This window comes from Pholis gunnellus (genome assembly GCF_910591455.1).
Source record: "Pholis gunnellus genome assembly, chromosome: 18".
In the NCBI taxonomy this organism is placed as follows: Eukaryota; Metazoa; Chordata; class Actinopteri; order Perciformes; family Pholidae; genus Pholis; species Pholis gunnellus.
This window is the reverse complement of record NC_136545.1, coordinates 12,130,786-12,202,497: the sequence shown is the minus strand read 5'-3', so window position 1 is coordinate 12,202,497 and position 71,712 is coordinate 12,130,786. Positions and strand designations below refer to the sequence as shown.

The window sequence follows — 71,712 nt, the reverse complement described above, 5'->3', positions numbered from 1 at the left end:
ATACAATCTATGTGTGTATGATGCCAAGAAATACTCATAAAATGTTTGAGCAATGACTGAAACGGATGGGAATACTGCTCTGAATGCCACAATGGCTGGGCATTTGGCGGCCCGCCACATCTGAATTGTAGCATGTCCTAATGGATCAGCTGAAAGCTTCGGTATCTGCCCTGCCTACCTGCTCCGTCTCTCCGTCTCTGTGCCAGGGTTGATCCGGGGGCTCTGTGTCTGCTGACAGCTGAGCTCACTCTGGCAGGAAACCGGCACTCTCGCACACAACTACATGCAGAATACATAATGAGAGGCTACTGTCATGATTGGCAAAAAGGGACAATGATGCGGAGTTTGAGCTTGCCATGCATTGGGTGGACAATGAAAGGAGAATCTCGATAATATACTGCAATCCTAAAATCCCTAAATTAAATTAAGACCGTTTTTTCTCGACACTAAATATATCAGAAGGTTCAACTTGCTATATATTTAAAAAAACGGTGACAGCAACAGCGTTGGCCGAGCTGACGGTGTTTACCTGAGGGGCAACCAGAGGATGGGTGCTACGCTTCTGCCAAGACAGCGTTATCAGCTGTAACCGCCACATGAGAGCAGTGCATAACGGTGGCCATAAGTTAGCCAGCGGGGCACGCTCACATGCACTTAAAGCGCACACGGCCAGCCCGGCTATTCAAGACAGTGTCTGGTTTTCCTTTTGTTCGGCTTTGAACAAGAGGCTAGAAAAGTTTCATGCGGGTCATGTTCTTACTATACTCAATGACTTCAATAACCACACAGAGTCCTTGCTGCTTTTTCAAAGTAAACTGCAGAGCAGAGGTATAAGCCAAAGTCACTGTCATGTCCTGAGACCTATGTTGACATGTGCTAGTGACAGTGTTTTAATTCATTCTGGGGGAAAATTCCAAATACAAACACGCCACTATTCGGCCATGAAGGGATGCAGCTGGTCTGCAACAATATCTATGTATTGTATTCTAAAGGGTGCTCACTTGTTACTGATAACCTGTAACATGTGAAAGCAAAAGGTGTCCCACACCAGCATCACCATTGTAGTTTCAATAGGTACCACAACCTTTTTAAATACAATTGACTATTAAAATACGGATGAAGTTGTACCCTGAGGATCTCTTGAGACCTTTGGAACTCAGCCTGTTCATCATCTAGATCACAATAACGCTTTCAATGAATTGTTGTTAGTCTTTGGTGGATTTTTTTTTTTTCTCCCACTGAGTTATATTTATTGCATAGTGTGTTGAAATCTTTTGTCTTTGTTCACAAAAGACGTTGCGAAGTTGTAATAAAACATATCAACCCAGCCTACAGATGGTCCACTTTTTTCCACTTTTTTGCATATTACATGCAATAGTGACTCACAGAATCATTTGTTTCATATTAAGTTTTACAATTCCATATTAAGCTGAAACAGCTGCATTGATCTGGATTGTTTGTGTTATATGTTCATATTATAAACTCTTTGGGGAATCACTGCTATTTCCATATGAGGGCCTGTCATTGCTCTGTGGAGGCTTGGCATCAAACATTAAGGTGCCTGTCCAGTCAGTCAGTCAGTCAGTGGCACAGATAATGAAAGAGGGCTCCTCTGTGGGAGTGACGCGTCTCTTCCTCACACCCCATGCGGCGGTGATTCGTTCAGCTTACTCATGTTTCTCCTCCAAACAAATTAATATTTATTATCGTCACTCAAGCATTCAGCTCAGGGGACTGATGACTCCCCCCGGGCTGTGCAGCGCTCTCTCTCGCATAAAGGAACTCTGTGAGATGGTTCTATTTTCGGGGACCATTATCTTCTCGACTCTGCCTGGATGAGACAGAGGAGGGTCACAGAGGAATCCTTTGGTGACACTGCTGCAAGATATCAATAAACAATACGGCCTCTGTCTGTCCCATCTCTGAGCAGGCTGTGTCCTGGACGGAGCTGTCATATGCGGCGACGTGTAAAAACATCTCCTATGTGAGATCTGCTCCAGTCATTTGACAAATGTGTCTTATGCTAGCAAACAGACATTGACAGACACAGTAATGCGGGAAATGAGGATCCACCACGGACTGTTGTTTCTAATGCAATTATTTTGCTTTCTACAGTATGACAAATAAATCTAGATTATGCTAAAATGAAATCTGTATTTTTCTTTTGTATCGATTATCCCTCTGATTAGTTTTCCAATTATTCATTGAGTCGATAAAATGTTCGTGTAAAATGTCCGTTCTTGTTCAGGTGATGTCTTAATATTGCTTGTTATTGTCTTTATTGCTCCATTATCATAAACATTATCATAGTATTATAGTCATTTCTGTTAATTAACTTACTCATTCTAGTTAATTTGTTTCAGCTTTGTGATATTCCTCTACAAATAGAATCAAAGTGCTTTCCATCAATGACTATTAATACAGCCATATAGCATTAAATAAGACATTTAAAAGTTGAATACAGTATGTGTATTTATTTATACATCTAAATAACAAATAAAACAGGTATTTGTAGCTTTAGATTTCTCAGTTCCTACGTCTCCTGATGAACTTTAAATAACCTTGAAGAACCAGAGACACTCTGCTCTGCTTCCAAATGACTCAATTTTATAATGTACTGTAAAGTACTGCCAGTTCACATTACATTCATGCTTTCGAGCTTGTTTATGTGAGTAAGGTTTTCTTTTCATTCATTCTTTTCACCTGCGTATTCCTGTTAATGGGAGCCTGGAGGCTATCCCAGCATGCACTGGCATGGAAATGTTGCACAAAGCTGTTTTCTGAACAATTTAATATTCCCGGTGAACCCTGTTGTTCTTCATTTGATTTGTATAAATCTAGTTATAGTGGAGCTGAGTTGTCCACTTACCCTGAACTAGTGAGACGCCTCAGTGAGGGCAAGAGTGCAGGAAGCATTATGACTCACATTCAGGTATGACAGAACAGCTCATGCACAAAACATCCTGGTTAATAAATTAAAAGTTATGTATGGAACTTGTATGATATCATGAGAAACTCACCTTTTCAGTGCTTGTGCACATACATTTGGTGATCTGGAGTGCCTGACAAACCACAATCTGGGCTGTGCTGGGCTGCTTAGATCACAAAACATGTGATCCAACCTGCAATTCAGATTTTCTTTCCTCTTTTTGTGTCACATGCAGGCTTATTAGAATGACCCCCCCCCCCCAATTCAGTCAGAACGGCTATATTCTGACGGACACCATGAGAATAATAATGTGTTTCTTTTACATTTAAGCATGTAAACATGTTTTAGTAGAAACCCAAAAATACAGTTCTGAAACTAAAAATGAATATGATATGTTCCCCTTTAAAACGAAGAGGACAACAATATAAAAAAAAGATAATTAAAGACATATACAGACAATTCCAATTACATTACTATTCTAAGACAGTGTCCAATTAAAATAGTTTCGAGGGGAAAGGAAGTTGAAGAGGATCTGGTCCTGTAACAGCAGGACAGTAATAACAGAAGAATGTCACCAGGGAATCTGTGTCCTACAGACTAAACACCAACTTATTCTAAACACCAGAGATATTTCTGCTATTGAACAAAGCTAAACTATATGAAATAAGGTGGAAGTCAGAGCCAAGTTACCATAAATGTACAAAAACTAATTATATGAATTCAGAGGATTCTGTCACAACAAACAAAACACCAGTAGCTGTCGGTTACCACAATGAAACCATGTGAGAACATGATGGAAAGGAATCCATACAATTAGGACTTGGCCCTGTACCATGCAGATACTTTAAGTATGGGTAGGGCGCACATAAATGCTTGAAAGAAAACATGTATTGACAAGAAGCTTCAGCCCATGAGTATACACATATCTATGAGCCGTAATACCTCTGACTAACAGATAAGTCAGCGCGGACTTAAAGTGTCAATGCTGGGATTTCTATCCTTTTATTGAACAGCCATCTTTAGCAGCATTTCACATGTTAAATTAAAACCAGAAAGCTTCTTGGAAAAGCAGGCGTTGAGTTGTTGGAAGGAGTCGGTCTCTTCTGGCACATGCACAAAAAAAATGAGTTTAATTCTTAAAGGACTGGGTAGCTTGTGGAATTCAGTTGTGCCGAAGATGAAAGGCGAGTGTATAGCTTGTAAATCATGAAGGGCGATGGAAAGCCTCTCAGGTACCACATCTTAGCCGGTTCAGAGTCCTTTTTTGTGTGGTCTGTGCGGTATTGCCCCAGGCTCACCTTGACAAGAAAGTGCTTATTGAATGACCAGACACTCCTATGAGATACATTTCTATGTAATAAATCTGGAGTGGAATACATTACCAACATATGGGCTAAAACAAAGTGTTCACTCTGCCCCAAATTGCTCCTCTGGCGTATTTACAAATATGTTCTAGTAAATAGCAAGTGAAGTGGGACTCAAATTTGAGATGTGTGTGGCCATCAGACGGAACATGACACCGGCGCGCAAAGAGAGCGCGGAGATCAGGTTAGAAACATGCATCGCAACACAACATCTCCAAATCGCATTCCGCGTATACTGAAATCTAATCCGAGGACATCAGGATGTGTGACATAATCCCAAAGACATCTGAAAACTGCGCTCCTCCAAACGGGGCTCCAGGAGAGGTTTGGAGAAATATTTGTGGACCTCCGTTTGCTCTTGCGGGGATATATAAGGGGCGGACACCAACTGCCCTATACGTCAGAGCGCACTTAACTATAAATCTCTCCAAACTGCCCTCTGCGCGCGGTGCGGTGTTATGCGCAGACATCTGTCCCGCTTCAGTCCAGTATGAGGACAACGCGTGTGGAAACTCTTCGAGCTGCATAAACACTATCTGACCCGGAGAAATGGAGAATAAATACCCCAATCTGTGTTGTTTATCATGTCAACATATTGTCATATGTCGGCGACTATGAACATTTAACGCAGTTGTGGATATAACGGCGCTTTAACTGTTTTATCAAGAGGCAGACAAGAGCTTCTTGCATCCTGGGAAACAGATTTTTGGACCTTTGGCGCCTTGCTTTTGCACTGGAGACGCTGATGTCTTCATTGAACTCCTCTCAATCGGAGATGGTGGAACTCTCTCGGATTTCCAACGTGGAAACGTAGCATCCAATTAATCAGCGACTGCAACTGTACCCCGTAAGGCGCAGTGGCACTTGGTACGCTCTTTTCAACACCCACCTTTGGACTCCAAAGTGTGGGAAGACGCGTGGTTTTTGCCGGATCGGAGAATGAAAAAAACAAGTGGTGTGGTATTTTAGCTTTTTATTTCTATCGGGAGATAGACCGAATTTGAACTCGTTTTAAGGACATTTTCGGATTGTGGTTGTTGAACGATTCATGCAGCCAATTCAGCTTTGGACACTATCTGAGACGCGTTTTCTGTTTTGGATTTTAACACTAACAGCCAAGCGAGTTTCAGGTCTGCATGGGCCATATTTAAGGTAAGTGGAGCAACATATTCTTTTTCATTTGAGAGTTCAAAACAAAATATCTTCATATCCTCAGAATATGTTTGCGCAATACGAGACTCACTTTAGTAATTTTCGTTGAAATAGCAAATTAAAATGAAAATGCAGCTTGTGCATTTGTTAGGACTTTTGCACGGCATTTTTAAGCACAGTATTTATCCATGCATAGCTGTTTAGGTTTACTGCAGACTCAACATGCCATTAGACAGAGTCACGTAAGCTTTGGGGATCGCCATCTGGCCAACTCACACCATTATTTAGGCTATCGTTGCCAACACGGTGTGGTGCGTGCTTTAACCAACGCATTTTTGTGTAAGGCGCACCCTCCGTGCCTCATTACAAGTAGCAAGAGCTCGCCCTCACAACAACATGAATATATTATCTAATATTCCTCATAGGTCGATAGAGAATAAGTAGGAGGCTGCTGGGAATTTTAAACCAACATAGTACTTTTACGCACACATTTACGCATTCTTCTTTGTATCCTTATTTCTATATGTTGGGGATACCTTGAGATTATCAAGCACATAGGCCATTTTAGAACGTCCTGGTAGGGTAACGCTGATATTCATATTTACAACAAATTCCACTATGAGACAGAAACGAAGTGGAGTTCAAAGCCTCTCGACATGATGACACAGTTATTAATACAGAATGAGTCAGGGCAGGTCTGGCCACACTGTTTCAAACTCTTTGCTGACTTCATTATAAACCAGAGTTTTGATAACTTTATTATTGCTATTTCTTATCATTTGAAATGAAAGAGCCTCTCTTATTTTTGCAGCTTTCTTCATAGGAACTGAGTCTAAGATGAAGTTATGGGATGTTTTGGCCACGTGTTTGTTGCTCCTGAACTCTGTTGCTACACGGCCTCTCTACCAAAACACTCAGCCAGCCAAGAGGCGTTATTTCCCCAGCGGCTACAGTGATTCTGCGTCCCTGTCTGTGGAGGAAGAAGAGCCAACGTTCCAGCGTAAAGATCACAACCTGCAGGAGATCTCCATGGAGGATCAATGTAAGGCACGCGGCATGTTTTGACAAAATCTTTTGTGAGGCGGAGTCACTGTCTTAAATGTCGGATTATTGTCCCACATGGGGTTTCACATTTTAGTCATGATCTGCGCTGCTTGTGCAAACCATTTAATAACATGATCATTTAAATCATTCAATCATAAACAGTGAAGCTGGCATCTTTTCATCTCATTGTCATGCAACGTGTTGACTTTCGAGAGGAACAGTAGGCAGCATGTACAGCTCATACTGTAGGTGGCATTTTGTAAAAAAAGGGCCCTTCAGACACCATTGGTTTGCTGGCCAAGTAATTTACACTAATCACACTTGAGAAACAGCAGGTAAAGTGATAGCCAGTGGGTTGAGCCAACAGTGGAGAGTCCTACATTGATAAGCCTCTCAGACATGCAGGTTATCAGATAGAAGATAGAATCTTAATTTGTTTTTTTTATTGCTTCTGTGGGTTACAGCACTTGTCAAAACAGGCCTGCAGCATGAATAAGAGCATGAGCAGCTCTGATCTCAGAGGTTGCTCTCCACATTCCCCCTTCTCCCTTTTGTTTACGTTCACCTCTGCCACTCTGAAACATAGAGACCCATGACCTTTGCCCATCTGTCAAAAGTCAGAAATTATGGGTTTTCGAGATGGCAGTGTGTGAACCACATTGCAGGCAAGAGAGGCTGGACAACACCGGAAAGTTTGAAGCACCGAGTGAGAGTTCTGTGTTTATGTTCATTTTAACAGCAACAGTGGGCAGGAATTTATTTTGTTTGGATCAAAGTGACACAGTATCATCTTCACGCAGAAGTAGACGCGGCCAAGAACTAGATAAGGAATGGAACATTTGGACAAATGTTTGTCCTGCCACCTCATATTCTTGTTTGGACCGCGGTGACATCACTGATGTGCTTGTAACCAAAGACCATTAACTATGCACTAACAGTGTAAACAAAACCTCAGCCCTAAAAGGGGATGGGTCTGTTGGTTTGCGCGTAACATCAACGTTTTTGAGGCTCAAATCTGCAGGCATGCAGCTGCACGAGGGGACTGATATTGTAGTATTCAGTCAAAATGATGGCACAATTTGCACCTTGAATTGGCTCCTTTGGCTGCCACCGGCCCAGTCTGTCAGCAGGTGTACACTGTAGCCACCCTGCCTGTCAGCTGACACATAATAGGAGGTGTCTAAATCAAAGGGCAGGTGTGTCGAAACAGATTGGCCCGGGCTCACCTGATATACGAGCAGCGGCCCAATCAACTGTGGAGCGCAGGCGGATCAGATGGCTTGTGCGCTGCCACAGGAACAGGTAGGACAACAGAGATAGGTGACACTGCAATATGGAGGCTGTGTTAACCACAACACCACCTGCCAGATATCGCTCCCCTGACACACATCCAAACACTCACACGCACAGACGCACGCAGGTAACGTGATTAGAGTCGGACCAATTGATTCCCTTCAGAACAATATGTCTTCATGATTCGCACTCATAGTTCATTGTTGCCAGACCTTCAGGCATTGGAGGAGGAGAGACTTTACCCCATAATAGAATCAACATGTAACACAGGAGGGTCCAAGACTTGCAGTCAGTTCCCATCGCTGCTCGCAGCAGATGGCGGAGAGAGCTGAGCTGGTGCATGTTTTGAGTTTTCGACTCCAATCTGCTTCATCTAAATGACCCAAAGCATACGATTTCCTTTTTATTTGGCCTTTGAAGTGTTGGCATTCTCAAATTACGTCCATGAACGAATTAAATGGCTGGAAAAACTATCTCTCACTGCGTCTCTCTTGGTGGTGTAATTGGTCTGTGCCTACTGTATCATCGCAGGCAATTGGTGTGTGTGTGAACGCAAACGTGGTTAACTGCAGATGTAGAGCTGAACAACCTTTAACGACTCGGGCTCTCTGAGATTGAAAACGAATGTAGGCAGCGTGCCGGCCTTGGTTATTCATGCAAAATCAAGTCTACCCACATGTACAAATCTTCTTCTTTGACTACAACAAAGTGGAAGTGACAACACCCTTTGAACTTCAGCCTCCAACTCATCCCCCATCAGCCATCTTGAAAAGAGTCAAAGCAGGGCACCTGCACTCACGTCAATAAGAACAACTCTGGACTGCTCTCTGCATTCCTCCGCCTGACATCTAATCTATAAATCAGCATGCACTGTTTCTGATCCCTCAAGAGGATTTCTCAGTATTTATGGACGTTGTCTGCATATTTTCTCAACACTTGTGTGAATGGTTTGCTGTACTGATTTCTTTGGCCGAAGTGAATTTATTCAATTCCGCATGTTACGTACACATCTGTATTTGTGCATTTAAAGGAGTAGTTTGACTTGCCGGTATAGAATTAGGATGAGTTCAATGAGAAGATCATAACCACGCTCATATTTGTTACAGATTAAACAAGATATAACACGTCAACTAATTATCTTTAGAGGTGCTAGTTGGTGAATTGTGTTACTGCTGGACAGAGCCAGTTGTTACATACTAAGTTGTTGTATACCTTGGACATGTTTCCATATTTATTGTTTATCTCACCTAGGGGTGCAAAGTTCCGGGAATGTTTAAGGTGGAAACTTTCCCTGGGAATTAACAAGAAATGACAGGAATAAAAATAGCAATATATGGGGCTATCTGCTCAGACTGTTCACCATGTAATATGCAGTAACTAAACGTTTATCATATCACAAGCAGAAGTGATCCATCATGTTATCCACGGATATCCATTACCCATCTGCCAAGTGTTGAGTTAGCTACAGTCATGTTAGCTAGAAATGGGTAAAGGTACATTGAAAAGTCAAGCCAACAATGTGGACTGTGTGCAGCCTTAGGGTTTACCACACATTTGAAAAAAAAACAACAATAAAGAATGAATTGAAAAAGATGAATTAAAACTCCTCAATGAGCATGCTCAATCAAGTATCAAGTACTGTGGGCTGCACGTGAGATGGTAAAAATGCACTGTACATGCAGAGGGCTGATTCTTAACCAAAACATGCCATATACTGCTTTTCTTACTTACATGCATTTATGTGTTCATTTGCTGAGATTTCTAGTTCTGAATTGTTGTCATACCCGTAATGTGGTTTCATTTGTTAAAGTACAATCTAATCTTCTCATACAGTCTTTGAAAGAAGTAGATCATTGATTACCATGCTGTTGAGGTGACGTCTCAGAAAGTCTGTGATATATTGTTTTAATGCCAACTTTATAAGGGAATGTGTTCCTTCCGTATCTTTCAGATGACATCGCGGGTCCCTATCCGGAGCAGTTTGATGATGTAATGGATTTTATTGAGGCTACCATCGGCAGACTCCGGAGATCGTCAGAGCCCAGCGGAGGCTCCAAGGCACGGCGGGAGCAGAGACAGAGGGGAGCGGCAAACACAGGAGGCGCGAGAGGCGAGAGGAGAGGACATGGCGACAGGAAGCGTGGTCGGGGACGAGGCGGGAAAGGAGGGCGAGGTGAGAAGGGGAGGGACAGGATATCGGTGCAGACCCGAGGCTGCTTGCTAAAGGAGGTCCACCTCAACGTGACAGACTTGGGGCTGGGCTACCAGACTAAAGAGGAGCTGATCTTTCGGTACTGCAGCGGCCCCTGCGTGGAGGCCGAGACCAACTACGACAAGATCCTCAACAATCTCACACACAACAAGAAGCTGGACAAGGACACACCCTCCCGCACCTGCTGTCGGCCAATCGCTTTCGACGACGACTTATCCTTCTTGGACGACAATGTAGTGTATCACACGCTGAAGAAGCATTCTGCCAGGAAGTGTGCCTGTGTCTGATGAAGTGACAGGCGAGAGATCTACATCAGTGAACTAAGGATCACTTTCCCCCGGCTGGTGGGATCTCTGTTGGACTAAGGTCACACCTGGTCGGGGAAAAAGGGAGTGTATTGACTCGTATTGCTGTTGGCAGTCAAAAACAATGGGACAGCCATTCAAAAAAAAGCAAACTGTACATTCAACTTTGACAGTCCATGCTCAGTCCTTCAGAACCCCTGACCAGTATATGCAGGAGAAACGAGACTGTTACACTTTGCTAACTAACCGTGCCGTCTGAAAAAAAGGTGAGAGTGAAGAAAACTGACTAAGTCGGCTTGTTTTTTTTTTTTTCCTCCGGAGGAATTCATTTTCCCAGGAACATCAGTTTTTCCATAGCTGCTCCTAAGACTTCAGATGAACGTGGAGATTTGAGGAGTATAATCAGCTGCAATCTAAATTACTTTCACTGCACAGTCTGGATGTTGACATTTACATTCAGAGCCAGGGGATGACAAATACCACGGCGGAGTTCAGCAAAGACTTTTTGTTGCAACGCTACATCTACATAAAATCCAATCATATATATATACATACATAAATACATATATATATATATGTATATATATATATATATATACACACGTGTGTGTAAGAGGTATATTTATTAAGATGGGAATTAACTTATTGTTATTTATTTCAATCCATTTTATGAAAGAAATTGTCATTTTTCTTATTTATTTGAAAGCTTTGTTTGTCCTCGACGTTGCCATTGTGGAGCATTTTCTCAAGCAAAATCTGAAAAGGTGATCCAGAACTGCGAAACACTCGCCCACAAATCCTAATAATGCTTATTCGCTTCACTTAGATTCCAGAGTTCCTCCATTCATGACACCAAAGGATCATCATTAGCTAGTAAGAGACACAGAGGAGGGGACCAATAGAAGATGTTTTTTGAGTGAATTGATTGTTTTGGAGCATTTTGAGGGACGGCAGGGTAGATCATTCTTTTAAACACGTCACCTCATTTTTCCAAATGTGACCATGCTAAGACGGGGAGGGGGGGACCTCCACACGTTGCTCTCTCAGCAAATAACGCTTTGCTGCTGTTTATTTTTCAAGTTAAATAATCCAGAACAGATTGAACATCACTCCAAACAGGAGCCATCGCATTTCTGAATTTGAAATCTAAAATCGACACGACAGCAGTGGTCTCTCTGGGGATCTGCAGGTGCCTCAAGAGGATCCGTCCTTTGAGTCACAGAGTGTAGAGCGCTGCCAGGATGCCTGCCTATCAGCACACGTTACACGAAACCTCACTCTATACTTGTACCGAGTCTGTCAAAAGGCTTTGCAGCGGTTAACTGTCCCAATAGGCTTTAAAGTTCACAAGACTGCTTGTGGTTCTGTCTCGACTCTGACAGACAGGTCTTACTGCCTGAAAAGGGATTTGAAAGTGATCCTCTAACACGAGTCTTAACCAAATATCCCCGCGGGGCAAAGCCGTGTTGATGAAGGCAGTTTAAGGAAAAATCCGGCAACCGCTGCGGCTGTCATCGCGGAACTGATGTAAATATCACAAGACTAGAGGCTTGGACAAAAGAATATGTTTTTTGGAATCAGAAGCAAGACGATGGGTAGGCTCAACATGCTTTTCTACATGTAATAACTAGTTCAGCCGAGTTCCCCCCCCCAAAACTATACACAAATATACATCCAGGAAAACAGGAGGCATTTTGAAAGCATGGGCCCAATCGAGACCCTGCGAGGGGATGGTTTTAAGTGGAACAAAGAGAGCCCCCGGGGTAGGTCTTGATGTTAGCGCGGATTAGGGACCAAGGTATCTGTGCCCACCCAGCAGCAAGCAAGCCAGCTTTACTGTGTAATCCCCCTGCACACAGAACAAATCCACTGCATCAAGCTGAATTAAGGCCAAACACTACACACAGAGAGACAGGAAAAAAAAAAAAAATCTAGCTTTTATCACAGCATACCTCATCAATTGGATCATCTTCCCCTTTAACAACTGATTCGTGCATAAGCCTTTCCAGATGAGAATGTGCAGTTAGGAGTCTTCCCAGAAGCCCTCGGAGCGCCTTCGCTTCTCCTCGATACCATACATTAAAGTGTGTAAACTGTGACCAGCGGGCCCCTCTCGTCTTGGCGACCGTTCGCTCCACTGTTCCTTAGCGATTAGTCCTTTTGGTTTTGAGACAAGTAGAAAAGGTAAAGATGCGAAGGAATCCTCGGTGTTAATATTGGAAGGATTGGATTTCTTTTTCACCCCGTATTGTGTTAACACCTGTGTCATGTCGTCTTCACTTGTTTTGTGTTACAGAACCAAAGCTTTATTTTTGTACAATATTCATTTTATAACTTTTTACAGAATTAAACTTGTTTCTATTAAACAAGCGTGTCTCCTGGTGTTCTGCCATGTACAGTAACGCACCGGGGCCAGATGGTGCACATTTGCCTCGCATGTGTTTACACAAGCATCATGTAAATTTGAGGATGAAAATTTGGGTTGTATGCAGAATTGCGGGGATGGTTTGGAGAGACGGCCTTCTACAGTGTGGCGTGCATTCCTGAACACTAGCCCAGGGTCGTACCGTAAACAAAAAGCTCGCCGTAAAGCGCCACTGAGCTGTAAATTAAGGAGCTCAAGAATGTTTCCGCCGTGCACAGAAGATCTGGAAACGCTGATGAGAAGATGGCAGCAGTACAAACAGCCAAACAGTCATTAAGCAGGGGCTCAAGGTGTGTATACAATGTATGGTTTAAGTAATACAAGAGATGTTTAAGTCTCAATTGTTGTAATACAAAGTCGCACAAGTTAAGTTTAAAAAATGTCAAGCCTCTGAATACTGACCTAAATCTTTAATTTTATTTAAATCAAAGTCATTTAAATGCTGTTTTTGTTTTCAACATCACGTCACTTCAGTGCTGAGGCCTAGTAATTAAAGCTGCGTTTATCAGTAATTCTATATCAATGATGGAACAAATGACCATCTGCTCATAGTGACAGACGAATACAGAAAACGATCACCAAACTCAGCTCATTGTTTTTTGGTTTTACAGCCCACAACTTTAATGTTTTGGTCACGTTTCATTGCCTTCCTCAGCATCGTTTTCTGACGTAAGCGTCCGCTTTCAGCTCTAAAAAAAAACCCCCAAAAAGCAGACAGATTAAGCATCTAAACATTTCAGCAGCTAAACGGACATACATGGTGTTGGTTGAGACCAAAATCAGAGCTAAAAGAAGAGTGAATATTTGTCAATTAGGAAGATATAGAATACCATCAGCCTTATCCTTCAGTCCACAAATCTGGGTCCCATTTGTTTGTTTTCCTCAAGTTAAATGTAATTTTATCCATCATAGTATCTGGGCCCGGCTGTAATTGATGATTGCTTGCGGCCACAAAAGAAAGCTTTCTGTGGGACTATTTCTTGGGTAGAGAGATGGCCAATGAAAACTATAGTCACGACGAGGTCTGTGGAATATTTTTTGAATAAAACTATCTGGGGTTCGAGAAGCACAAAACCAGCATTCACCTTCTCTGTATTGCATAGACATAACACAGCAGGTACTGTAAGTGAGAACGTGTTTGTACATTTGGATGAACTGACCCTTTGCCTGCACCTGGAGGCTGTGGTTTCAGCTCCACACACGGCTTCTCTTTTCCCCCCCGTGTCAACCGGTTCATCACACGCCGATGGAGTGAATCAATCGGCGGGTCGCTCTTCGGCGGTCGCTGAGGGTTGAGAGCGCTTTTTGTCAAGTCGAGCTTGACGTCAGTCTCTTCCCCCCCCATGAAGCCTCTCTCTCCTCTCAGCTCACCACTTTAGCTGCTCTTAAAAACATCACTCATTGTTTTAGTCCTTCCATATTTCTTGTCCTGGTATTTCTCCGTCTCGTATTCATTTTATGGCAACAGGAAGTTTGCCAGGACACTGAGACATTAGGTTGTCTGCTTGTAACTTTGGTTGTCTGGGAATTTAAGACTGCTCTACAGTTTCACCCCGAGTAGAAAACATTTCAAAATGTATACAGTGAAATTGACCATGTGGCTTAAATTTCAATTACAAACTAGTTTTACTGAAAAACAGTCACATTTAGTTTGTTGTAGGCGGAGGTTGCTCTCCAGAGAGATGAATAAAAAACACAAACGTGTTTGATTAGCTCTGTATGTTGTGTCAGTGGAAATATCTTTAGACACTGTACAGGTCATTCATTCAATGAGGAAATATCGGTTTTGGGCATGCTGAACAGTACAGATATTTCCGGATGGAACAAATGATCGAACAAAGAGAGAGTTTGTTTGCAGCCACACCCAAGTTTAATTTTTATAATTTAAGAGCCCCGAGAAATATGATGCAATTTGGTGATAGTTCAATATTTATCTTTGAGAGTAGTTGCTTGAGAAAACGATCTTAACTTAAACTTGTATTATTAAGATTATTTGAAATTTGAATCATGATTTCTTATATATTCATCAATATTAGAAAATGCAGCAGTTGCAGGAAAGTTTACCGATGCAATAACTTCGCAAAAAGTAGCTTGTAAAAACTTTATTTAAAGCTGTGAGTCAAAACACCGGCTCTGGCCCGGACTGGGTGAACCGTATACATCTGCAGGATTAAGTCATTGCCTCATAAAATACATATCTGGCAGAAGAAAGTCGTTGATCAGCTGGTAAAAAAAACAGAAATATCACTTTAACTTGTGGTAAAATATATCACTATTTGACAAGCGAATACAAATGACTTTCTATAGGTCTTGAGGTGATGCTGATTGGAGTTTCGTATCGCATCCAACAAACCTTGCACAGCTTCATAAAGTCTAAACCCTTAAAAAAAAGAATTGGCTGCAAGTTTGTGTACTTCTTTGCTATTTACTTTTTACAAACTAGCAAACTGTTCTTCATAGCTGATGAACACAACCAGACCACAAAATCTGGAGACAATTTATGAGGCATTAGCAAACTCTGGAGATGTGGGAGGAGAGGACAATAGAAATGATGAATATATATAATCAAAACAGACATAAAAAGCCAAGTTCTTCCAGAGGTTGATGAATTGCAACGCGAAGGAGTAGAACAGAAAACTGTATAAAACTATATTATGCTTGCACAGTAAAAAAAGAAAAGGAAAACCTGCACATTTATGTGCTATCCCTCGACACAGAAGCACGCACATAAACACATAAACACATACATTACGAGAGGGAGGACAGGCTGTTCAATTTAGAAACGTAATTGATGCTTCTATGCAGTTTCTGACAGTAACTCCGTGCTTTGGGATTGATCCGGAGACCTCTGGGTTACGATGATATACATACACAAACACAAGCCCACCCTGTCTGCTGTCCTATAGAAAATGAGCTGCTGCCGATGCACCTCAGATCTTGCGTTTCTTCCACTCTGGTTCCTTCTCAGCTTCCTCATCCTCCTCCGAGTCCTCTGCAAACAAAGGCACTGGCTGGGTCCTAAAGGGGGGGGGGGGGGGGTGTAATGATTTAACAGGTCTTTTCAGACAACTTCAGAGAAAAGCAATAAACTTCAAATTTAGATCGCCAGATAACAGAGCTACGAGGCCACAAATGGTTTACGACGTTTATTATTAGAATTTGAGTAACTTCTTCTGTACTGGCCAATTTGGGCTGAAGGAAGTTCAGGCTGTAACTCAGAAGAACACGAGACCTGCCTTCACAGGGCTGCTCCTCCAAAGCAAAGAGAGCTGCGATAGTGACTATTACTTCTGGAGAGAGCTCAGCAAACTGCCTAGAGTGATGCACTTTATCAGATCAATCTACGATAATGTATATCCCAGAGTCTTTTGTTTTTAACTCGAGATCGTTTCCTTGCATTATGTGAAACAATCTGTTGAGATTTGGCTCAAAGCTTTGTTTGACGTTTATGTAGCAGTCTGAGTCCGATAGCGATCTAAAGTTGTCCATTACTCTCCTTTCTGCAGTGTGCATCTGTCAAACTGCACAACTCTTTAAACATTTATGTGTCACACCGGTAGGAAGAAACCCAAGTACCATCACAATAGAGTAAGCAGCACTCGCCTTACACTGTCTGCTAATAAGAGCGAAGCCAGAAGATGAATGTGAGAGGAAACGAAGAACAATAAGGTGCACAGGGAGAGTGTCAATTATTCATCGCGAGGATATAAGGGGGTTCTTACTGTTTGTATGCTGGGGCAACCCAGTAAGGGTTATCTGAAGCTTCCTGGGCGTGACGTAGGATGGCCTGTCGTGGGTTACTGTCATCCGTTTTGTCTAAAGCGATGTTCTTCACGATGAATGAAGACAGAGTGCCACCATGAGCTGCTACTCTTCCTCCTCGACCTGTCAGGACACACAATCAATATCATATTAAAAAACACTGTGTGACTACACCATGACACACTATTTTAACAATTATAACATTAGCTTGCTGCTTTCCAGAAAGGCCATTGTTATGGTTGTCTTAAAGAATCAAGAGCAGGAGTCACACATGCATGCGAGCGTTCCCGTAATTGAACACACAGGGTTTCCTGCTCGAGCTGGGCAGTGAGGTTGTTTGGGGAACTGAAAGGCAAGTTTTCCTTTTGCTTGTAAGCATCCAGCCAACCGCCAAACATTATCTTCCACTTATGCAAAGTAATTTCACACAAAGCATAAACAATATAAAGACAGCCTGTCTTCGAAAAAGTCTCTGGCCTGCTAGCAAGTAGTTAAGTAGTTATTTTTGTCTTTTCTCTCGACTCTACATGTTTTAATACTTTATATACAAAACGATTCATTGTCATTTAGCTTAGCGGTGTTTTATGAAAAGGCTTTATTGAGTAAATAAAGTTTTCTTCCACTACACAACTTGAAGAAAGACTGATGTGTTGAATATATTATATATGTCAATAACTTATTTTGAGTGCAAATCATGTTATTTGCCTCATTGTGCTGCTGTGGCTTATTTTAGGTGGTTCTGACAGGCAACATTTTCGTGACACCCTTTTTAAAATGTTGTATTTTTCTTGCGGGGAAAATAAAACATGTGAACCGTATCGCACTGTGGATCTATTAGATTGCTTTGAGTACAAAGTACTGAAGAAATAAGTGAGTGAAAGTAGAAAAGAAACAACAATGAAATAGCAGCAATGAGCCAACTGGAACCCATTGAAGCAGGAAATGCTGTCTGGCATCTCGGCTGTAGTTCAGACTGTAGACATGACCGTGCATAGGTGTGGCGTTTGTTTAAGTGTGTATTAAAAGTAACAATACAAACAGATTGACCATGGGTCCTAGAGAAAGTTCACGATGCATCATTATGTCCCAGCAGTTAATAAAGTGAGGCAACAGCAGGCTACACTGAATCTTTGAGAGGCCAAGCGGGAGCAGTGCCGTTAGAGCTCTCGACTTCAGCCCGATTGCATAATACCGAACACATCATCAACTGTGGATTTGTACATCTGCCTCAGACAGAATCATCCAGTTAACATGACCAACAATACGCTTTGAAAAGCAACGGTAGAACTGTAGCTGTACCATCGTCACTATGTTTTTAATTTTGCTCATTGGTGGTTTTTGCTTCGTCTTCCAGGGACACTCAATGTACACGCCATTGCTTTCCTGTTACCTGTTGTCCTGTTTAATCTGTGAGTTTTATGTTTTGCACTAATAAAAAGCCACAAAAAAATGCACTTCACCTGGTCCCGACACAGGAGGCTCGGGTTTGTGGGATTTCCTTGGATCCAGTCGGTCCTTCTCCAGCTGTTTTCGTGTACTCCGCTGCCGGGCCTCTCTGAACATGGGTAAGGCATGAGCTGGAGACACACAGGGTAAACAAGGGTAATCAAGTTGCTTAGGTAACTGCGAGATCACATAACACAGACGCACAAATAAGCAGACGGGGCACCTGGCAATATGGGTTTGAATGCTGAATGGAGACAGAATGCAAAGCTGACATTTCACAGAGTTTTTATACACAAAATGCAGAAACACGATCTCACCCGCTACCACACCTTGCAGGAGATACGCAGCATTTACGCAAAAAATACACACACACACACACACCTGTTGAGCTCTGGCAGGATCTCTCCTCTTGTGTACTCTTTCTGCCACGGTGCACACCAACATATTCATTATATCCCCCATGTTTAGACTGAGACAATCACTCTGCCACTCTTCACACTTTTGTGAACACTATCACAATAAAGGACCCCAGCACTTAAAACCACGAGTGTGTGAGCGAACATGTGCATGAGTAAGCGTGAATGAGTGTTCCCAAAGGTGTGTGAGAAGGAGAGACTGTGTGCGCGTGAGAGAGAGAGGGAGAGAGGGAGAGAGAGAGGGGGAGAGAGAGAGAGCGCCAGCATTTGTGTTTGTGTAAAGTGAGTATATGCTCTGCTCTTATCCTCAGGGGTTACAAAGAGACACTTTAGTAAAGGGCTAGATAAAGTGATTTTCCATTCAGGAGCCCTGTCGCTGTTCAGTGTTAATTCTTCTCCTCCACGCTACATTAAGCAAAAAGGTTACTGTTAACAGATTCCCTCGCTTTTCTCAATGGGCCATCACTTGCTTCCTGTCCCCTCTAATTTTCCAGTGCCGGGGCATCAAGTGCGTCACTCGCTGCTCGTGGCAGTCTAACGGCGGCCTATTTCACACCCTGTTGGCATGGCAATGTAATCACACGATGCATCTGAAGAGGCTGCGGTAGCCCAAACAATAAGCGGCGTCTGAATTGGGCCCTAGCAGCCAATCAGGGACGACGTGTCAGCAGCTCGTGCATGTTCATGACTTTACTGTGGGGGCCAAGGAGCATGAGGCACGCAGTAAAGAGATGACAGCCTCGTGTGTTGGTCATATGACAGGTAGGGGGGGGGGGGGGGTAGTTTGTGTACGTGTGTGTGTGTGTGTGTGTGTGTGTGTGTGTGTGTGTGTGTGTGTGTGTGGGGGGGGGGGGGGGGGGGGTGGATCAGGCGGAGATCACGCCAGCAGAGGTGGGAGAGGTGGCTGTTCTAGGCGTGATCCGGCGTGACTGCAGACCACATGGCCGCCGCGTGGCACAGTGCCCCGCGGCTGTCGATCCACTCATCCACACCCTGCTCCATCAGCTAATGGGCCCGTGAAAGCCCTATACACTCTCATTCCTCACAAAGCCCTCGGTATGTGTGTGTGTGAGAGAAGCGAGAGAGAGAGAGAGGTAAGCACGTAAACAAGGGTTGGTATTTTTGTTCTTTATAACTAAGAAAGAGGATTCTTAGAATATGGTCCACTTGTCACATCATGCACTTGGAAGACGGACACCGTTGTTTTGAGGATATCTAAAAAAAAAACGCAGTGCCTTATCATGTGAAGAGCAGATGGGATGGTGGCTCAAGGTGGACTAAACTGCTGGAGGGCTTTGAGAAAGGCACTTCACGTTAATTGCTTTAGTAATTGTTTAGGGCCATGCACGCCAAGGCAAGAGAGCGGGGAATTATGTGCCACGCAAATTCTATTATTCTTAGAAGAATTAAACAGATTATGGGTGTTTGAACAGGCACGGAGGAACTTACGTGTGATGATGTAATCTTGTGTTAGCGTCTCGGCTTGTCTCTCTTTCCGCTGGCTCTTCACTACACACAGCTTAGCCCCCCTGGAAAAGAGACAGTTTGTTACAAATGAGGCTATTTGAACGTATCATATAGAAAACAAGAGATCATGGGTGAGGCCTTGTTTTGTAGTTTTTCATTCACATTAAAGAGACGTAAACCGACAATTCTTTGATTTTTTGTCAACAATAGAATTCTATGTCGTGACAGCAAGATATGTCAGGCTCTGGCTACACAGACAATAAGTGTAAAGATAAATTCATTGTTGTTTTTAGTGTCTTTTAGGGGAATAACACCAGCCTCACATATAGAACCGAACGTACCTGTGGCTTTTAACAGGGTCATAGTAGACCTTGGCCAGTCCATTTCCAGTTCCCACCATTATCTGGTTAAGTTTTGGGTGCCACAGACAGCGGACGACGCTCTGGAATACACAGACAGAAACAAAGTGTTTAAAGTGGGTTTTTTTGTACAGTAACTGAAGGTAGTGCATGTGAGAACAGCAGCCCACAGCAAGTTGTGAACTACTTTCTCTGCTGTGGTTCAGATGTGCAAGGAACAAAAGGTAACCATCATATTCTATTGTCTTAAGTATTGTGAGCGTGTGACTGTGACCCAGGTTTGGTTGTGGTACTGTGGGGATCAGCCCCAGCGTGCTCTGCTGCTCTAGTTGACTATATTTGGTTGTTGGGATGAGGGCTGGATCCCTCAGTCTGTGTGTGACAGATGGCCCAGAGCCAACAGGCACATGTGACCACATTTATCCAGAGGTGTGTGTATGTGAGGGAGCGATAGAGACAGAGAGCCAAAGAGGAGTACAGAGAGAAGTGATGAAGACCCTCTGTTCATCCTGTGATATGTGAGCTGCAGTGGAGAGCTAGAGTCCCTGCAGTAGTGCCTCTTTTCTTCACACGCGTTATTAAAGCATCACAACCTCCGGTGACGACTTCTGTTTGAGTATGCACATTTGCATTTATTCGGTGTGGTTGTGTATGTCCTGTAGCTGCATAGATTTTTTTTGTGTGTAGAGAGTGAGGTTTTTAAAAAAAATGTGGAACAGAGAAGGCAATCGGGGGAGCAGGATGGGGGGTGGGTAGGTCTACGACTGGGATGTCCAGATCCTGTGACGGCGAAAGCTGCTTAGCGCCCAGCTGTTCAGCTTCCCACCAGGATACCATGGGAAGGAGTCTTTAACACACACACACACACACACACACACACACACACACACACACACACACACACACACACACACACACACACACACACACACACACACACACACACACACACACACACACACACACACACACACACACACACTTCATGAAAACTATGAAACACAACGTTAACTGATCATATAAAACAATACATCCAACCAATATTTCTCGCAAGCATGCAACATAATTAAGACTCTTAAATTCACTCACAATCTGCTTCAGTTTTACGCCAACCTTACACGTACATACATTCCGGTTCTACACTAGCAGACCAACTGCTCGGTGGTGTGCAGCTCATGGGACAGATGACGGTTAATCTGCTCAACCAGATCATGAGCCGGCTGTAATTGATAGAAAGATCTGGAAAATGCTTTAAACGGGACGTAACACGAGCCTCACATATTCCAGTAACACACTGGTAGATAGATGATAACATGTAAATAAATAAATATATACATAATTGGAATAAAATGGCTTAATAAGCGCAAACATAAATATGTTTGCCCTGTTTTATCTTAGCATAAAAACTGTGAAAATCTGCTGTATTTGTCCTAAGGCAGATGCTGATCCCATAGAACACTCACCACTTCTAAAAACATGCGTCAACATGTATGCATCAATTGATCTTCACCCACTGTGAATGTGCTTCCATGTTAATGTCTAATGGATTATAAATTGCCCCATCAGCGTTACTAAAGCAACACGGACAGTCCCTACATGCAACGGAGGGCAGAGACAACAGTTAGGAATTTTGGTTACACTCCGCAGGTATCGTCAAAGTACAAGATAGCATGACCCAACTCGGGCAGTAAAACCCCAAAAAAAAAAAAACATCACAGCCAGGTAACGGCAGCCCAGCCAAGTTCAGAAAACAACCTCTTCAGACCAAAACAAATCATTCTGTCAGCGGTGAAACAAGTCGAACGGAGCAGCTCAGTGGGGCCCAGCACAGCTGGATCCACTGAGCAGCCCGGAGCCGAGCCCAGCTCAGTCCGGTCCAACAGTAAAACTGCTCTCCAGATATTCAGAGCAGCATGTTTATACTCTAGGAACCACTGTTTACGCTTCACGTCCACAAAATTACATCACATCATGAAGGAGGAAACTTTAATCAGTTCTCCAGTAGCAGCCTTCTATGTCCCGTCAGATTAAAATACCTGAGTCTGATTAGGGATAAATAAGACAACAGCCACTCGCCCGACATGTACGATGATTAGGAAATAAAGTTATGCAGCAGTAATGGGACACAACCGTCACAGCTGTGCTCCTTGTTTAGCCGCTGGTGAGTGGATCCACATGTGCAATGCTTCTGACTAGCTTAGCGACGCAGGCCAACTGAATTCAGTAGGAGGAAGGAGAACTCTAGACGTAGCACCTCGGCTGCACACCGAGTGGGCACATGTCCGAGAAATCTGTAGTTAGTATGAACTGCCTTACTGGAACAACGGGCTTTTTACATTATGCAAGATGTACTTGGGTACGATGCACAAGAAAGAACATAGTTAAGGCCTCCCTTCTACCTTTCAAGCTTGGCTGCTCTTACGGAGGATGAAAGGCCTCCCTGAAGAGCAAGGCACCGGGAGCAGCTCGTTGTTTAATAAGAGCTATCAAGCATGACATGGTAGGAGAGCAACTAGTGTAGGTGGCCCCCAAAAACAGTCCCATTCCATTCAGAGAAACACCATAAACAGGGCCAATCAATGATTCTTAAGCTGCACTCCTGAATCTGACATCTGGGAGTCAAACTGAATACCAGGCATCTAAACGCTCAAATATCAAACATAAGAAAATCATATTAGGGATGTTGTGATGCCACATTCATCGATCCCAAAACAGATACTCAGGATTTGGGCTATTACGGAGTATGGATCACTGAATAGATCTGATTAGGATCATTCTTCTGTGTAAGGTAATAACTCTGTAACTGCACCATTATAACTATAAGTTGGGTGCACTAACACAAATTTTTGGTTTGTGCAAATTTCCATTTTTTCTCCAAGACAGTGACCAATAAACAGTACGTAATATCGATCAACCAAATCTGTCTATTAGCCAATCTATTTAATAAGGTAATTAATGGCACACGTGAGAATCTGGTGCATCAAGTTGGAGCAGCTTCCCACTTTTTCCAAAACATTTTAGGGTCAACCTTTACGCAGTTATCGCATAACAATAGTGGAAATATGACAGGAAATGAGGGACAAAGATGCAACCAAGGTCCTCGCCGGATTTGCAAAGTACAGATGATCACAAAATACTGGAAGATGTACTGGAACATTCATACATACATACAGCACCCAGAACTAAACGCACACATTTAGAGAAAGTGCACCAGGGCTGCAGGTTTAAGTTCCATTTGAAATCCAGCCAAGAGCTCGTTCCTTTGATAGCCAGCATGGTCTCACCTGGTTTCAGCCTATTTTGATGAACTAAGATAAGCTTAAGAGTGTCTGAAGTATTTACCAAATGGACCTAAAACAGCCTCTGCTCCCAGGCATACCCCGGAATATCCAGGTCTGGGGTTATGTAGACTGTTTAGTTAGAAATGATTGGTGGCCCTTCCTTTCACTCGTCTAGCTGGTACGCCACTTTATAAAGACTGCACTTAAATTCTTGGGCCATCCGAGGAGCAGACAGCTGATGTAAACATAGTAAATAGCACATTCATCAGGTTCACTGAGTGCATGTCGACCAGAAATAACTGATCTGCTGCAAAACTAAATTTCCCTGCATCAAAATGTATATTTTAGAAAAGGGGGTAAAGCTGCCGATACCCATTGGCGTGGGCGATACAGATACACGTAGATTGTAATGGTGATGGTCAGCGGGTTGGGAACATGGATGAGTAAAGAGAACTGGATGCAGCGTCGGAGGCGGCGCCCCGTCCATTCCTATGAAAGTTGCTCAGTAGCACATAAAGCCAAAAAAAGTTGGACTTCCAAGTAAAGAATTCAGATCAAAATACCCGGGTCTTACGCAACCATGGGGCCGATAGAACAAGCACACTATCGTTTTATTTGACCCCGCCTCCCAGCCCTCGGGGTCCAGCCTTGTTCTCAACTCCTTCACATGAACAAAGGAACAGAATAACTCTGGATTTGGTTATTAGTGCATTTGACAACTTTTAGAACCCAATGATTTGTTCAAGTGTTTGTACTGGGAAGTTGATTCACTGAGTTACATTGGCCCAAATAATGGCAAAATGGCAAAACAATAAACTAAAATGTCTCTATGCTATATTAAAGTAACTGATCTCAGTTGTCAACGAGGGATGATTATTACCATTCATGGCCACTTACTATATTTTCTCCACCACAACATGTATTTTCTCTGGTTGTCTCTATCCACGTGGACAACCAGCTCAACATGTTGACACACATAAAGCTTTTATGTACACAAAAGCAATGAAATGACATAATACGACGGCAAGAAACTGCTCAAATATGTGAATGGCTTCCAAAGGATATTTCCGTAGTTCCTTTGAGGAACAAAGCATTATTAAAGTATTTAAATCATTACCATATAAGTTTTGAGAGGTTACAATTAAAAGAAATAAAAGCATTGCCCAGGCGATTGGCAGCCTGTGCCGTTTCTAGACCGAGTTGTTTTCTGTGGCACTGGGCAGACAGGAAGAGGTTTTGCTGTTCATCCAGTGAAAGTGAGCTGAAGCTTCCAGAGCTTCTTACAATGGTAGATGGTGGAACGAGTGAACGGCCAATGGAAAGATCAGTTCCAAATGTTTACCCTCTTCAGTACAGAGAAAGAGAAGATACGTCCATGGAGTGATGTTAAGTTCTTTACAGACTCTTTGACCCAAAGTGTCTTTCTTTGATGCTGCCGATAGCGATATCGTCTTAAAGCTAATTCTGTTCATGTGGACTCTGCAGGAAGACCTAATGTGACCACTGCTTGATCTAAATGACAGACCTCCATACGTAACATATTGTGCAGATCAATAATAGCACCTACTGTCTTTTAGTGACACCATTAATACTGAACATTCAAAAGTCAAGTGTACTTTGATTGGAGGAGAGGACAGGTACGGTGGCAACACCATCCACAGAATCAAGAACATGTGGCTTTGATTTTGAGAAACACTTGCAGCCAATAGAGCAACTGTGAGACAGAGATTGTTGTTGTTCCTGAATGAAGATAAACCAAGGTACTGACCGACTGTGAATATATTATAGCGCCTTCAGTCAATTCTATTTTAACATAATTATGTATTCTAACTTCAGACGAGCTCACACTCAACTTTGATTTGAACAGTTATTCCTTTTACATCAATTCACATCTTAAATACCTCTAAAATCATATTTAAGTAAGGATTACAACAGATTAAAAATTATTTATTCAAATGAAGTTTAAATCTCAGATTAAATGGGTCAACTAAAAACACGGTCCACCCTCCTCTGCCCTCAGTTAGTGCAGCGGGGTTTGCACTTAGTGTCAATGCTGTGCCAAGGTTTGCAAGCTAACAGCAGCTGGCTGGCAGGACAGAGGGATGCACGGACACACAAACACTGCTTTTGTCTCTTTCCCTCTCTCCAACACGTTCAGTCAGTGGCTGATTTAAAAGTGTCACGTCTTAGCCGGGGAGACCAAGTTAGAAGCCATTAGCCTCGGTCGGACCTCAGTGTTATGACTACAGATACACACTGCTGAATCTGTTGAAAAGGAGAGACAGAGGAGGAGCAGGAAGCAACAAAGTATTTCTACTGAAGACGGCACCTCTGCCCTTCATTTCAGCACCTATGGCTAGTTGCCCTCACCAAATGGGATTTCTCAGAAAGCAGGATTAGTAAAGTGCATACTATGCTAACGTGTCTGACAGTGTAGCACATGTGAATGGAACATGCCGATTGTGTCCGTGGATAATTTCATTTCAAATGCAACTCAAAAGGCATATAAAAGCGTTAGGAGCTGTCCTGCCAAAGGCTTGTGGGAATGACTTGCAGTAAGGAAAGGTCACATTACTCCACTTTCTCCTAGCTTGCCTCGAAACCATTTTTTAAACTTTCCTCCTCCTTTGCCTTCACTCCCCTCGTTATTTCCCCCCAAAAAACACAGCCACGACTATCTTTCAGGGGTGAAGATGGAGAAAATACATGTTCTGTCTCTCTAAATTCCTGTGGTGTACATTATGCGTTAGAATTTAAATATAAATAATAGACCTGGAATAATCCTGCGTTGGGTTAAATAGAAAGTTAAATAAATCTCCATATCAGGCCAGTGAGATCTGATCGGCTGTCATAATGAGGCCTGAGGCGGCTGTTGTTGTGTTCTCGGGGAGCTATAACCAAACAAAAACATTTTAAGGCTGCAGTTTTGTTTGAGCCAAGACTACTTACGTGGAGGAGGAATGACATGCATATCGGTTTCATTATGTTTTCCATTGTGTATTCATTGTTTCTTTTCCACCGCGAATTATTTAGGGTAATTTCGGTTTGTAACCAAAATATCATACCAACCAGTCGAAAAACAACTTGCCATAAGAGCCGTTGTGGTTGTGGAGATTGAGGCGGGACTTACTGCATCGGTGACTTCTATTTCATAGACCTTCTGAAAGGAAGTTCTGTCGAAGAAAACCAACTTCCCGTTGCCCTGCTCTCGTTTCACAGAGGTCCCCGTTACGAGAAGCCTGTCGTCGGGGCTAAAACAGCAGTCAGTCCTAATAGAGACAAAAACACAATTACATCATCATCGGTTCACAATCCACACACAGTTTACAGTCGTTGAGATGAAAGCTAAGAATTCTCACATTGTAAAGTTGTTGCTCAGTCCCGTAGCTACATTCACAGGCTTCCTGAAGTTACGTATGTCCCACATCTTCAGAGTGTCATCCCCTAGAAAAAAAGATGGAGACAACAGGTCAACTAGAAATTGTGATATTTACAGAAAGTCCCCACAGTGGAACTTGACTATACAACAAGATTTTTCATTTACATGACAGAAATATGTTGAGTGACGGACTCGTGCACAGAGGTATTCCGGTTTGTCTTTGTGAAACCTCCTGACTAGATCACGTACCAAGGAGGAACTCAAGTGTTTCTGTGTTTACATCTGCTCTGTGTGTTGTTGGTGGTGGATCCTTGTATTTTGCACAGGAAGAGAGAAGCTCCTCTATTGCACCTAAAAACTGGAGGCTTTGAGCTTGGTTGTGTGCAACTGCTGGCTGCCGGGTTTGGTGGATACTGTAAGATTAAGGATTTGTTTTTCTTACCTCCACGTGAAGCGAGAGTCCTGCCATCATAGGAAAAGGCGATGCAGGAGATGTCTGATCCTGGGATGTGTGCTTGCCGACAGTGGAACTTTGTATGGACCTAAGAGGGAAGAAGAGAAAACAATGCATCGGTATAGTTTCTGACAAGACCGACAATGAAAGGGTCAAATAAAGGGTCTTTATGAAAGTGAAAGGCTAGTACAGAGCTCATGCTAGCAGCAACTCACTCCTGTTTGTGTTCAATAGCAGGTGCGTTAAGTGGCAAAAGAAGAAATACTTGGATCAAAATCCAGGATTTATTTATACACAGCTGATCACAGACGAGTCTCAAACGACATTGCAGAGACGGAGAAAACCTAGACCCGGTGAAATGGATCATTCATTACGGAACAAAATGAATAAATAGTGCAGCCCTGGCTCTCTTTCCATAAACACGCTGCCCTGGTCACTGCTGCTCATCAATATTAAAAACAGCTCCTATAATCTCCTGATGGGCTGCAGTATCAAACTGCCAATGAGTCTCTTCAGTTGCTAACTGCAGTAACAAAAAGACCTTTTCACTCTCCGTGTCTTCAAAACAACACACGGTTTCCATTTCCTCCATGAACACCGTACTATATCTTTAACTATGAAGCCCACTTCAACTTATGAAATACCAGCGACTTCACACACACTGTACCCACCGCACTCTGTAGCAGGACTACAGGCCGCAGAGATTTACCTTGGCAGGCTTAGGTCTGTGAGAGACTTTTCCCTGGCTCCTACCTGAAACAGTATGCTAACAGTCCAACTGTGTGCGGTCTATTAGCCGCTAACACACATAAGACCCTTTTACCCGCAGCCCCGGGCTAACATCTGCATTTGGATTCTCTCTCATCATTAGCCATCCTTAAACAAGTGTTATGTCCCAAGGGTCGGCCGGGAACAACTACTAGTTCTGAGTATAATAACTGAAATATCAACAACCCACCGGGACTAATTAGAAAAAAATGTAGATGAGCCAGAAGCATAGGAGACAGCAGAGGGTTGAAAAGATTGGAAAACAAACTGTGGGCTAGAAAGTAAAGAAGTAACACACTCTTAAAACAGTTAAAGGTCAAATCCACCACTTCTACATATTAAGGCCAGGTTGCTACCCAGCCTGTGTCTTCTGTGGTTCTAAAAGGAGTCTGAGAACATATTAGGTAAACTGGTGATATAAATATAATAATGTCATGAGTGTTATCCTGGCATGGTTTTAGATATATTTGTCTTTAACAGAAAGCCTGTGTTACAAACTAGGGCTATGGAGGTTGAAATTAACAAATTATCTTTGAGTTTCGGACCGTTGTTTGCACAAAACAAGAACATTTTCTAGAACATCATCTTGGACATTTATCATTATTTATCTTATAGACAAATAATTTATTATAAATCACTAATGACAATAATCCTGAGTTGAAGCTTTGAATATGTGAGATCACATGTAATTCTGAAGCAGAGACGGTGATCGTCAGCTTATAATGGAAGAGAGGAGCGTTGTACCGCCCCCAGCCATCGAGGTCCTCGCCGGGCCAATCGTGTAGAATCTTGCCCTTGTAACTATTTCCTCGGCGCGTGGCTGTAAATGAGAATGACATCTTACTCAACTTGGCTGTGATGAGCAGCATGCATCACTGAAAACCAAGAAGGCCAGGTGACATTTCAGCTGAGGTCATTCTACAGAGGTGAGAACAGACAGAGTGGAACCTCACCTTTTGTAGCTCATGTGGGGTAAAAGAACGATGAGTTGTTTTAAAAAGTTTTAGGAGAAGCTGTTGGTGGCCTTTTAGATACAGTTTGGAAACAATTAGAAGTTACAATGCACCCAATTAAAAAGTAATTAATCCCAGCCACTGCAGCAATGCCCCCCCCCCCCCCTCCCCTCTGCAAACAGAAGCATTCAAGCTTCTCATTGAAGCAGCTGTTTTCAAGATGGCCATGTACCTTCTCAGTGCTCACTCTGAGCAAGTGGTGTACTATTATGGTGCAGAGTGTGTGTGTGTGTGTGCGCCAAGGTCTGCAGCTCTAGGCTGGAAATAACCCAGCCCCCCCCACACATACACACAAAAGGAGCAGCAAGAAGAAAAGCGCTCCAAAAGTACACGGCAACCCAAAATGTGGACAATGAACAGAAGTGAAAAAGGAAATACGACAATGTTAAAATGTATCTTACGCTAGCCAAACTCTAGTGTATACATTTGTTGTGTGGAAGTAAAAAGTTATAGCATTTAGAATTTTTCATTTGTTTAACTCTAGATTATATAATTATTATTTTCATTATCGATTAACCTGGAAAAGACTTCAATGAATCATTTAGTCAACAAAACGCACATTTTCCTAAGAACCCATCGTGACGTCTTCAAACTGATTGTTTTCTCCGGCCAACAGTCCAAAATTGAAATTATTTTCGTGCACAAATATGTAAAGTTCAGAAAAGCAGCACGTTCTCACATTTAAGACGCTGAAACCAGCAATATTTGGACGTCAATGCTTGACGCATGACTGGAATGACGACTCAACTGATTGCTTCAGTACCAGCTTCCAGTCTCCTCTCCGCTTCCTTCCCCCTGCCTTAGTGTTACCCGAGCACAGCCAGATTAGAGAGATGGATCATTAAAAGACAGCGGTGACGCAATAGTCTGGCAAGTGGGCTTTGCTAACGCTCAAACAAACACAACCTTGGTTTATACGGCTACGCTTTCATTAATTCTAAACGGAATGCAAATAAATCAGTGAAAAGAGAATTGCAGCAATACGGGCTTTTGACTCCGAGGGGTGGATAAGGAATTTGAAGTGAGCACAGAGCGTGGAAGACAGATAAGATAGAGACGTGTAGAGAAACACGAGCAAAAAGAGAGCAGGAGAGAAAGGAGCGTGAGGTGCATGAGTGATGTGTCCTTATGATACAAGAAGGAAACGAGGTCATACTTCACTTCCAAAGTAAGTAAAAAGGAGGGAAGTTATTAACTGGGATGAGACAGATAACACCGTTACCTTGAACTGTAGATAACATGGATTCCACTTTTTTTTTCAGGCGTTGGCCATTTAGCCTCTGTAGCCTCTCCGGGGATAATTTTCTGCTTCCCATCATCATTTTGCCCGTATATTACCTTCCACTAAAATCCTCCTCACCTCTTATCTGAGATTATCGTCCTCTTCCGTTGTCTTGGAAATTGACTTGGTTGAGAAATAATAAGTCAAAAGAGGTCAATTTAATATGAAAAGTACATTTTGTAATCTTTCAGCAGGTGTGGAGCAGCTAGGCCAGAGGCTATCTCAGGCCTGCTAAACAGCAGCTAAAGCATAATGTGAAAGGCGTAAACCCACTCAAACGCACAATAGTCTACCTCCAGGGTTAATGGCGACTACTCTATTTGATGAGCCTAAAACAAAGACATCGGGGGACCCCCGTTTTCATTCACAACAACCGCCGTCACTACTCTGTTATGTGCACATGGACAATGGGAGCGTATCCAAAACACGCAACATTTCCACTCATACAACCGTGAGCGAACGATGACAATAAGTCATCCTTGAATCTATGCGTGGCAGCACAAATAGGTCAGCGGACTAAGAACAGGAGGGTATGCAGAGGAACCGTTCTCCTGCAATTATCTTCTGTTCTGAGAGGTTACATGAAGCTCACACCATAAAAGTGGGTCGAGTGGAGACGATCGTCCTACTAAATCCAGAGGTGAAAGTAGATATTAAACCTAAAATATACTGCGAGGAGAAGGTGATGACATCTAATTTACATAACTAAGATGCGTTTTGTTTTTTTCCTAAACATAAACCTCAAAACACATGTTTTTCCACCATGGCCTCGGGTCTCCTCAGGTCCACTAGTAAGAAAACTTATGAGCTCTTGTTCGACCCGTGATGAATCATACATCATCTGACGTATTTCTTTCCAAAATGAACACCATCTGCTGTTAGCCCATGCTGTGTTTTAACTCATTTGATGTTGCATTGTTATGTTATACTGTCTTCAGTGTCTGCACCGAAAAGAAATGTTTTCTGCATATCAATTCATATCTTCTAACTATATTCTCTAATCCTAACTAACAGGCGGAATGAGGAAAAAACACGTTCGACTCTGGAGTAAATTATGAAAAGAAAGACAGACACAAGGGCGCTAAATAGATAATAGGCAGGAAATAATAAGAATTAAAACTTAAATAATGTCAGTCAGTCAGAAGTCGGCTAGCTGGTGGTTATGCTAGCTGCTTATAGCAAACATAAACCCCTCCAGCTATTTCCAGATCGTTTACTGCTGTTGTGAAAGCTTGCGTGTTTATTTACTATCCTGATGTTGGCTGGCGTTGGTAGATGCCACGGTGTTCGCTTCCTGTGATAATCTACACAGCCGGCCTGTGAAACCGGATTCTCGTACACGGTTTGAAACCTCTCTTTGCGCCTCGTGACTTCCTCTGTAAACTGTGCCCTTCTCCCCGTGTCACAATTTTACTCAGCTAGCCAATGTGAGCATTTTTTCCCCTCACACAGATATATGCACGTACGCCGCTTCATATACGATTGTGTACACGTGCATGCACACACACAGAGGCCTTGATTCACGTGTACGCCCGTTCGGCAGCAGGAGTTGATAAATAGCTGAAGGAACACAGCATTGGGTTTCATCCGCAGCAGGCTATGATAGCAATCTACCGCAGGGCCAACTGGTCCCGACCACACTATCTGGGTATCGTTATATAAATATAAATAAAAGCGCTGCCTTGCCCCAACCTCCATACTTCTACAACCGCACACCTGAAAGGCTTAATGATGCCCACCGCGCAGTCTGTCGTAACAGCTCACTCTGACCTCTGCTGCTTTCGGAGGATCAAGTGGCCAAACCGCAGTCCTGAGCAGCTGCTCTGATCTTTCATGGAAATCAACAAGTGGTGATGGCGAAGCCGTGTCGGTGTCTGTGTGTGTGTCTGTGTGAGTGTGTGTGTGGTTTTAGCTCATCACACTGGAGTGAATGTCATCATAATCTGACAGTGTGTTCTATTAAAGTGACCGTGTTCCTCCATGTCTCAGCCACAAACTAAAATCTGTGCATGTTGTTTCAAAGTCTTTGTTCAGGGTTGAACGTGGGTGAGAAATGGGCATTCACTTGAGTAAAAACACCTGTTTTATTGACTCTTTAAAGTCATTAAGTGAATGTTTGCCCCCACATGTACATGAAGGAGGGAAGCTCAGGCTAAGGAGGCTGCAAGATGGGAGATGTGGTGTAAATGTCTTTAGATGGTAAACCTTTCCATGATGAAATATCCATGATGAGGGCCATATATGTACTAAAGCCAGTTATCAGATCTTAAGACAGTTTTCTAAACATTTTCTTTGGACTTTCAGAAGTTCTTTTGTTATTTTAATCTTCCACAGCCCACATATTTTATGACCCACAGAGTTGCTAGTTTAAAGAGATGCATTACTGTGCTGAGGGTCCTATTAAGCCAGCGACTGTAAATGATGTCAAGATGCTGGTGGTCAGTTTAAGCAGGTGACAATAAACTGTGTGTGACTAGAATAATAACAGCGTGTCGAGTTAAAAAGGAGGCTGGCATCCTAAGTCAAGTTTAAAAATACCAAGATGGCCTGAATCACAAAAAAATGAAGACAAAACCTTCCCGCACATCGAAATTAATCCAATTCAAACAGATTAAAAACTTCTTGGGGCTCTCGGCTTTCTCTCATAATGAATAATTAAGAATTGCGGTGACAAAGCCAGCAAAAGCAGAAAACAAGAGAAAGTTTGCCATATCGTCTCGTGATGACGTTCCCCGACGGGAGTAGTTCATCAAAACCACATCTTCCGAGGTCCCACTTTGAAGTCTAGAAACATCTAAGTCCACCAATGACATCATAACATTCCCCAGGTCTCCGTGGTTATGTTTTTGGGGCCTGCACCCTCAACCCACTCACTTCCACAGAGCGCACATTACCTGGCAACCATTTAAATGCAGCGTTGCAACTCTGGCACCGACCGACCCCTCTGGTCAGAGAACGGAGCATGCGATCCCCTCTCTGTGGCGGTCCACTAAAAAAAAAAAAAAAAAAAAAAGGAGACCTACTTGACTCCCATCACAGGATCAATCAACTCATGTCGGGGTTCAACGGAACGATGTGTCATCCCCAATAGCTTCTCTTTAGGCCCAGCTCCAGATCAAGGTCATGTACATGATTGATTGTGATTGATCTGCCTGCATACTCTGGCCATGAGTAATAGTGGCGATACAACAGAGATGGACCTCGTTTGAGTGTGTGTGTGTGAGTGTGTGTGTGTGTGTGTGGGGGGGGGGGGGGGCAATGAAAGCTTCGGGAGGTCAGCTCCTTTTTAGGCTTGTGGCTGGATTGGAGTCAGCAGCACAGGTTGCTGATTAGGGCAGAGGGCACCGACTGAAGCCTTGAGCCATTCAGACGGGACAGGCTCCAGCGGTCAGGCAACAGACACGGCTATTGTAAGCTGCTACGGGACGCAGGGTAAATATTTAGCTTGGAGAAAGAGGGGTAATAAATTTGGAGAGCTTTAACCCAATCACTCGAAGCCTGCCGCTACGAGCGGGATAATGGGTGAGGGGATTCCATACAAACACAGATACACAAAAGCTTTTACAATAGAAATGTCGTGCGATTATGAAGTTGAATGTTGGGAGTAATTATCGTGTAGCCTACTTCTCATTTGACTAATCTGGATAAGCCCCTCTGTCCAATCAAGCTGTTCCAACTCACTAACTGCGGCTTAATTATCACTATTCTCATACGAAATAACACAGGCATTCAACCTCGTCCACATATGGTGTTGGGACAGATGAAAGGACGTGAAGCGGAACAATTGTGAAATGAAAATGTCCCGAAACATCGGGGGCAGAAAAACAACTTCTCATTCTTCGTGAAAATAGACCGAGCAGTTGTTCATAACTGATGTTGACCGGATGCTGGTTGTCTTTGAGAGTATTTAGCAACATCTGCGTGCAGCCCTCCATCTATTTCATTTCCTGTCCTAAAATCTGGGTTTATAGTGTTTTAGGGGTTCCCAGGTGAGTATCCACAAATATTCCTCACAGCGCGGAAAAAGAAACTTGTGAAACCATGTTTGTAAAAGAGCTGGCCATAAAGTATGACAATAGCAAACTGGAGCGATGCCTGCAATATGTCACCTTTGAAAATGCTGAATTATGAGTACTGCAGGTCCCCTAAGCCCCCCTTCAACAGGAATGCACCTCTTCTGGCTCCTTTTTCCTCTTCACATCTGTGCCTTGGAGGTGAATTGTGTGTTTGAATGAGCAAGGGAGCAGTCAGATGCGGAACATGGTGTTACCATCGCTGATGAAACATTCGAGACACCAATCAGATCTCCTCAATGAAAGATCTTCTAGGAGATGCATTCCGCAGCTCCAACTGGAAGCCATTTTTGTGCCGATTTGTCAAAGATTTCAAGCGAAAACAGTCGAATAAGTGAGAGCAATGATCAGCGATTACCTCAACAATGTGAAGCTTGAAGAACGGAACGAACGCGCTGATCACGTAATTACCTAATGAACAAATAGTGGAAAATGTACAGAGGGAAATTGTGGTTGGGCCTCCCAGTAACTCATGTGACTCAACTCAATCATCAAACGTCAGTTAACTCAGTTACATAATCAGCTATTTTTAACCATGCGAGCTGCGTGACTCTAAGGAAAGCAATGTCAGTCTGACGGTCAGTCCACCACTTTGGTCCAGAGTGAAATATCTCAACAACTAATAGATCCCTTTGATGATCCCATAACATTTAGGGCCATCGTCAGATCAAATCTGTTTTAAGACCAAATGCTCAACTAATGACATTCCCAACAGCCTGAGCTAATTAGTGCTAATGAGCAAATGTTGGCTTGCTAACACACTAAACTAAGATTTTGAGCATGATAAACATTAATGCTGCTTAACATCAGCATGTTAGCATTGCCATTGCTAGCATGCTGATGTTAGCATTTAGCTCTGAGCACTGCTGTATCTACGAACAGCCTCACAGAGCCTCCAACGTGGCTGTAGACTCTTTGTTTCTCCAGAGTTTGCACAGAACGAGAGTGTGAAAACAGGTTCATTGCAGGTCAGACGGGCTATTTGATCATATTATTTTCAAAGACTCCCAGTTTGGAAAGAAATGCATTTTTGAAAGCCAGGCATTTTGAATTCTGGTCAGTGTTCGCGACTTGCTGAACTCTGACCTCTCTGGCCTGTGACCGGCACGACCCGAGTCTCATGACTCTGCACCCAAGGCCACCACAAAACAGACATCCAATCTTTACAAGCTACTGCACATGGTATGTGTGTGTGTTTTAAAACTCACGCTGAGGTTTCTGTCCCAGATCTGGATGGTGCCGTCCTGGCAGCCGGCTGCAATGAGCTTCCCATCGCGGCTGTAGGTGCAGCACGTGGGGACGACCTTCTTCCCCTGGAAGGAACGCGGTTTGAACACGGACTTGTGCTTCTTCTCGGAGCTCAGGTCCCATGTGCGCACAGTGCTGTGGACGGACAGACAGACAGATAATTTAATTTATCCTCCCCCAACTGTCACGAATCCCTCATAAAATATTATCCCTCAAAACATATTTGGTCATCAACACCATCCACCGCTGTAATAAATCAGAATCATATAGAGATACAGTGTGCCTCAGCCGTTCTCGTGAGGTTAGGCGGGTATGTGTTGCAGGGTGAGAGGTTAGCAAACAGCAGAACAGTAGATCAGTCTGACAGGCATGTCTGACGCTTCCATGACATTCTTGAACATGTTACGCAACCCGGACCACTGGAAAGGAGGAATTCAAATGCAGACTTTTCACACAGTACGTGTGCCAATAGGAAGTTTAATTCCAAAATGTCATTAAACTTAAGCCCAACAGGAATCCCTGCTTGTTACAGATTTATATTTCAAACATGGAACATAGTATACCGACTTAAATGGTGTTGTTAAAAAAAAGATCTATTAACTAATAGCTTTTTATTAATCAAACCACTAAAGAATTGAGATATAATCATATATAAACAATGTAAAATTAATAGATATAGTCTTCCATTAATCAACATACTAAACACAAAATACATGTGAAACTTCAAATGATTCATTATTATTGCAGTTAGCATTTCTAATGACAGTCAATGCAGTTGTCAGTTTAATCTGCTGCATACTTTGAATTTCAAAGTAGAGTGGACGATGATCTGAGAACTAATTGTTTAGTTTAAAACAAGGTGGAACGTTCACCTTTGACCCCGTTGGCTGTCGAGAAGATATCCAAGTATGCATCTATGTTGCACACACCTTCTATCTACCTAATCTAAATATTTTCCATCAACTAGCTACGTATTTATTCAGCGCTTTTGCCAAAAAAACGCATAAGGGACGCTGCAGAGATAACAAATAAATTATAAATAGAAGGAACTTATAAATAAGACAAAAATGACGACAAAGAGGACAAACACCAGCCCTGCGAGTGACCTCGAGAGCCTTAAACCTCCACGTCTATTTATTGAACTACCTGACTACACACAAACATGTTCAGCCTACCTCTCACACACCCACGCCACCGCTCACGCCAGACAGAGCGTGTCCAAATGTGTCTGTGACCCGCTGCTTGCTTTAGTGAGCATCATGACCTTCGGGTCACGAGGTCAGCGGAGGAGCATAAACATACAGGCGGGGCTGCTACTAACAGCCAGGCAGGGATTCCTCCAAAGTCAAGACACACACACACACACACACACACGCACACGCACACACACACACACTCAACTGTGTTTGGATAAGTCTAACAATGTGATACAAATGCCAGCGGAAGACATATGGTTTGAGTGAAAACTGGCGAGGGTCAAATAAAACTCAGTTTGATGCACAGTTGTGTTTAACTCCACATAAACCAAATCTCTTACTGAAAAAAAGCTAAATCCACCTTTAAAAGACTACTGCATGGTACAGTAAGTGTTTCCATGAGCAGATATACGTGTGCATGTGTGATAGTGAAAGAGAAAGAGTGACGGACTGGAGGACAAATTGGTCCACCTGCCGCCTCACACAGACGTCTCTATTTTGTTTACAGAAGACCGTAGGCGTCTGTCAAGGCAATAAAGACAACATAACCTTTCGCGTAGCGCACACAAGACCTGGAATGCTATTTATCGTAAGGGCTCTTTCCAAAACACGGCACTGCTGGCTGTCAGTGGGGACAGAACAGAGGCGGTTGGAGCCCACCGGTGTTGAGGCAACCCCGAGCACGAGACTGCACAGCCTCACCTGTCAGGGACAAAGACGGGGAAAAACTGTCGGCTCTAATATGAGGCACTCTAAAAATGGTTAATTAAAGTGTAAAAAAAACGTCCCGTTTCCCATTAGAGTAACAACTAAAATCAACAGAAGCTAAGTGCAGCTTCGCCTTATTAAAGTTGCACCTTTTTTCCCCCCTGAGGGAAACATCTGGAGCGGTCTCACACTGCATTCTCTCAGGAGGAGGTAGTTGTTTTGGGAAAGTAACAGCAATGAAAAGAGCCGAGATGTCATAATATTCACACTCGGCACAAAGATACCGCCAGGAACTGCGCGCCCCTTTCCTCCTCCTGTAACTCTTGTTTTCCCTTCAATCAGCAGCCCACATTTTCCTGCACAAACGCGGCAGAGACAGAGGGGTGAATGTAATAAAATGAGAGCCATACATCCTCAGCCATGCGTGTGCACTTTACGAGGTAGCGCGGTCATTCACACATCGACTGAGGAGTGACAGCTCCCCGGGCCCCAGATTTTTATCTGTCTGTCAGGTTATGGGCCTAGTGGGGGGGGAGATGGTTGCTAGGATCACTTTCCCAGATGATGAGATAAGGAAGAGAGAGGGATAAGAAAGACGTTACGTGTGGTAGGAGGTTGTTTATTGGTCATACTCCGGTGATGGGGATAGGCCGTGTTGGCCGGTTGACTGACTAACTAGGGCTCTGTTGTGAGAAACGCGGATTAGGAAGGGGAAGATGGTCAAATCTTGCGTCGCAGCTGAAGAACATGAAGTGGGGAAATAACAGAAGGATTTGGGAGGAGGCGTACACACAGTGGCACTCGAGCGAGGAAGCAAAAGGAGAAACGCGTTGGTCGGAGCACAGATGCTCTGTGGGGAACAGTGAGATACTGATTCAAATACATGCACAACATCATTAGTGTGGCTGCAAAGTAGAAAAATCTACCTAAAAAAAAAGGCCATAGCCAGGCAGGTGAGACCACACACACAAGAGGAACAAAATGCTAAAAGAAGTCAAGACAGCTCATCAGATTTAATCAAGCAATCTGGCTGATAAGATGTGAAGTGGCCTCATATTTTGTTCAAATAAGAAAAGACACAAACACAGCATTCACACACACACTAAAGAAGTAGATGCCGCTGCCTGTCACAGACTCAGCCATGAGGATAAATGCACCCCTTAAAGGTATGCTATGTGCATTCTTGGGCAGGATATGGAACACTTGCAGTGTGAGGCGGGCAACAGTTGGAGATGAGCTGGACTGCGGATGAACTTGATGTGTTCAACTGTGTGAAACGCCCCAACATGCTCACTCACACTCTCTCTCTCTCTCTCACACACACACACACTTTGTAACGTCTGTCCTCGCTCTTGATCCCCTTTCTCTCACGCAGATAACACTTAATAACCCATGAGTAATTTTCCCTCCTTTCCTTTCCCCTCAAAAAAAAGAAAAGTTATCACCAAGTATTCGGCTGTAGCACTAAAACATAAGATGACCTACTTACTTGATAAGATCAGTATGCGAGCAATGATCAGTTGAAGGAAAGAAATACTGACTTATGAAAAGTGCTTATTCACACGCAAAAAAAAAATTATTACCAGGATTTATCCAAGCAGTAGATCATGAAACTCTATGTTTGTGGCTCGCTCCCCAGTGATAAGTCCTTAATGTGTCACATATATCACAACGTGCGTTTGGTTTGAGCGCATGATAAAGAGAAATAATTAGTTTTTGGGGGTCTCCTTGCATACAGCTACACATCCACATCCAGCTGCAGCCCTGACAGCAGGCCAGCACCAAGGGAATCCCTGGCATTCAAACCTCCTGGAAACATTCCTCAAATTGTGCATTTGTGTGTGTGTGCACATGCGAGTGTGTTTTAAAGAATCGGCAGAAGTAACATGTGGGCCCAATTACAAAGTCGCCGTTTGTCCTGTGCTCTGTTCCACGGGCTGAAATTTCAGTCGCAAAAAAAGGAGCACAACGGGAATTTTTGATCGCATTCCAGGGGCGACATCAAGTGAAAGCAACGATCAGCGGTGTCGTGTCCTTGAAGCCACTAATGCAAAGCTTTTGTTAGTCATAGTTTGTGAAGAATCGTAACAGTTTGCGGTACGGTTTGTTGACTTTAAACAGAACTTATTCAAGAATCTTTAAACCACTACTGTTTAGAATTGTGTTTGCAGCTCTCAAAAACCACAACTGACACACGAGTCCAAAGCCAGATTTTTAAGTTTACTTCAAGTTCAATCTTGCCAAAGAAAGACGTCCACCGGGAGCAGACCCAGCACATATTGCCCTCACTTTCTGAGAAAGAAATCTGCAGTTTTTCCAACAGGTGTTCGGTCTTTCAGCAAGGACTTAGTTAAAGTGGCTCAGTGCTTAATACGCAGTCCCCCCCCCCCCTTGAATCAAACATGAATAATGTTGGAAAACATTTTTGCCACACAACTCTCAAACAGAATGTGAGATGTTGACATGTTCACACCCGTCTCAGCACAAACGCTTTTCACTGACGGACTCCCATTCAACCCTCAGTGTGAAAGGACAATCACTACCACCCTGCTGCTGCATTATTATGCCTCATCAGTGCTTCCCTCTCATCCATCCTCCCCAAAAAAAAAAGTCTGGTTAGTGAAATCATTCAAGGAGCCGGGAGGCGGCTCTTATGAATGACATTCTATACAACTAGGGGGGGACCTTCAATTAAGGAGCTGGGCGGTCCAGTGATCATGCTTAATAACCCATTCAAATAAACACAACAAAGACTCTCTAACTAGGCTGACACGGGAAGAAAGACAGGAACACCTAGGTGCTGGTCTGATGTTTGAAGCAGACACCCACTGGTACCATTGGACAACTGCTGGTCCATTCTCCAAAGGCCTACAGACTACAACATGGCCTCTGCAGGCTCAGTAGTTGGCCTGGTGGAGCTAAAGGAGGATGAGCAAGACGCCACAAACGAGTAAAATACTATTACAAACATAAATTAAACTGTTCTTTTTTTAAATCCCAACCAATGCAATTAGCAATTTAGACAATACACCATTGAAAAAAAACTGGTTTTAGTACAGAAGTTGAGAGTTTGGGCCTGTCGTGTGTGCTGAGATTGGAAAAGAAGCTCTCATGAAATCAGACCTGGGAGCTGCTCCAGGAAGCAGGACACATTACCAGAGTACCAGAACCCCCTCGTATCTCGATGGATCAGCGAATGCCTGGCTGCCTCTCAGCTTAATGTACAGTCACAGCGGCTCTGCTCTGAGGATCTCAGGCTGTGCTCTCTGTATGCACTGAAGGAATGAGAGGGATTTTTGATTGAAGAAGTGTGAAGATTGAGGGGCGGAGCTTCAACCAGGAAATTCAATTCCAGCTCTTCATCACCAAGCAGCCCCTGTATTGCACTGCACACCACGTAAGTGACGACAAGTGAGAATATGAGAGCTTTGACATGGGGTTACGTGGACCACGTATGTCACTTGTAAATCACTTTGGGCCCGTCACGGCCTCCATCCATCTCCGAGACGCCGGTTGCCACGCTGGCCTGCTCTGCTGCCGTGAACCCTCCTCGCATGCAGCTGCTCCGCCTGCGAATGGTTCCCCGTACGCTCCTCTCCGACCGGTCTCCTGTGAGCCGGCCAGGGGCAACACCCAGTGCTAACGTGCCAGGGGAGGACTTCCAGAGCCTCAATAAGAGCTAAATAAACCAGCTTCCACATCTGGGAGAGAAGTAACACCGGTAAACACCGGGGCCACGGCCTGTCCACAAAGCCAGGCCCTTGTTTCCCCTTAATGATGATAGTCCTGGATTTCTGCACTGCTGCCTGTCACACTCACTTAGACTCATCGCTGTGCTCTCACTCAAAGCCACACGCTCACAAATATGAAATCACACCTTTACGCACGGCAAAGGGTTACAGCTTCTGCAGTCACACAGGACTAGTGCTGCTTTAAAGAAAGCAGAAGACGGCTAAAGCCTTGTTTCCTGAAGCAAAAAGATTATAAATATGAGTGTGTGTGTGATGTCTTGTCATCTCCAGCAGTGCAATGTTGCTCTGGTCAGAATCACTGCATAGAAATAAAGGACTGCAGCTGGACTACATCCAGTATAAGATGTGTCACAGCCGGGAGGCCACACTATCCTTTCCAGAGGCATAATCTGGACGAGAGGACTCCCTGCTGGTGACAGAGTGACAGCAAAGACAAGTCTTTGGCATCAGTAGGACGAGTAAATGGTGGAGTGATCATGATATTCAGGTGGTGCGTCTATAAAAGTAAGTCATTAAATATGCCACACCCAAAAATAATTTCCCCTGACGAGATAAATAGATTGTTTTGGTTGTTCCTGGATTGTTACTGTAGGAGACCATTTAAAGTGTTTTTAAATGAAATAAAATGCGCAAAATGAATTATGTACAGCTAGAAACAGAAAACAGACTTGGGTACAGCATATATGTTTCATATCATTACTTTTAAACGTTACGGTTTAGGCTTACAGTATTTACAATACTGCAGCTACGACCTAATAATAGATCCTGCCTAAAAGTCGGAGGTCACAACGCGTATTTACACTCACCCATCATTGGAGCACGTCATGAACTCTTCTTTAGTCTTGGGATGCCAGCAGCCACTGTTAAGCATAGCTGTGTGACCCTGAAAAAAAGCACAAAGTGAAAATGAACAAACACAAAAACCTGCACTAAATGGTTGCTGGCCAGATCTGGTGGCTAGCTTCCAGCGGCTTTGAGGAGCAGCGGACAGCACCTGTGAATCATGTGGTTCGCTGTGGATCTAGTCGGCGAACTGACATTCAGGGCTGCCATCTGCCCGACTGTTTGAAAACTCATGTGAAACTGCTGTAACAGTTGTAGCCAGGAAGAGCTGGAGGAAACATAAAAAAAAAAAAAGGTGAAACGTCTCCAGGAGGAACCGATGAAGGTGCATTCATGAAGACGTATTTTGCAATCTTACTGTACACACAACTTATGTGCAGAGACAGCTGTTGTCGAGCCAAAACTGCCGCGCTAAAGGTCACCAGTGAATCATGTCTGGGGAGCTACGACGTTTTTTTGCGACGATGCATTTACTGAGTTGTGTAGTGTAAACTGCCTGGCAACTGGGAGGCCTGTATCCACAGAGACTCGGTCGTCTAGTGCGCATACAAAAGTTCCCGGTAGGCACCAATTATGTTGCCAGATCTGAAAGCACCTTGAAGGGCCCCCGTCTAGAAGAAAGGATCTTTTTGGACCTTTAATTGGATCAAATTGTAACCTCGACTTTTAGCCTTCCTCGACATAGGCCTCGCCCTACAGCTGAACTCTGACTGGGTCACAGCTTCAAACAGCGAGCTCCTAGAAGAGCAACTTTTAGACATTTCCTCTGCCGGAGTAGTCCTGTGGTGAACTACTCATAACAAAAACGACTTCAAAACGCAGGATACGTTCGAGAGAGAGAGAGGCCTCCCTCGCCACCGCCGGGTCACGGAGGAACACTTCGGTGAGCTGCAACGAGGCTTCACACATGACATACCGCTGTTTGACAGGATGCTCAAGAAAAAGCAGAACCTTGCACGAGTAGAGGTTGACCAAACTGCATCGGTATGTGTGCATCAGGAAGAGAGAGGCCTGCCTGTTCACCGTCAACATACTTTAAACACACCACTTTAATAATCGATAAAAAGGCCGAGGTCTCGCTGTTTAACGACTAAAACAAAAAGGACAAATAACAAATTGCCGAGTTGTTAAATTTGATGGTCAATACACATCCACTATATGATGGCGTTAAAGCTGAAATGGGCTGTGAATGAATGCCTCCCTGCTCTGTGCAGTGACATCAAAGGAGAGAGAATCGTGCATTACAAGAGCTTCAATGATGAGGGGGAAGGAGCCGCTACCGTCCTAAACAAATGGGATTCCTCTTCCTCAACTGTTTAGGACAACAAATTGCTGATGACTAATGAGAAACAGATTGGTGTTCATACAAACAGTTCACAAAAATAGAGCAGGTTAATGACAAACAGCACCAGGAACAGAAGCCTCCCTGATAACAACAAGTGATTGTTTTCATTACAGTTGCATGACGCATAGGATAAACAGCTTTCTGTATTTGTTAGGTTTAGTTAATTGTAAAAGCTGAAGCTGGATAGTGAAATCAATAAAACTGCTTGATTATCTAGCAGATGATTGATAAAAGTTTAATTCATTTATGAAGCAAGAATGCCCAAAATTCAGCTTTTCAGGAGTGAAGATTTGCTCCTTTTCTCCGTTTTTGGTCCGTTGGTTAGACAAAACAACCAATGAGAAGACTTAGCGACAAAGGAAAATGGGCTACGGATGTTTAACATTCTTCTGTATCCTAAAGAAAAATCTATTATAGAAAGAAAACAACATATCATGCTTTTCCACAGCATTGGTCTCTGTGCAGCAAATCTCTCTGCACAAAGAGGGACAAGGTACAGGCCAAGTAATTGTCTGTCAAAAGAGTAGAGGCACGGACTTAATTATCATATGAGCCACAGCTAATCGACTGGGACATTGTCGGCAAGCCAAAATAATGCATTTTCGTTGAACCACACTCTCCCATCAGCTCCAGATGGGACTGAGAAGGACAAGAATGTAGGACGTCCAAATGCTCTGCAGCTGGCACAGATGGTAAGTGACCACCAATACGCCGTTCTTAAACACAGTAAAACCCAAACATGGGCCATTCATTAGGATTCTCCTTTGTAGCGGCAGGTACAAGCAAGAGATCAACCACGGCAGTCCACTGAAAGTATGTGGTGGTCCTCTCCCCCTGAGACCGCCTCCGGCTGGTCAACACGAATACAAACAGACCAGCTCACAGCTGCACCTTGCTACCATTATGCGTTGGCAGGATCCACCCGCAGAACATCAGAGCAGAGCATCCAGCCTGTGTTTAGAATTGGCAGTCACTGTCGGGCCGCTTTCTCAGTAAAAGAGAAAGCATGAATGCCTGCAACATATTTAAAGTGGCGATAATCAATATTTGTTTGATAATGTATCAAATGACACCGTGAAAACCATGTGGAAAGGGTCGCTCGAGGTGATGAACAAACCTGAACCTGCAGCTCCTCTCGGCTTTAAAGAGTTTTATGGTTTCAGCTTATTGTTTAGCGGTCGGTTTTGAGATTAATTCCAGTTTATTACAACTTGGGTTGTATTTTTTTATAGTTTTGGATATCAAGTTGATCAGTTATTATGACACAAGAATCAGTGAAATCTAGGGACTAGTTTGTCAAACTTGCTTGAAGGAGAAAATGGAGGGAAACGGTGAAAGTATTGCTGAAACTGTCGGTCATAAAAATCCATCGCAGAATCTGGTTAAATTGTTTACAACATGTCTGACCATGTGACCACTCGGGTTTATTTCTCTTTCAGACCGTGTCGCTGTGTTACCAGATTTCAGCAGTTATTATAACTGAGTGACACGATGGCCAACACCACAAAAACACGACCCGAACTACCCACAAACACCACTTTACCTTGGTTTTGGCCATGTCCACAATGTACTGGTCTCCCTTCACACACTCCATGACATTGAAGCCATCGCGGTCCAACACCTTGGCCTGTGCATTGCCAGAAACCACCAGGATGACGTCGCCAGTGTTGCTGTACTGCAGGGAGGTGATCTGATGGCTGAGGGGACACACACACACACACACACACACATGAAGAGGACATCTGAGGCAAAGAAGGTACTTGTTGTTTGCATTTCTGTGGGGCTGATGAGTTCTAATAAGTGTCTTGCGGCCCGTTTGCGAGCAATCTGCGAGATGTGATTTTACAAGACCTCTGCACCAAAACATTGTTACGCAAGAAGCTTCTTAATCCTTTAAATGGTTCAAATTAAAAATAGATATGTGTAGCTATAGGAACAAAACAACATCTGATGTACATGTGATGATTTTGCTCTTTGATCTACCACATGCAACTGTAACAGTAAACATATTTGCATTTTAAGCCAAGAAATGGCAAGAATGATAACACACTCTTTGAAAGAAACGTTATACACAGAAAACTAAATGAAACACACTGAAAGAAAATAAACAACACGACATTATATAAAGAGAAACAGAATAAGCTACGCATGTTAAAACTTTAGAAGAATCAGTCATTCAGTGCTTTTCAGAATGAATGAGCGATTGTTACGTTTACGCTGAATAAGTGAGAAATACACATAAAACAGTAGAGACAGGCAACTACGTGGAGTACTTAACAAGAGTGAGATTAGCAATTCAGGTCAGTGGCAAATAGCATTAACACAGCAGGGGGTAGATGGGGCGCCAACATTTCTATGCACAGAGAAAAAAAAAGTTCCATTGCTGAAATGAAAGTGTGGATAACATTAATGTTGTTTTTAAATCGGGGGCTTTGGCATCTTCAGACGCTCACTACATTAGCACCAAATTATAATTTCCCTGTTTTAGTTTGACTGAGCTCACACGTTGCCTTTTTGGGAGAGGAAAGAGGAACAGTGGACCTCAGCAGCACCGCTCTCTCTATATGAAGCCCAGCTTGTTAGTAAACCAAACAGGCTACTGGATCACGCTGTAATCAAAATAAATGTAGCGTAAATTGCAGTTAATAAGGGAAAATGTGCTCCAGCTCAGCCGCCAGGTTCCCAAAGCCAAAAAGGAATTTGATCTTTGATGATGGTTTCAGTGAATCACAGAATAAACACACGCAGACACACAAACAGCCGCATATCTTCACCATCTGCTCCTGAAAGACTCATTTTGAGCGAATAGAGAGGATGTCACCTGGTTAACATGAGGCCCAACGAAGCTCAACAAACGTGTGTGTGTTTATGTATGCGTGTACACTTTGGCACACACAAATACCAGTTGAGCGGACTGGATGTTTGCACGAAACTAATTAAGCACATGTTAAGCAACTGTGTTGATGTTCCACCGTGCGTTCTCGGAAGTGGGACTCACCACTCGCAGGGCTGGAGAGATCTGAAGGCCTGCAGAGCCTGGTCCATCCCGGCAAAATCCCAGAAACGCACATCGTAATCATACCCGCCGGTCACCAGACGGGCTCCAGAGGGGTCCAAGGCGAGCGCCGATACCTGAGAAGACAACGAAGGTATTTCAAAAGTGACACACGATCTAGCCGGTGAGATTCAGAGGCCAACCAAGTGTAGGAGGTTGCTGCTTCTGCTGCTAGGAATATTTGACAGTGTAGTCATACTTTCGGCTACAAAATATCACGGGGAACAAGACTTGATGCTGCTCTTATTGCTAAAATTCAGCAAAGTTAAGGAACCTTGGCTGAAAAGAAAGCTGATGCAGATCTCCAGATGTTTTAGAAGGTGCTTAACGTAAACTAAATATGGTGTGGATTAGAGGACACGATCGATATAGACCTTCTTATTTTCTGTTCTAAAAGAGAGTCATTGAACACATTTCCGTCGAGCCACATGAGCAATAATCAGTGAGCGCTGGAAGAAGAAGGCCTTACTGTCTTGGTGCCGTGCTGCATCGTGATCTCATGAGTGTCTGGAATCTTCTTCACTGGATTCTAGGACGGAAAGTTGAGGTGAATACAAGCAAACAGTAAAAGACTGAAAAAGGCTGAATTAGGTGTACAGTTATAGTGTGGCGTTTTATACCAAGATTAAGTTACACATGACATTTTAACTTTAATAGGCTGTTTGACTTAAAGGGTCTGGAGTCACAGTAATAACCAGTAAATGACAGACTGGGAACAGTTACACTGCTGGATGTAAAAGGTTAGGATCGGAGTGTAAATACTCTTCATGTGAGAACCAATGATTCGCCATATTTCTGAATAATGTTGCGTTTAAGATTCTGATATGTTTCAAGTGGCTCAGATATTTTGGTGTGAGAAAGAAAAAGGAGAAAACACCTAAGAGACAACACTTTCATTACTATTCAGTAACACGCGATTAAAGGTGTCTCATCCTATATGGTGTACCACTTACCACCGAATTATTTGATTGTGCTGCCATCTAGTGGTGAAAGTTCAAAAACAACCCACAACACAGCATAAACAGGTGCCTTTATAGGCCTTCTTCACTGACGACACTGTGACATAGTGTAAAAAGGTGCAAATAATAAAATGACATTTCACTGCTCTGGATCCAGGGTCCTGTAGTGTGCATGCTTTCTCTCTGTCAAGGCTTATTGATAGATTTGAACAAAACTGAGCTAACATTAATGTTATTAGTAACACTATTACTTATCCTCCTTTTACAAGTGAAGAGGTCTGATGTGAAAAATACCTTTTTGAGGCAGCAGGGAGACGGATTGGATGTTTTTAAACAGAATTAATAAAAACTCAAGGACAATCAGGAAATATTTTGTAATCCACCTATGACGTCTACTGCTAAGTGGGTTATTTCAGACATACATCATCGTCGTCGTCTTGTGCCTCCCCTTCATCATCATCATCATCTTCTTCATCACTATGAGCCGTGCTGCCTGATGCACGAGTCAGTGCCCCTTCCTCATCGCCCTGGGCTGTGTGTTGCGGAGGCAGTGGAGGCCCAATAAGCTCAGAGTCTGAGTCAGAGTCTGAACCACTGTCGCTACTGCTCTCACTCTCCTGTTTTCTAAAAAGGACACACAAAAAACACATACTTGTGAGTTAAAACATATCTTACGCATGACTTACAGACATGTAACTAACCTCTAAAGCAGCGACAGACTAAACTGTAAACTCACTCAAACAATCAAAATACAAACACGTGGTTACCTGGAAGTAGCAGCTGCAGCTTTGTCTCTGGGAGCTTGGGCCGATGACTTGACTGATTGGGAGCTTTCCCCTTCCTCTCCCATATGATCATCCTTCTGCCGCTCATCTAAAGAAGTAATTACAGTACACGGTTAAACGCATCCTGGTGACAGAACGAACAGCTCGTCGTGTTGGTGAACCTACCCAATACAAGCTGACTCCTCTCAATGGCTGTTCGACGGGTCTGCTCAAAAATGGCTTCCAGGTCAAATGTGCGGGCCTTCTTACCTGAATGGAACAAAGGAACAATAACCGACAACCCAAATTGTTAGTTTGTCATATAGGAAATTTAAAAAAAACCATGTGAAATTATTGAGAATTTGTGCTGGACTATACATACCAAACCCTGAGAATCCCATGACAGATGCGATGGCTTCATCATCACTCATCTTGTCCGATGCTGCAAAAACAACGAGCTAATTATTTATCATAAGCCTGCGTTACCTTGTTTGTTATGAAACTGTAATAACAAAGATGCAACTCTCTTGGTTGCATTTCCTTTGTAAGTAAAGCAACTTCGACAACAGGGTCCTGCCATGCCAAACAATGGCATAACGTTAGTCCTGTGCAAGAATATGACGATAATGTCCATTGAGCTTAACAAATTGAACCTATGCTGTTAGCAAACAATACTGTAGCATTTCAGCTTGAACGAGAAGAATATATTTAACACTGGCAATAGCGAAAAATATGTATTGACAGGCAGCTTTTCAGGACAATTAAAGTTGTGACTAGTTACATGTATACGGCTTTTAAAATGAACGTTATAAGCTGCAGAGAACCTAGGCTAACAAATAAGCTAGCAAAACCAGCAACGAAGCATGTATCTTCTCCCATAACGTTACTGGAGTACGGTATCTAAACGATAAATGTAATACAAATTACAAATAAAGCCCAATATTGCTGCACATACAAGAATGTCGTGTAAGACGAATATACAAAGCTTTAATACGTGAGAGCAAAACGTTGCTACCTTCATCCACTTTGTTGGGATCCATGTTTTCAAACACGAAGATTACCTTTGACCCCGGAAGTTATTTCTTCTTCTTCTCCTTCTTCTACGCATGTTGTATGCAGGGTGCTGCCTCCGAGTTACGACTCTTGCGTAGACTCAGTTAGATAAGCACGTGGTCTGTATCACTTTATTTCAGCGATAACTGCTGTGTGAGCGTGTTTTGATCTCAGGCTGTATAATGAGTTACTATGTATACGTCCATGTTTTAATGAGCACAAGACTGGTAAATACCATGAGATCTGTCTCATGAAGACGTTTAATGATCCAGTGCAAAATGCAATGTACAGCACAATAAAACAACTCAAAAAATGTATCGGTTTTCTTACATATAATGATTCAGATATAAAAAAAAACATGCTTTTGCGATCCAGTGGGCAGAGCTCTACAACTATGAAAATGAGAGAAACAGCTTTGAAATGCTTAAATACATATATTTAATAGTTTGGACAAAAATAAATTATGTAGAAAACTTTACACACAAATGGCACAAAAGCAAAAGAGATCACGGCAGATTTCAGTGCATCAAATATTCTATTACAATTTTTATATGAAAATTAAATTGATACCAAATATAATATATATAAGGCCTACTTTAACAATACAAAATCTATCTGTCATGACATATTTAATATCACTGCTGATCATATCTAATTTATTAAAAGTATCTACATTTATATTATTCTACTTAAAATGCTTCTGAATTACAGTATATAAAATAGGCACATAACATCTTGGACGTGTTTTTTTAGTAATATACCATCTGCTTGAGCTCACGGGTCCTCTGCAGCCACCAGCCTCTCGATAGCTGCCCAGTCTATTTTGCTGACGCTGCTACCGGCGCTCTCAGAAAGGTTGTCCAGCCAGTCCATCGCTGGCAAACCAGCTCTGGCACCATCATCCTGCTCATCCAACAGTCCAGCCAAATCCTGAGAAGCGTACAACAATATATGAAACTGCATATGAAACCACATCACCTATCAACAAAGACATGTTGTGTTTTTGATCTACTGTAGTTACATTTGTCTCAGATATAAGCTAATCTGTGCTGAATGCGATTCTTACTATGTAAGACTCCTCCGGCTCCAGCAGCCTATTCAATTCTGAAGTGTGCTCCCGACGGTTCACATCTTCTCTCTCTTCCATCCTCGCCTGGTCCCTCAGGATGCCTCTTCCGACAACAGTCCCTCTTGAAGGACCTTTGTTCAGGCCCGTCTCTCTCTGGTGTGCGACATGCCGGTCCTCACTCTGGCTGGCTGTGTGCAGTTTATCGTGGCTCTTTGTGTGTGTGAGCATGCCACGCCTGGTCACCTGAGACAGACGGTCCCTTGGCAGGGAGGTAACTAACACAAAATTCACAAAACACAAACAAAGTGTCGTGAATATAATATTATCGTTTTGAGGAAAGTCATTTTCTACAGGACACCGACGTAGCTGAATATCACTATGATACCTGGTCTGTGTAGTCCCAGTCTCCTGCGGTGATCCTCTGAGGGCCGTCCCTGCATCTCAGCAGTCCACGGACGAAGGTGAGGTTGAGCTTGTCCTGATTTAAGTCTTATTTTATCATTGGCAGATACACTGTAAGAAAAATATATTACCTCCATAACTTGCTAATCCAGATGTGTAAAATCAACAGGTTTGGTTCTGCACAAAATCTGATCATTGTGGAATAAGGAATGAATGATTCATGGTTTGTTCAAATGCTAGATCAGAGTACAATTATTCTTTAATGAGACAGAATCCTGGTCAGATTACTGTTTGCTGGAGATACCTGTGAGTGCTACCAGAGGGTGGAGCGGAGGTGGGTCGTGTAGTTAAGGCCACTGGTGAAGTGCGTAGGGTTGGACGAGTGGTGGGGAAGTCACTGGCCAAAGAATAGGCTTCACGGGTCCTCTGGTTGTATTGCTCCAGAAGCATGAACCTATGAAATCAAATGGAAACGACAGTCATGCATATACTCATGCATGTTTCTTGTGCAAGGACAATGAAAACAAGTACATACTTTTCCTTCTCCTCTCTGGTTCTCCAATCTGTTGCTTGATTCTTGTTTGTTGATTTCTGAAGGGGCACGAACAACAATGTGGAAATAATAGTTTTTTTAAAGAGCATAGAATGAATCATCATTTCCAGTAAAGATGCAAACATATCTCCCCACCGTTCCAGAGGTAGAAAAGGGTTTGTGCTCCCTCTCCCTCAGGCTCTCTCTGTGTTTTTGATAAACAGCCAGTCTTTCCCTCTGTTTCCTCCTCATCCAGATCCTCAGCTCTCTCCTCTCGTCCTCTGGAAGGACACGTTTCTGCGACATCCAGCCACTTTGCTGCTGGTCCAGCCTGCTATGGGTCACACTACTTTTCAGCTCAGTGATAAATAATAGTCATTTGCACAGCACTGAATTTTAGTCGGCACCTTACCTGCTACGGTTTGCAGTCTGTGAATTGGACCGATCCAGGTCAGTCAGGGATAAATACCCTTCCCTAACCAACTCGTCTAAGATTTCTGCTGTATCGGATAGCCCAGTCTGACCCAGATTCTCATCTGCCCAGCTAGACATCGACAGATAGAGGGCAGAATATTGTAAAATAGAAAAAAACAAAAGGGTTGTAAGCAAATCCACGACATATAATGTGAGTCATAACATGGTTCAGATTTACTTAAACCTACACAGGAGACATTCCAGATGCTTCTATCAGCTGATCTTTCATTTCTGTGGAAGCAACACAAACAGATGAAATTGTAACTTTTAACATTATGACTCTACTGAGACAATAACCATGTATCTGACTATACAAAAAGAAAATCATCCTTTTTAATATCTATTCATCAACTAAAATGCAGTTGCAGAAAATCTTTGATTCAATTGCATCTTTACTCGGAGGGGTGTGACGGTAGGAGGGACCAGCGTTGTGACTGTAGGAGGAAGTAGAAGAACGAAAAGATGGCTTCCTTTCAGAAGCCCAGGAATCATTGTGAAGATCACTTTCTTCTTCCTGATTTTCTTCTTCTTCTTCAAAGGCATTTGGTTCAGTCAAAGTGTCCAGTCGTGGTAACCATGCTGTTAGAGGCAGATAACATACAACAAACTTAGTTATTTTTATGTTTCTGGGTTTCAAGGACTTGCAATGCGGTTTAAAATACAATGCAGTTTTTGCTATTATTCCAGATGAATAGTTTTATGTTGTACCTTCTCGTGGGACAGACAGTCTGACAGTTTTTTTTACTGCCGTGGAAGTCTTTACGTCCGGAGCCAAGACTGTCGTGAGCTTTTCAATAGTGTTCACCAGCTACACAAAGAACGACATATTACATATATTTGTCAGCCTTTGAGTACAATCTGTAAACGTGGGCGTCATTAATAATGTAAGCAGGATAAAAAATGAAAATCAACATGCTTACGTACCATCCTGGAGTTGGAGAAGTCTATCTCCAGATTGTCTGCAATGTTCTGTAGAGCAGCCAGCTGAGAGTCCAGCTCTGACAGTCGGGAGGAGAACCAGACAGTAGGAGGTGTGGACGAGGCACCGTGAGGTCCAACGCTCTGGGTCTTTATGGCTTGACAGATTTTAGAGTCAGATAGTTCTGCCATCTCTTGTTGAACGATTCTTCCTAGATCCCTACTGGGCTCAATGTGGCTGAGTGACGGCGACTCCTCGGGGATACCTAGAGTGTACAGGACAAGAGATATTTGGACCAAATTATACCCGTAGTGTTGCGCTTCACTGATCGTATTCAGGATAAAGACATAACCGCGTTAGACTCTTCAATATAAAGATATATAAATACCTGTGTGTGACCTCCAGTCGAGATCCTCTTGAATTGTGACTAAGGCTTGTGGATCAGCAGCAGCATCACTCCTAATAACAGAAATAGCGAGTAGATGCAGCTGAGCGGAAGTAGGTGAAGAAGGGCGGATGGAGGGAACATCTTGTGCTCCTGGGCTGAGATAGGGTGGCAAGTCCTGATGCAGGGCTTTGTCTTCTAGATCCAAGACACTTATGAACTGCCGTCCATCCAGACCCTGAGGGACAAAGACATGAACGTATGGAGACCATGGTCACTACATGAGCTGGAGATCAGGTTGTACTTATTATACTGCTTTCTAAACACAGAATAGTAGGCACATGTACTGTTTGTTGTATCCAGCACATCATTTCAGTAAGTGGAATGAAGGACCTATTCAGACACAGCTTTAGAGACTAGAAGCACCGTTCACAGTCCCTGCTTGGTCCACCTTGTATGTCTCTCACCAGATTCCTCTCTTGCTCCTGTGGGCTCCCTTCTGTGTATCGAACGAGGCCTTCGCTGCAAAACTGCTGATTCCCTGAACTTTGTGCTGGGTGGTGAAAACACACACAAACACAAAGACATAATGTTTAACTCTTCATTGTGTCCACATTGTGTCATCCTTGTAGCTGGAATTTCAAGTCAACGTACTTTTAGGGCGACTTGCAGTCACAGAGGCACACACAGCTTTGTCCACAAGTGTGGGAGGACAAGCTGAAAGAAAAGTAATTAACATGTTACATGCGCAGTGTCTAGCTTTTTGGAAAACATGCACTTGAAACAACCCAGGCGGAACAGAGAAATCCAATGTATACTATTATTTTTCATTGATTAAAAAAAAAAGTACCTAAAAGACACATAAAAGCATTCTCGTTCAATTACGAAAAAAAGCTACAACTGTGTAATAACATTACAACACTATTACAATTTTAACTGGGCATAAAGGTAACCCAAACTGTAACTCACCCGGGTCTGTGTTGGTGAAAGCATCATGGCACTCTGGGGGTTTTTTACATGTGGAAGCGAAGGCATGCAGCTCAGCTGAAGTGGATATGGACCTGTCCAATAATCTCTGACCAGTCAGCAAAGAATCAAAGGACCCTGGGAGTTAAAGGTAAGAAAAAAAACAATAGAATCAGTCAATCAATCAATAGAATTGAAAACACAACATTATAATGTCTCATGACCTACATTATACTGTGTGTAACGTGTGTAAAACTAAGGGACAGTGGATACATTGTTGTTAAAAAGGAGTTACATGTTGCTCTCTCAGCAAAATGTAAAGGAGCTTTTATTTAAAGTCCTAAAGACTGTATTCAACTTCAATATTCATTTTGCTTATGTGACCATTTCCACGCCATCACAGAAAGTGTGCGTCTTCATTCAATCAATGTAAATGTGGAACTGCAAGAAGCAGAATTCTGCCCTCCCTTTGAGTTGTAGTGGTGCGATTTTTTTGCGATTTTTGACAGATAATCAAAATATAAAAAAATCATTACAGCTGTTTTTATAAGTGCCTCGAGGTAAACCCATTCTTTGGCGATACCAAAAAAAGGGCAGATATATACTCCACAATCCAACATTCACTTCCACTTCACACCGTGAGTGTGTGGAGGTGAGAAAGGATCTGGGTTTGATCTTCTCTCTCGAGCTCTCTTTTATTGTATTTACACTACTTTTACTGTACAACGGAGCGCAACAAGATGAAAGTCTCTCAGGAGAGACCGTCAGAAAAATGCGTGCCGTTTAGCCTCATATTTAAATACATACTGAATAGAGTTAGCTTTTGTTTTTGGGTGATCACAATTCGTTTTGGGGCTAAACTCTCTTAACATATTAGTGAAACGTGCATTTTGACACTAACCAAATTGAGCAAAATTAGCAACATCTTGTCCGGGGGTGATCTCTTCAGCAGCTTCAGGCTCGTCGTGCACAGGCTCATTTGTTGGCTGTAGATATATTGGAACAAACAGATGATAGAAGAATTGCACTCAAACATTGGTAGTAGCACATAATACTTCTTACTAGAATGAATGTTGTTCTACCTCTTGTGTAGGGATGACAGACTCATTTGGTCTGAATGTGACTTCTGTTGTTCTTGTCCTCTTTGCCTTCTCCTGTCTCCTCTGCTGCCTGTAAATAACACAGTGAGTACAGTGAGTAAAATGATCTACTTTAAAAAAAAAGAAAATCAAAAACGTGTGAACTAGTTTTTGTGATTGCCTCTTGCTGGAGATAGAGCTGGGAGAAGTGGAAGCTCCTCTGGTGCTTTCAGTAGGTGGGTCTACTCTGAGCAACTGCAGTTGAGCCTTTTCAGCGTTCTCCCTCCCGACCACTGAACTTGACAATTCCTCCACGGACATGAGACGGGTCATTTGGGCTGATGGAGCTGCTTTGGGAAACATCTGTGGTGGAGACAAATATCTGTACATGAACTACAATGCAATATTTAATGAAACCCCCCAAAAATCGTGAAAGAATGGAAGTACTGCTTGCCATTTGTGGTCCAGCATCTATATGTAGAAGCTTGATCATGGGTGCTTCTCCCATCGGAACTGCAATGTTTGGAGTGAACCTGGAGGACGGTGGTAAGGGTAGCTTGGGGAACGTGGTGTTGCTGTGTGGAACGGGCTGTAAGTGCAGCAGACGAAGGCCCTGCATTGGTTCAGGTGTGTGAGCTGCTAAAGCAGGAGGAAGCAGGGAGAACCCTTGCTCCCTGGATCTCTCCGATGTCCGACTCTTGGGTTGAGAGTGCCTGGGAGTTGGGTCATGTGGAGGATAAAAACTGGGTTGTCTTTTTGGAACCGAGCTGGATTGGTCATTGTATTTAATTGTGTGCTGATGGGATTCGATAGTTGCAGGGTTTGCAGAGGGGAGAGTCTGGGGGCCTTGGGGATGTTGTGGGCCACTCTGCTGGGGCGACGGAGGACAGTGGAGCTGAAGTAACTTCAGGCCCAAGACCTGAGGAGCAGGATCACTTTGTCTGCTAATATTAGAAGGTAGTAACACAGGGGCGTTGTGAGCAGCATGACTGCTGTGAGTTGTGGCCAGAAGCCCCTGTGAAGGCGTGATTAACCTCTTGTTCTCGCTGGAGTGGATTTCTGGTGACACCGCCTGGACAGACAGCGGCTGCATTTCCTGAAGAAAACAGAAAACTGCATTCAGATCGGTTTCACTGGGATTTAGTTATTGTTTACAAAGAAGCACAATGTGGCAAAACTCAAAAAGAACACTTGAGCCTTACCTGATAACTTGCACCTGCACCATTAGCGGTGGAGGGTAGATTCCTGGTGGTGTGATGCTGGCTGCCTGTTGGAGAGGTTTTCCCTGTGCTTTGGAAAGCAGGCTGCTCTGCAAACACACATGCAGGGGCCCGACTGGACTGAGGGTTGTCGTATCTTGAATTTGGCAAACATGCTTGTGTCTGAGGTGGCAAAGGAATGGTGGCTTGAGCGGGTAAGGGATTTGGTTGAGGGATGAAGTTGGTCGCGTAAGATGATGGCACATTAGGGTGTGACATGTTCATGCCAGCCTGGGCCAAAGAAGAGCTCTGCTGGGCAAGTTGCAGGTTAGAAAACGAAGCACCCAAAACCTCCATCAGGCTCATGTAGTTGATGTTCTGTAATGAGGGAGAGAAAACACGACAGAGTCAATCTAAAGAGTCAGTTGAGTCAAAAGCTTTCCTTTCGGTTATTCTGTTCTTACCTGAACCAGTCTGAATAAGTCTTCACCCAGACGCTGTCGCATCGGCGGCGTCTGATTGGATAATGGCTGGCTGGGGGTTGTAGAATCCGCAGCGGTTGCAGCGGCTGTGGAGCTTTGTGGCTGGAGGTTTGGAGGAGCCACGTGTGCGTCGGTGAGCAGCGTCCCAATTGAACCAAAAGGATCGGCGTGGACCTCTGCCTCAGGCTGGACAGTAGGAGGTGCTTGGGGCTCTGGGTCTGGGGGGGCTTGTAGGCTTTCAGCATGACTGTGGCTTAAACAACATAACATGATACGACTTCAAATCTGAAGCAATAACAATTACGCAACACTGAGAAAAACTTCTGCTACAATTCTGGCACTAACTTACTGCGGTAATGGCTCTCCTTAGAGAAACACTTGACACATTCATGTGTGTTCTTTCAAAATGAATAAGAGTATATTAAAAACTCACAGAGAGGTGGAGCTGGACATGTCTTCAGCACTTTCTGAGATGTCCAGGTCTGCCAACTTCAAGCTCTGCACAGAACATAAACAACTTTATTTGTGTGTTTTGACAATGTTGATGACACATTTGAAGAAGGGGAATCCTGAATGGTCATATTCACCGTTTCAGGTGTGCAGATGTTTTCAGAGATGTTCCCATTGGAAACAGAGGAGGACACTTCCAAGCCCTCACCGTCACTTATTTTGCCTACAAATACCAAACACATCAATTCATATTCTCTCTTATGGCTTTACAGCAACTTTGATGATCCCGTATACCTAAGGTAGACTACCTTCTTTTTCGGGTGTAACGTCTAAGTCATCGTGAGATGCTTGTTGTGAACCGGATTGTCTCTGCTGAGCATCAAAGGTCAGTTGATCTTGGTCATTAGGGAAAGGTGTCCTGTGAGATGCCTGTTCCTCTGGTTCATCTGTGCGAGAACCACTGCAGGGAAACAAATAATACGGAAATGGAAACTGTTTACGAGATGAAACGATGTGAAATACTGAATTAGTGTCATTTGTTGGTTGGTGTATCAGTGCTAGTTTTACTAAATTAATAAAACATTGTAAATAAAAACATGGTGCACTCACATGGACAGTTCTCCTTGCTGCAGATTGCAATCAAGACCAATGATGGGAGTGTTGGCTGATCCAGGGTAACCTGTGTCAACACTGCTCTCTCTCTCCAGCTGCCGATCCGCCTCGGGTTGCAGCACAGGGGCCACAGTCCACTGTGTTTCTGGAACTTGGATGTGGGCACTGTAGCGGTCTGTCCCGAGTAGGGCAGTGTACCTGCGCTCCAGTAAGCTGAGGGAAGTGAGGACGGCAGGCGCCGAGGCTTTGACGCGGATCACTACTCCTTCATCAGCTGTTCCTCCCACGCCTCCTCCTCTCCCTTTCTTCTTTTTGCCGTGATGTCCTAGTAGCGCCCTCCTATCAGCCCAGCGTACCATCCACTCCAGCAGCCTGCCCAGCTCTGGAAACTGAGCCTCTAGTTTCGGGTCCAGGCCCTGCTGCAGTTCAATCACGGCCTCCACAGACGTCGAGGAGCCAAATATCAAGTTCTCTGAAGGCTGCCCCGCTGGAAAGGCACTTCTACTAGGGCTAGTTTCAGAACAAAAGAGCCCCCCCTTCATTATTTGGCCTAAAGGCCTCTGCTGTCGGATGCCAAACAAACCTTTTTGCCTGCCAGTCCTCAGCCCAGGAAGAGAGGCGACGGAGAGGCTCGTTCTGGATACGGGGGCTTCGCTCCAGACGGAGGAAGTTAGCAGATCGGGCGTTGCCTCTTGTTTCACAGGCTTATAGCTGCAGCCGGCTCTGAACACTGGCGGCTCATTGCCCAGGTGTTTTCTCGCTGGATGGTGCCCGTCTCGTTGACGCCGATGAATAGTTGTGAGCACATCAAAGGTGAGAGAATGCAACTCCCTCTCCCTCAGCTGGGAGGAGAAGGCCTTCAACAACGGAAGTTCGCCGCCTGAGTCGCCTCCATCGGCGCTATCCTTCTCTAGCACGTAGCTGAGGAAGAGCTCCAGGAAATTGAGATACTCTTCGTCTTCCAACTCAAACTCCCAGGTACCAACCACTGGTAGGGGGGGCTGCTCATTCTCCTTGGCATCGCCTGACTGGCCCTCCTCCTGAATGACGCTTTCAATCTTAACAGCAGTCTTCTTTGCATGTTCTCTGTCTCTTACTTTTGCTTTTCTGCCCCTGCAAAGAACAACACAGAGCACAGAATAAGCCACAACACAGATACAAAATACCTCAATGCAATGGTAGATCTACTATTCTACGCTGGCTACCTGGTTGTGGCTCTGCTATGCATTTCAGGAGAGACAGCTTCAGAGGTGTTATCCACTGTGTCTCCGTCACTGTACAGTGAGGGAAACCCAAAGTCAGTTAAGGTGCTGGTGCTCAGACTTGTACCCAGTGAGAGTTGTCTCAGCATGGCCATCCCGTGTTTGCTTCCCCTGTCATCCTGCTCCTCCTCTTTCTCCCACAGGTGGAGCTCCGGGGGGGCCAGGTGCCTCGTCAAACGCCCAAGATGTTTCCTCCTCTGCCTGAATTTGTCTTGGATCACAATTATCATCAACTCGTTCACGTCCTCTTTTTCCCCCTCTAGGAAAACCAACAGAATAACATCGAGTGACATTTAGAAATACATCACATATGTTTAGGAGGTCATGGATTATAAGTCAAATACCTAAATCCCTCACTTAAAGGAATACACAAAGCATATATTTATAGTATGTAACCGGCACATATAAAACGACAACGACTGGTGTTATGACCGGCTCAAAGACCATAACTAACAACTAAAAATGAAGTATCAATAAGAAAATGTAGCCATCAGGTGCCAAAAAAGCCAAAAAAAACAACAGCATTCCTGTATAGTGGCTCAAAGCAACTTGTTAATGGACAGAGGAGTTCGTACCAAGGACGTTGCATCCCCTCACTTTCTGCAGCAGTGAGTGGTACTTTTCTCTCAGAGGGACTCTGACGGACTCTTCCTCCTCTGGGAAGGCTCGGACCAGCGTGTCTGCCACCTAAGAAGAACAAGCCAGGATGAGAAATGTACCAGGTCATTTTGTTTAACTTCGACAAACACTGTTGATGTAAGAGAAGGCCGGAAGAAGTCGTATTACCAGAGAGAGAGGAGGAAGCTCAGACACAAGGCTGAGCAGTACGTCCTGGAGGATCTCCTCCGCATTGAGGAAGCAAGAGAAAGGCAAGAAACGACGGGCCCAGCGGAGAGCATCTACGCAGGTCGATGTCACTTCTGAACCACCAGGGATCTGACGGACACAAATACACCCAGATATTTATAGGGTATAGACAGTTAAAAATACCATGTCACAAAATCAAACACAAATGAAATACCTGTTCATCTCTACCATGCTGTCTGGCAGCCTGATACTTCCTGCAGGAAATGGAGAGCTGGTCCCTGACATGAAGCATCCAGCACAAAGCACACAGCTCCCTGAAACAGACTTATAGGAGGAATACACTTCATAAGTACCATCCGAAAGTAGATCATTGATTGCGATATCCGCAATTCACTATGAGTGGTGTCTTACTGATAGTTTGAATGGTGTCAGGGTCCAGGTGACCGTCGTTATTCGGCCCCCGTCTGAAGAATCCACTCCGGCTGACAAACTTCATCAGGCCCTCTGGGAAAGCCCTTTCTTCTTCAGCGGCTGATGGATAGGCGTACTTCTTCTTGATCTGAACACAACAGCACATATTTCTTATATGTCTTTTAGTGCAAACTCTTGAATTTGCAATGCATGTAATCGCAAACCAAGACTGTCAGCTACGTCAGCCACACTTAGGGACCTTTAATGCTCTTTTTGAACCAGATAAAATCCTTCGGTTCGAGAAAGTACCTTGTGTAGTATGTGTCTGGCACGGCGTAGATGGCTGATGTACCACTGGGCCGCAGGATGGCAACAACGTGCAGACCTCAGAAGTAACAGTAATCTTTGGAGAACTCCGGACACTTTGTGACGTGATGCAACTTCTGCAAACTGCCCTATTGTCCCTATTGGGTCCTAAGCATGAGACAAACACAACATTTAATTATAAAGTTCGTATGTAAACACACACTGTATGGGAAGGTTATTCTTCTATGTCGCGTACCTGTGTGTTGGGGGAAGGCTGGGGGCAATAAAGAGGAGGGGAAGGCAGATATAGCCCGGTGGGCACCAAGATAGGCAGGCAAGAACACAGGTCTTTGACTGTGTCCAGCAAGGAAGACAATGGTGAAGACATAACATTCACTCCAGCCATGACTGAAGCCTTCAGAATCTCCTGTATGGAAACCTGTAACAAGTCCCAGTCTTCTCCTTCCGAAGGGTCTAGTACAAGGAGTTCAGACAATATTAATCAAAGGGTCCTATGCGAGTTGTGGTCATCTTATAGTTGAGCTCTCACCAACCTGTTAAGCTCTTGTCCCCATCTTTATCTCTGCGCTCTTGGAAGTCAGACTTATTGCCAAGAAGACACTCCAACTCAACCTCAAAAATGCTTTCTGGTTCCAAAGCTGTCGGGAGGTGGAGCTCTCTCCGCCTGAGCCTGTCGTCAAATAGGTGAAAAAGATGAAAAAACGTATTCCAGTAAACCATTTTCATTCACTACTTGATGATACTGTATGCATTCACACTGACCGAGTAAAGTCAAAGTGGTCGGTGCAGTAATTCGTATAGGCCAGGCTCAGAGAGGCCGCTGTCTTCCAGTCCCCAAGATGATAAGCCAACCACACAGTCTCAGGAAGCAGCCCCCCCAGCAGGAGCAGGTCCTGGGCGTAGTCCACCGTCCATACCTCTGACAGCTGCTGTTGTCGCACTGCTCTAGACACCTCCTCCTGGCACAGTGGCACCAAGCGCCCAACGCTAGGGGCTGAGAAAGGACATATTACCAAATAGCAATATAAATGAAGAAATGACCTGTTCAACTGCTAAATAATTATGGAAACACACCATGCGGTAGATGCAGTGGAGGCAGGATGGCCACATGGTGAGGGGGCAGGATGTAGAGGGGTTGGTTGGTGAAATAAGAGGCCATGAATCTCCCCAGGGTCTGAACCACAGCGCAAGCTGCGTCACTGTGGAGGTCCATCGGCAGCCACGGGCAAGGAAAAGAGTCGGCTGCAAGGGCATATAAAGAAAGAGCTAAAACTTAACTCAAGGGACTGTGAACATGGTACGATGGTGGAGGCTGTGCACATGAGTTATTCCTAAAACTGCTGTCCTAAGAAGGGCAGGACTTTCAGGTATGAGATCATTCATGATGCAGGAACATATGCTAAAAGAAATCTGAAGTAACTGTGTCAAACAATGGATTAACTCATTCTTTGCAAACTGATTGGTGCCAAAGAAAATGCTCCCCCCCCATTTACCACATTCGTAATTATTGACCACGGCTGACCTGTTATGCAGGTCACGTTGTCCTTCTGGTGTCCAGCCCTGTGCAGGATCAGGCGGGCCATGTGGTCCCCCAGCTCCTGGCTTTCTCTCAGCCGGTACTGGGATAACAGACCGTAGAGGAGAGCCAGACAGAGCCGCGTCTCCTTGAAGACACTCCGATCACCGTCTAACAGGAAGACAATACGGTTATCAATTCAGACTGAAGGTGAATCTGTGGAGTACTTGAAATGGAAAAATTGAAGCAGATGTTCTCACTTTCGTTACTCTCCTCACAGATTTGTGACCGCCATATATCTGCACTTTTTGGGTACGAGCCGCACAGGAAAAGACGTTCACCTGGTGGCGAGAAGAGTGAAATACTAAACAACAACAATTATTACTCAGACACAACTATTAGGCTTTTCTTTAATCTGACCTACAGTGAAATCCTTTTGCATTTGGTTCGTTTTCATTTACACAACCCCGTTTATTTCCTGCAGCTGATGCAATAACGGTTAGTTAGATAAATAGTCCTTCTGCTACAGACCTGGGTAACTCAGCAGTGCAGGACCCTCCTCTAGCCTTTCTCCTGTAGCCTGCAGAGCGGTTTGGATCTGGGACATGATGACAGACAACTGTTGCTGTTCCTCCTCCCAGCCATCACAGCCTTGAAAGCTTTTCAGATCATCCATATACTGCTGGGTGATCTTGTAGACCCACTGCCACACTCTCAACAATCTGGTCAAAAAGAGAAAATCAAATCTTAAATTACCAGCCAAAACATGACATGCAATGACTAAAACCGGAGTCCACTTTTTGCTCATGAACACGGAGACATTAAAAGCCAGAGGGATGGTCTGTACCTGCTGGATGGTCGCTGGGGAACAGGTCTTGCCTCGTGTACAAAATGAGATTTCTCCTCTTTCTCATTCTGTAAGAGAGGCACATAGTGTGCATCTGAAGGCCAGGGCTGTGGTGGCCGGGCAAGAGGTTCCTTCTCTGCAGAGGACCAGACAGTTCTTTGCTGCAGGCCGTAGGTGTCGTCAAGAGAATCAGAGACCAGCTGCAAGATAAGCAGGACTGAGGATAAACTGTGAGATGACAACTGACAGTGACCAGTCTGGTGGGACTCAGGGAGCGGAGTCAGCAGGAGGCGTATCAGCCGTTTACTGAGCTCTACCACCAGCCACAGGCAGCACGGCCCATCAGAGTGAGCGCTGTCCCAGGGAAGAAACGACAGAAGGGCCTTGAGAAGGTGCAGAAGGCGGGTAGAAGCCAAGATATTCTTTCTCCCCGTGTTCACAGAGCTGGGGAGCAAATGGAATAAAGCAGCTAATCGCACCACACAGTAGAGGGTATGCTTCAGCAGACGGGCTCTGTCCTCCACAGCGTTTCCTAGAGACATGCCAATAGCCCAAGCCGTTAACAGCTTCGTCTGGATTTTTCCAAGTTCGCGGTGAATAGCCGGGGCCTTCCTCTCCGTTTCGCCAGAATCATTTTCATAATCCGGGCTCGTAACGAGTCCGGCGTCAGTCTGTGTGTCCAGGGCATGGAGCGTGTCGAACATTGAGGCAAACTCCAGACGGCCGCCGTCCTCCACATAAGAACCAGCAGGAGGTCCGTCCACATCAGAGTCATCCTCGAAGAAAGTCTAGGAAACCACACAAACGATCCGCAGGTTAACGACAGCCAACGGAAGTAAATCAAGCAATAAAAACAACAGCCATGACACATTATTTACTCGGGGTAATCAAATCCAATTTAGTAATTATAGAGGTATTATGATATCAACGATTTAAACAGAGAAGGCTGTGTTTTCAAGTTATAAGACAAAGGCACATCAAGTTTAAGACTATGAGAATATGTCAATGCTTAATCGGCTTTTTAACTTCATATAAATGTATACTTTTCTAGCTTATACTATTTGACCGACCTGTACTTTTCCAAGTAGTTCCTTGGTACCACCCAATGTCCCCTGATCCTGCAGGAAAAGTGGCAAAGTGGATCCATCTGTGGCCGCTGAAACGACAGAGTCTGCAGTGTTGGGCCCTCGTGTAATAAGGCTGCTGTCAAGGTTAAGACAAGACAGGGACTCCAACCACGCCCTCACGTGAATCTGGAAATAACGAATGTGAGGAAAACCATATTGTCAAGAATAGTCCGACATAAAGCACACACAAAAGCTGAAGATGAGTAAGATCCCTGTCCTCTGGTTTGCCACCTGTGATTTATCCAGTATCCGGCTGGCCTTCTCCAAGTCCGTGCTTGTGTCCTTTAGAAGTGTTTTCAGCATCAGGGCAGGAGAGGGCCTATCTAGCACCCTCATAACTGTGGCCATGTAGCCATCAGACACGATGAGATACAAAAGCCGTGGGTGCCAGGTCACCGAGTACCGCTGTCTCAGGACGTCCCGCACAGACAAGCTGGAGCTGGACCGAGAGGCCTCCCCCTTCCCTGCAGACACTGGCGCCCTGCAGAGGGAAAGGAGGAAAAAACTTTTACGATTAACATTATATCAATGCTGAAACGATTACTTGATTAATTGATGAGACGATCGCCAACTATCGACCGTTTTGATCGAATACTCCTGATGTTTTCAGAGTGTGGGGATTTGCTGCTTTTCTCTGGTTTATATCATCGTGAACTGAATATTTTTGGGTTTTGGACCAAAACAACACAGAGATAACACCTTTGCCTTCAGGAAATAGTACCAGTTACATTCCCGTGTTTTCTGATATTTAAACGATTAATCAAACCAGTAATCAGCAGATAAATCGATAATGAAACAAAGGCTAGTTAGTGATCAAATGTATACCGGTAAGTGACGAGAGGGTGCAGGGGTAGGAAGTGTGCAGGCCCAAAGTCAACGTTGCAACCGACGCTTGTTAGAGTGATAAGCCCCCCAAGGCGAGTTAACATAAGAAGGGAGCCTCTCTTCAGAACGCAGGCCAGGAAAAGACCGCCTGGTGACCAACTCACACTGCCCACCCAGTAGGATCTAGAAGAGAAGATGTGTTCAGTCCATTTCTAAATAAAACCACACTGTGTATCAAGATTTGAAAGTAGTTCTAATGACAAATGTAATTCGGGTGACACACCCTTTGTTGGCAATCATTTTCTGGTGTCATTACATCTGAGCAGTCCTGATACAATTGTACAGACGTTGTTGTCTTTGATGGCGATGCTGGGAAATTATCTCTCCTCTCTGGTACATTTTATACATACACAGTCCGTAAACGGTGTGTTGAACTGTCAACACTACTATGTTAAACATAAAGTAGTAAGTCATACACCTCCGCTAGCAATATTTAGACAGTGTGACTTAATAGACGTTGACCCCCAGGTTGGCTGACTACTGCACAACACCAACCATATGTTCCCATCTTTATTTATGCATATTGTACCTTATGTATTTAGAGGGGATCTCCAGTTTCTTACTTCCACATCCTCCGAGGCCACTTGATGTTGAGACGAAATTCTGTGTGCTCACAAAGAGGACCTGTGTGGCCTGCAATCAACAAGAGGAAACATAAATCTTGAATTCTGGAAACAAACATGTGAAGATGTGAAAACGAGATACAAAGGCCAGATGTTCACCTTAGGCTGTCTCTGGTTCAAGACGATGGCTAACAGGCAGCCATCGGGGGAGAAGGCCGGCACCAAGGCCCCTCTGGACTTCACTGGTTTGCAGGGCGGGGCTAGACGAGACATGGGGTATGTCTTTGTGGCCCACTGTATGCTGTAGCCCACAGAACTGCAAAGAGAAATGTGCACTTGTAACCACTGTAATACCCAATGAGAGTTCTGTCTGTTACATACATACTGTTTACTCACCCCACTCTTACAGGGCCTTCTTCCCATTGGATTTTCAGGCAGGTGATGATCAGGTTCTTCTCAGATGTGAAAACAAAGGCTGATAAGCAGGCATCACCCATCACCTAAGAGAAAACAAGACATGGAGTGCAGGTCTGAAAAGACGGTGTCATTTACGGAAACATGACACAATATGTTAAATATGTCTTCTACTGAGTATACAGACCTCTGTCTTGATGAAGATAGTGTGTTGGGATGCTTCTTTGTCTTGTGAGGAAGGCAGAATGGAGTCTTCAAGGGGCTGTATATGAGCCCAGTGTCCCTTGACTGTGCCATCTCGTACCCCTGTCAAATCCCTGACATCCACACACTCCCACAGGAACACTTGCTCTGTTACGGCTACCAGGAACACACGCATCCCATCGTCTGAAACCTGGAGCGACAGTCGCATAGCGTTCCCTGAGAAAACATACACGCGTAAATCCATCAATTGAAGGTTTAACATTTAATTCACTGGAATTCACTGTATGTTACAGGCTGACAGTGGAGAGAATACAATGCATGTACATGTACATAATATACAAGTAATGCGCATACCCTGAATGGCAGTAATCACTTGAACTACTTGTGGGACTGCTGCAGCAGTCTTCAACAAGTCTTTATCCCTGTTCCACAGAAAAAGCTCTCCTGAGACCAAAAGTCCACAAAGCCACATGCCTGAAAAACAGCAAGAGACAAGTAAGGTATTCTCACAATTGACAGGTGACACGCGCTTTGCTTTAGAGTTTGCAGATTTGACTCACCGTTGTGGGATGAAGCCATAGTCACCACACTGTTGAGCAAAGGATGGAGTTTAGGAGTCCTCTTCTTGGTGCGACCGGACATCATGTTGATCTCACTGATCCGCCTGTCATCTAACAGGAACACAGACTCCTTCTCCTGAAGAGTGACACGACACAGATTCACAGATAAGTTCCTCTCACAAGGATATCAACGTTTCAGTGTCTCTGGCTGATGTGCTTTACTGTCCTCACCTTCCCAAGCCAACAGAATCGCGGCCATGGTTTCTTCCGTTTGATGCTGGATGACAAAACAACCTCCAGCTTTAGATCCATGTTTGAATGACAGCATCAGTTCTTCCTTCTTATTGTGCACTCAGGAGGGGTCCATCGAGGTTGCAGGATCCCACTAGACAAGCGAGGCGACGGAGGTTAGCGTTAAATATAACGTTAAAGGGTATAGTTAACGTTAAAGTAAAAATATGCATGTGCTAAATGTAAACATCCTGCATACTGCTACTTAGAAATATCACTCTTAAATACGCGATGGGGTCGTTATATGTTTACGGCATCACGTGACATAAACAGTGTTAGAAGCAACAACAACAACAACAACAACAACCATGTTATGTTGACCATACCGCTAACTAGCATTAGCTACCTAGCTCGTTTTGCTCACTGCGCGGAGCATTGGCCCCGAAAGAAACGCTTACCTGAGCACTTTAATCATCGGGTAGTCAACTGTTCAAATGCTCACATCATTCGGTCGCGGAAATGTTAAATATAACGTTGGCATTACGTGTTATACCGCGGCTAATCGTGACATCTTTCGAAACTCCCTCCGCTTCAGCGTCCAGAACTGTTTCCCATGATCCTCTCGGAGGAAGCTTCATTGCGTTGCCGTAGGAACGGAGATGTAACACACACACATCCAGGGAGGTTCAGGGCAGGGCCTGCCATACAACATTATGGGATGCAAAAACGGAATAAATGAAGGCAGTAGCATTCAAACATAATACTCAAAGGCTGAACACTCTGCCCCATTATCTTTCTGCAAATGTCTGCATGTTCAATGTCAATACTCCAAAAAGACTCATGACAATAACTAGAACCGCTAGCTGGTGTAGAGCCCTGCACATTCACAGACGCCTCGGAATATTGCTGCACAAGCATACTTATGCCAGCAGATGGCAACGCTACAACAGACATCACTGTCAGTATGTGCAAAGCAACGTGTCTGAGTTCACATGAAAGCCGGTTCTGACTAGAGCAGAAGAGATCACTTTGGTAGATAATGGGCGGTAGGCCTGTAAAAGGTTTTTTTTGTACTTTGCCTCTGAGCTATTGCAGATATCTCTCCTCAAGGTCAATTTTCTGTGAGGAACATGCAGGCCTATTAACTGAATGTTTGTGTGCAGTAAGTGGTCCTCTTCACCATTAACATGCTTTGAGTTGTGCAAACTAAGCTCTCTTATTGGCTTGTTACAGAGAGTTATTAGGTTTGCCCCCAGGCCCCTGCTGGTATTTAATTACCTTTGCACTATCTCCTTTTCATCGCGAGGAAGATGACAGCAGCCATTGCCAATAGGTGAAAGAGGAGACTTCACCGGACCTTAATTGGTTCATTTGCCGCTGCCTGTCAGGCGCAGATGGAGCTCTTTATTAGTGTCACTGCCGGGTACATTCTGGTCTGATGAGAACCATCTTAAGAGGGAGAGCTCGACATCATGAGGAGATGATGACATGGTCAAAGCAGAATAATAATCAGGATGAGAGTTGTAAGAAACAAACCGGTACAGCCCTACACATGTGTGCATTCATAATATAAGCGTACCCATCTTCTGTCACCAATTTATTTTGTTGAAATAAAATAAAAATACATATTATTGTCTTACTTATGGCCATATTGTTCAATTTGCTTTGTTTGTGTACTAGTATTTGAGTGTTTGTATTTCTGTGTGTGTGTTTACATGTTTAGAAATGTTTCGCATTTGCATGTTCCTCTTGCAAAGTATCAGCCTGTTGTTGAGATATTTTAGCCCCTCTGCATCTGTGAATGGACATCATTCATAGTGAATAGCCTTTACACAGTCAAATAGGACATGACTGAGGAGCACATGGCAAGAACATGCAGGGAAAAAGCTTAAAAATAGACTATAAACCCAAAATGGTTGTTTGCTTAAACACAATACTATCACCCAAATGTCCCCTGAACACTTACGCTTTTATTTGATTTTGGTTTGAATTTGGGTCTCTCTCTCTCTCTCTCTCTCTCTCTCTCTCTCTCTCTCTCTCTCTCTCTCTCTCTCTCTCTCTCTCTCTCTTAGCATAAAATACCATTAGTTAATTGCATCACTGAATGAAGTAAAACAGTATTTCCAATAGTCTCATGTCAATATTGAAGCATGCCTGTAAATCACCCAACACCCTTTCTACACCATGAAGAAAAAGAAACAAAAATGTAAAGAGTAATATAGGTCTACTCTGTAATTACTCTATAATTACTATTTATTTGAACGTTGCCTGCTCTCTCAAAAAGGCATGCCTGCACATAAGGTGGTGGCGGTTGGGTTAGCATTTCTGGATAATCCTCTAGCAAACTGAATGACTACATGTGGATTATAAAGATGTGATCATGTATTTGACCACAAAGCATCAGTATAAAGAGCATCGTTAAGAGCATTTAAGAGCTTTAAGCATCGTTTTGCACGATGCTCTTAAAGCACATGCTAACTGTGGGCTCATTTTAATTTAATAAACTGTTTAGCCATTACAACAATTAACTAGAGAACAATGATCCATCTACGTCCTCATTGTTCAATATAGGGACATTAGTTGGCATGGTAACCTCATTTGCCATCTGCAGGCCTCATTCATACTGAAAAATGACACTCAGGAAGCTGCAAAGAAACAGTTCATTCTGTCTCACAACAGTGGGTCAGAGTATGTCTGCTGCAAGGCTCTTGGTGTGCACTTGATTGGCTTTGTCAGAACAACAACTGTCTTTGATGGGTTGAATTTCATGTTTATTAGGAAGATTATTTTTTAGTGTACAGAGAGCTGCGTGCAGCTTTTTGTGTTAAATATTGACACATGGGTGTTCAAAGCCTAATTCAGCATTTGAGGATAAAAAATGATGGATACAAAAATGCTTTCTTGTTGAGAGTTAGATGAGGGGATCAACGCCACTCTCAGATTTAAGAGTATTATACTTCAAAGGATAACATTGTAATTTTGACTCCACTGGCCTATCTTATAAATTATTATAACAGTATAAAGCCGCAGTATAAAACAGTTATAAGCATACACTTTGATAAGAGAACTTTATTTATCCTGATGGAAATTGTTGTGCGCCTACATTGAAATTGTGCCTACATGTTAATGCATCTACATTTGTAATAAAACAATGTAACAGTTACGATAATATGACACTTTGGAGGGGACATTCTGTCTAAGGCTACAACAGGCTGCTTCTTCTTTCCATTCAGTTGAAGATATGTGTTTTGTACAATGTGGTATAACTACTTTTGCTTAATGTGAATACTTCTTCCATCACTTCTCTCTCAATATTCCCTCAGTGATGCTCTGTCTTCCGGCTCTACTCCTGCACACCTGAGAGACTTGAGCCCTGCTGCAGACACATCTACTGCACAGAGCGGATGCGCAGCTTTTCTACAGCGATCAGATGTGCACGAGTCAAGTGAGACCAAAAACTTCCTTTGTTTTGGACTAATATATCAGACGGTCTTCTCCTTTAAATGTTTCCGCGAAACAGCAACGTGCTTACTTTGACGGATTTAGCATCACGACAGATGCCGCCTTCTCTTCCACACGATTGGCCGAGCCGTGGGAATATTCAAATGCAGCCTTGATTGATTGGCCCAGAGCCGGTTTCAGCAGCGCAGGGGACTCATTTCCATTCCGACATCACTCGCTGTGGCACACACACACAGCTTGGTCGGCTGCCGAGATGAGATCCAGGCAGATACGCGGAAAAACATAATCGGCAAAAAAATATCTTATATACGACTGTTGAATATGTCGAGGAAGTACACCAGCTTCATCAATGGATAGCCTGTATCTCCGGAGGTTTTTGCGAAATCAGTGGCGAGATTGCCTTTGCAGAGGAAATACGCCTTCCGAGCCGGAGAACGACCAATCAGCCGGGGCGAACCAAAGATAAACAAGCCTTATGATAAGACAAAACTCTGTAAGATATCATGTTTCTTATTTCCATCCTTAATGTTTAGGGGCAACTGTCTGTGTGGGCTCTTTCTCCCAGCTGTTTCTCAGTGCAGAAAAAAAATGTTGTTTTGTTAAACTAGCTGAATTGATTTTTAACAGTAGCTGTGTAACTTCATGACAATAACAGAGTAAGACGAATATTAAGGGTTGTAAAGATAAATCAATGTATGCTGTCTGGATTCGCCCTGCATTGATTTTAAGTCTACAGTGCTAAAGTGGTGAAAGATGCTCAGTGCGCACTAATGGATAGGAGCGTCTCGCCCTTACTATATTTCAGGGTGCTGCTATTGGCTAATGTATATTTATATGGGCAGAGTCCAACTATAAGGTGTGTAATTTATATTCACGAAATATACAATTGCATAATTTATCTAGCAGAATATTCCCTTAATGTGTTCAACAGTTAAATAAGGCAAATATTATTGGCCGAAATTGGTTATTATAATATAAAATAACATTTGCTAAACAAAAACCTGTAGTTTTTAAATGTCTTCTTCTCTGGAAACTGTTCTGTCACGAGCCAACACAATTTCTAGTCTCGTCCTTTTCATTTGCTGGGAACATGGCTTTGCGCGCAGTGAAAGGCGCTTTATATGTCAGCATCTCAGTGGATACGGGAAGTGCTTTGAAGTATATTATCGGTCATTCAGAG

At 43.7% G+C, this 71,712-nt stretch overlaps 3 protein-coding genes across 3 annotated transcripts in view; 1 reads left to right on the top strand and 2 right to left on the bottom strand.

The window, feature by feature from the left end:
* gdnfa (glial cell derived neurotrophic factor a) overlaps window positions 1-10,281 on the top strand; it is a gene marked incomplete at both ends in the record, with an annotated part of 35,709 nt that extends 25,428 nt beyond the window's left edge. The window contains 2 exons of the mRNA XM_079179382.1: window positions 6,257-6,487; window positions 9,734-10,281. Of these exons, the coding sequence (XP_079035508.1) occupies window positions 6,257-6,487; window positions 9,734-10,281 (779 nt within the window). The remainder of the gene's footprint in view (window positions 1-6,256; window positions 6,488-9,733) is intronic.
* A 4,536-nt stretch (window positions 10,282-14,817) lies between these two features.
* wdr70 (WD repeat domain 70) lies at window positions 14,818-49,351 on the bottom strand. The gene is made up of 18 exons (XM_079178705.1): window positions 49,310-49,351; window positions 48,677-48,736; window positions 48,481-48,564; window positions 48,298-48,403; window positions 47,953-48,154; window positions 47,041-47,100; window positions 46,515-46,648; window positions 45,060-45,213; window positions 42,135-42,211; window positions 35,633-35,807; window positions 27,277-27,376; window positions 26,815-26,899; window positions 26,586-26,724; window positions 20,157-20,257; window positions 19,798-19,877; window positions 17,947-18,063; window positions 16,447-16,609; window positions 14,818-15,742 (listed from the first exon to the last, which is right to left on the bottom strand). Exons 1-18 carry the CDS (start codon window positions 49,332-49,334, stop codon window positions 15,655-15,657), a joined length of 1,950 nt encoding a protein of 649 aa, XP_079034831.1. The 5' UTR covers window positions 49,335-49,351; the 3' UTR covers window positions 14,818-15,654.
* Window positions 49,352-49,863: 512 nt separating this feature from the next.
* On the bottom strand, window positions 49,864-67,584 carry cplane1 (ciliogenesis and planar polarity effector 1). The gene is made up of 50 exons (XM_079179290.1): window positions 67,529-67,584; window positions 67,071-67,224; window positions 66,840-66,975; window positions 66,634-66,753; window positions 66,263-66,495; window positions 66,058-66,161; window positions 65,821-65,977; window positions 65,628-65,731; window positions 65,039-65,221; window positions 64,445-64,694; window positions 64,157-64,339; window positions 63,087-63,874; window positions 62,771-62,961; window positions 62,500-62,580; window positions 62,246-62,410; window positions 61,798-61,965; window positions 61,480-61,717; window positions 61,257-61,387; window positions 60,959-61,176; window positions 60,706-60,870; window positions 60,397-60,544; window positions 60,200-60,309; window positions 59,965-60,114; window positions 59,754-59,865; window positions 59,122-59,437; window positions 57,914-59,023; window positions 57,613-57,764; window positions 57,442-57,527; window positions 57,288-57,352; window positions 56,837-57,107; window positions 56,376-56,750; window positions 55,628-56,269; window positions 55,355-55,536; window positions 55,177-55,264; window positions 54,996-55,080; window positions 54,098-54,232; window positions 53,783-53,845; window positions 53,596-53,681; window positions 53,132-53,366; window positions 52,749-53,008; window positions 52,533-52,632; window positions 52,221-52,403; window positions 52,013-52,055; window positions 51,763-51,894; window positions 51,507-51,681; window positions 51,354-51,409; window positions 51,123-51,272; window positions 50,802-50,929; window positions 50,414-50,691; window positions 49,864-50,277 (listed from the first exon to the last, which is right to left on the bottom strand). The coding sequence occupies exons 2-50, from the start codon at window positions 67,149-67,151 to the stop codon at window positions 50,122-50,124; spliced, it is 9,768 nt and encodes a 3,255-aa protein (XP_079035416.1). The 5' UTR covers window positions 67,152-67,224; window positions 67,529-67,584; the 3' UTR covers window positions 49,864-50,121.
* Window positions 67,585-71,712: the final 4,128 nt, after the last annotated feature.

What these genes read in the sequence shown, in the direction of transcription:
- wdr70 (XM_079178705.1), bottom strand. Translation starts at nt 49,334, where the DNA reads ATGGATCCCAACAAAGTGGATGAAG. An exon ending in TGCAGCACGGCACCAAGACA is followed by an intron (nt 46,649 to 47,040) that starts GTAAGGCCTTCT and finishes TTGTCTTCTCAG; the next exon opens with GTATCGGCGCTCGCCTTGGA. An exon ending in GACTCTCGCTTCACGTGGAG is followed by an intron (nt 26,900 to 27,276) that starts GTAAGAAAAACA and finishes CTTTTTTTCTAG; the next exon opens with GGGATGACACTCTGAAGATG.
- cplane1 (XM_079179290.1), bottom strand. Translation starts at nt 67,151, where the DNA reads ATGGATCTAAAGCTGGAGGTTGTTTTGTCATCCAGCATCAAACGGAAG. An exon ending in CTGTGAGGAGAGTAACGAAA is followed by an intron (nt 62,411 to 62,499) that starts GTGAGAACATCT and finishes TCTTCCTGTTAG; the next exon opens with ACGGTGATCGGAGTGTCTTC. An exon ending in GTGCAGGTGCAAGTTATCAG is followed by an intron (nt 56,270 to 56,375) that starts GTAAGGCTCAAG and finishes TGTTTTCTTCAG; the next exon opens with GAAATGCAGCCGCTGTCTGT.